This window comes from Physeter macrocephalus, chromosome 1, assembly GCF_002837175.3.
Source record: "Physeter macrocephalus isolate SW-GA chromosome 1, ASM283717v5, whole genome shotgun sequence".
In the NCBI taxonomy this organism is placed as follows: domain Eukaryota; kingdom Metazoa; phylum Chordata; class Mammalia; order Artiodactyla; family Physeteridae; genus Physeter; species Physeter macrocephalus.
Window position 1 is genome coordinate 75,988,426 of NC_041214.2, and position 67,238 is coordinate 76,055,663.

Sequence of the window (67,238 nt, forward strand, 5' to 3'; positions counted from 1 at the left end):
TGTTCAGGAGTTAATCCAGATAACTAAGGGAATAAGTAAAGTCTGGCAAAAGCTTCTCACTAAAGAATAATATACTTACAAAAAAGTGCACATTATAAGTATACAGCTTTTATAAACATAGTTTTCATAAACTGAATACACCTGTGTAGACAACACTCAGCTCAAGAAATAATCACTAGCATTTCACCAGAGAGCATAAAGCTCCCTTCCAGGTGACTTTAGGCCCCTCCCACAGTACTGTATCAACATTCTCTTTAAAAGGCTCCTCAGTGATTCTAATCTTCAGCCAGCACTTACTACTACTACCTCTTTCCCAGCCAGAGAAGGCCTGAGAAAACTGACTGTCAAGAGGACTAGCCTAATGAGCGTGCTTACCATTACATCTTTTAGATTCTCTCCATACAGCCATGTTACCAGGCAAATCACCATAAATTTAGCTCAAGTGTAAACTTTACTCTAGCATCTATAAAAACGCCTATGTTAAAATGGCCACATTTAGAAGTCTACATGGAAAAACAAAAGACCCCAAATAGCCAAAACAAACTTGAGAAAGAACAGAGCTGGAGGAATCATGTTCCCTGACTTCAGACTATACTACAGAGCTACAGTAGTCAAAGCAGTATGTTACTGGCACAAAAATAGACACACAGATCAATGGAACAGGATAGAGAGCCCAGAAAAAAACCCCACACACTTGTCAATCAATCTACGACAAAGGAGGCAAGAATATACAATGGGGAAAAGACAGTCTCTTCAATAAGTGGTGGGAAAACTGGACACCTACATGTAAAAGAATAAAATTAGAACATTCTCTAACACCATATACAAAAATAAACTCAAAACGGATTGAAGACCTAAATGTAAGACTGGATACTATAAAACTCCTAGAGGAAAACACAGGCAGAACACTCTTTGACATAAATTGCAGCAATATTTTTTTGGATTCATTTCCTAAAGTAAAGGAAATAAAAGCAAAAATAAACAAGTGGAACCAAATTAAACTTAAAAGCTTTTGCACAGCAAAGGAAACCATTGCCAAAACTAAAAGACAACCTACTGAATGGGAGAAAATGTTTGCAAATGATATGACTGATAAGCGATTAATATCCAACATATATAAACAGCTCATACAACTCAACATCAAAAAAACAAACAACCCGATTGAAAAATGGGCAGAAGAACTGAATAGACATTTTTCCAAAGAGGAAATGCAGATGGCCAACAGGCACATGAAAAGATGCTCAACATCACTAATCATCAGGGAAATGCAAATCAAAACCACAATGAGATATCACCTCACAACTGTCAGAACGGCTACCATCAAAAAGAACAGAAATAACAAATGTTGGTGAGGATATGGGGAAAAGGGAACACTTGTCACTGTTGGTGGGAATGTAAATTGGTGCAGCCACTGTGGAAAACAGTATGGAGGTTTCTCAAAAAACTAAAAATAGAACTACCATATGACCCAGCAATTCCACTCCCGGGTATATATCTGAAAAAAATAAAGACACTAATTTGAAAAGATACACGCACCCCCAATGTTCATAGCAGCATTATTTACAATTGCCAAGATCTGGAAGCAACGTAAGTGCCCATAATAGATGACTGGATACAGAAGATGTGGTATATGCATACAATGGAATACTACTCAGCCATAAAAAAGAATGAAAATTTGCCATCTGCAGCAACATGGATGGACTTGGAGGGCGTTATGTTAAGTGAAATAAGTCAGACAGAGAAAGACAAATACTTTATGATATCACTTATATGAGGAAATCTAAAAAATACAACAACAAACTAGCAAATATAACAAAAAAGAAGCAGGGAATTCCCTGGTGGTCCAGTGGTTAGGACTTGGTGCTCTCACTGCCAGGAGCCCGGGTTCGATCCCTGATTGGGCAACTAAGATCCCATAAGCCGTGCTGCGTGGCCCAAAAAAAAAAACAAGCAGACTCACAGATATAGAGAACAAACTAGTGGTTACCAGTGGGGAGAAAGTACACAATAAATGTAACGTGCTTGAATCATCCCCAAACCATCCCCCCGTCTAGCACCCGGTCTGTGGAAAAATTGTCTTCCATGAAACCAGTCCCTGGTGTCAAAAAAGGCTGGGGACCGCTGCTTTATTAGAAGGATCAATATGATTCTTCTTCCAAGTCAAAGTGAGGGCAAGGTTTGCTCCCTTAATTGGTAAATATCCTCTTGTTAAAGAGCCCCGTAAACTGTAACCCACCAAATTTCCTTTTTGATCAGGGCTGCCAGGAAGAACTAAAGAAGCTTTCCTTGGCCTAAGCTTTCTGACTTAATTCCAACCACGATGCCCCAATATAGTCCCATATTACTTATTTTTTGCTTTTATCTTAGTCTTAACCACTATCTGTAATGTTGCAAGTCACCTCAAATCTTGAATATCCAGGCAAAATGTGTGAAAATTATTTACTCTTTTCTCATTGTTTGTGTTATTTACATAACATCTAACATAATACTAATCCAGATAGAGTTCACAAATTCTCCAGAATTAACATATCATAAATTTGCTAGAGTCGTTACGTAAAGAAATAGGTAATAGGGCTGAGAGTCAGAATACTTTTGTTTAATTCTTTCTCTTTCAGTGATGAGATGACTTTTGCTTTCAAAGCACCTGAGGACCTTGAAAAAATGCAAATTATGCATAAAAATGTAAATTACAGTGGGCTTGGAGTGTGGCCTAAGAAGCTGCATTTCTGCCAAATGATGCCATGGACCACACTTTGAGTAGTGAGACTAGATGATTTTGGGTATCACGTATCCTGTGCATTTTATATTTGTAAAATGGCGGTAATAATACTGTCTAATGTAAGCTCAAACATGCGATAAATACAAAGTGACAATTATGTTAAAGTCCCTGGATTCCTAAGGGCCTTTTACTCCAAATGATAACTAAAAAGCTTTAGAAACAAGCATATTTTAAATATCTGTGTGTATAAATTAGTGCCTACATTGTTCAGTCTAGAAACTCTGATTCTAAAGAAGAGAACATAGATGCAGAAACACATAAATACAAAACAACCGCATATATTCATTAACTCAAATTAATGACCCTCTGTGCCAGGTCATGGGAATGTTAGGAGGTAGAGAAAATAAGTCTCAGTTGTGGGTTCTTCTCTTAAACGGAGCACAATTGAGTTGAGGAGTCATGATGTGCATTAAAATTGTTAAACAAGAAAATAGCTAATTAAGTATAAAGATGACTGGAACAGGAAAGCAAATGCTGAAAGAAAAGGGAGACATCAGTGTGACTAGAGTCATGAAAGTAATTGTAAGAGGCAGGAATTCCAGTGCTAGTGAAGGGCAAGACTACTGCAATTGACTCCTAATTATTCTGCCTGCTGTGTTTGTTATCACCCCACCTTTGCCCCATCCCACTAGCCTATTCCCTACCGGCAGCCACAATGATCTTATTAAAATATAAATCAGATCACCTCCCTCCCCTGCTTAAAATCCTCCAATAGCTACTTAGAATGAAATGCAAACTCCCTACTAAGGCCTATAATGTTCTAAATGATGCTGCCTCTACCACTCTCAGCTTCATCATCTACCACTTTCCTCCTGTGTCAGTTGGTTTTCCAGCTCCAAACCCAACCTTCCATACTGAGTTTGGCGACAGGGCCCTGCAAATTACTGTTCTTGCCAGCTGGTTTCCTATCAGGTTTCACCAGCAGGGGTCACTGTAGGGAAACTGGAAGCCAGGGAAGCTTCCTGTTCTTCCACCCTGGGCAGCAGCAGTTCCCGTGTTTAGTATTTCTTGGAACTTCCAGAACCAGCCTCATTATGCTCCCTGCAGCCAGACAAGGCCCCTCCATAGAGAACTGAGCAAGAGCTGCAGAAGGTCCTTCCTCCAACCTCTTCCCCAGCCCAAGGGGTCGTTATCAATATCTGTAGTTTTATCATTAGGGAATTTCAACATACTTTTTTCTCTTCTAGTCCTCTAACACTGGTGGAACTAATCCCTAAATTAATCTCCCTCTGTTGAAATATCTAATTAAATTTCAGTTTTACTAACTGGATCCTGAATGACACAGCCCCTCATTGCCTTAACTCCATCCACACTGAATATATTTGTCCCTTGAACACAAGCTTATACTCATCTCAGCGTCCTGGCAGTCCCATGTGACTAAACCTTTCTCGTCAAGTGCTTCATACGGCTGGCTCCTTCTAATCAGGCAGCTCCCTGTTCAAGTGTCACCTCTTCAAAGAGGCCTTCACTGATCACCCTATTTAAAAGCATTTCCTAACCAGTCTTTACCCCCTTATCTGGCTTTACTTTCTCCCCACCACTTACAACATTCCTAGTTATATTAGTTCTTTACTCGTTTAAATATTGGGTTGGCCCAAAAGTTCGTTCAGGTTTTTCCGTAACATCTTACGAACAAACTTTTGGGCCAACCCAATATTTATTTTCTGCCTCACCTACAAGAGTGTAGCTTCAGACACAGGGTATAAACTGTGTTAGTCATTGCTGCATACATGCTTTTTTAAAAAATATTTATTTATTTGGCTGCATCGGGTCTTAGTTACGGCACGCGGGATCTTCATTGCGGCATGAGGGATCTTTCGTTGCAGCGCTCAGGCTTCTCTCTAGTTGTGGTGTGCAGGCTCCAGAGTGCGCGGACTCAGTAGTTGCGGCACATGGGCTCTAGAGCGCATGGGCTTAGTTGCCCCGTGGCATGTGGTATCTTAGTTCCCCGACCAGGGATCAAACCCGTGTCCCCTGCATTTGAAGGTGGATCCTTTATCACTGGAAGTCCCTGCATACACGCTTAGAAGTTGGCACAAAGGAGGAGACCAAGTAATGTTTGCTGAGTGAATAAACGCATGAATGATATGAGAAGGAGGAAAAGAGCATTTCCAGCACACGTAACAATATAAGCAAATGCCTAGAGAAATAAGCATGATGTGTAAAGACAGAGAAAAGTTCTTTGCAACCATAATAAACAAGTGGCGATGAGAAATAAGTTTTGATAAATACTGGAAACTCTTAAATGCCAGGCTGAAGTGTTTGAACTTTATCTTGTAACCACAAAAGATTTACTCACTGGGGAATAGGATGAGAAAGGGGTGAAGTTATTGAGGGGAAAAAAAAAAAGAGCAGGTGGTAAAATGAAACAAGGGTTTAAGAAACATCTGTCTTACATCTGTCTGGCAGTAAAAACAACTGCTAGCAGTTATCTTTCTAGCACAACTCATTGGATGGGCAAAAGGGATTTAGAAGTAGGGAAACCAGCTGAGAATCAGAAATCCAGATAAGAGATCATAAGGTCTGGCTGTGTGATTACAAAGAACAACTTCTGGAGACATTTCAAAGAAAGATTCAACACAAGTTGGTTCCTATTTTATTTTGAAGGATGACAGATACAATAACAGCAAAATTTTGAGTCTGGGATATTAGAAAAACAGGGATCGGGGCCTTAGAATGAGACTGGGAAGTCAAGAGGGAAAAGGATTTCTTTCTTGATTCTATTTTTCCTTGTAATTTAGAGCACCATCTATTTCTCCCAAAGAATCCGATGTTCCAGGATCTGGCTTTGAAGGTAGAAGAGCTGAATTCCCTCTTAATTTAAATTTGTAATTAAACCCTCCCTCCACCTGTTTCCCCAATGATCTAAAGTGCACAGGACTCAGTAAGATGGTAGAGTGGCTGAGGAGTGAGAAGCGACACGCCTACTTTACAATAACAATCCCATAATCAAATGTAAAAGTCTTGGGAACAGCTAAACATAGAGAACGGGTTCTGTAAATAATAAGTAATTTTGTGTAACCTGTACAAAACTTATTCCTTTTGCAATGCAAATTTCTTCTTTTTTTGGGCCACACCACATGGCATGTGGGAGCTTAGCTCCCCAACCAGGGATGGAACCTGCGCCCCCTGCATTAGAAGCACAGAATCCTAACCAATGGACCGCCAGGGAAGTCCCTGCAATGCAAATTTCTTCATGACTCTTTTACCTGTGCAGCGGAGATCTTGGCCACTTGAATGATTTTCTCCATAGAAAGGTAGCTCTGCTGTGAGGGAGCGGGGCCGATGGAATGTGCTTCATCTGCCTGTTGAAGGAATATTACATGCTTAAAAGACCGCACAGCTGGTACACACTAGTACACTATACAGACCTGCTGCTGGGTCATCTTATTATTATAAATAAAAATGATGGCTCCTAAGAACAATGCAAGAATTGAGAAACAGAAGCAGCAGCTCATGTCTATGTTATAAAAATAAGCCAGTTTGGAATCTTTCGCAGGAGGAGGGTACCAAAACTTGACTTTTATGTATAAAACACACAGAGTGAAATTAAAGTGCCTTGGGTTAGAAGGCAAGAGGCATTAGTCACAGTATTATTATTAGCAACAATAGTAACCTTAAATGTATTTAATGCCAAAAATGTACAATTTGACAACAGAGACAAAATATACAACAGATGTATACAGTACGAAATAAAATTACAAAGTTTCCTTAAGTTTATATAATTATTAGAGTATGATAATACCCCTTCTATACATTTATGAACTATTTTTATATTGTCCCTTAAAACTTTCATATAATCATAGCACCCCTTGAAGCAGACCAGATACACAATATGATTCATTCATTCAAAGACTTACTGAATGCCCACTATGTGCCAGGCTTTGAGGTGAAGCTGCCTATACATCAGTAAATAGGACAAGTTTAGAGGAAGAGACAAACATCAAACATACATTCACACACTTAATGACAGCTGTGATAAAGGCCAAGAAGGAAAAACAGAGGACACAATGCAGGTAAGAGGAAGAGGATCAGGTTTAGTCTGGTCAGGGAAAGGCTGGGAGGGAAGGTCAAGGGGCTCCTTGACCTGGGACCTGGCCAGGCAAACAGGAGGAGGGGGTGGAGTTCGGAACAGGAATGGAGATGGGGGCAAGCCTCACTGGCAGAGAAAACAACACATACAAAGGTCCTGGGGTGGGAAGAAATCTGGCCCATTTGAGGGACTGAAGGAGGCTTGTGTGGCTGGAGCAATGAATAAGGGGTCAGGGACCAGACATGTGGCTGGAAGACAGGGGGATGCAGATTTCAGAGGGCCTTGTGGGAGGTTAAAGCTTTGGATTGTCTCCCAAGGGGACACATGATGAGACTTTTTAAAGTGTGTGTTTTTAATTTAAACTTTTAATTCCACAATGCACAAATCCATTCTCATTCTAAAGACTGTGAACAATAATACAGAAGCAAAGGAGTCCTTTGGCATTGCCCCTCTCCCTCATTCTAAACCCCTTCCAGATATAACCTCTATGATCAATTTGGGACATACCTTTCCATATCCACATTCCTATTTATTTGAATATATTTATATAAACATACAACAGTTTTAGTTTTTGTTTTTACACCAATAGGATCAAACTCTAGAGTCATCTTCTGCAATTGCTTTTTTCACTAACAGTATGTCTTGAGAGCTCTTTCCTTGCTAGTACACACGTCTACCTCATTTTTTTATGACAATTGCATAATGTTCCACAGTATGAAGGTACCATAGTTCATTTAATCAGGTATCTCTAAATGGACATTTAAGCTGTAATGGCAAACGGATGCCGGCAGCATCTTGTGCATGCCTCTAGGTGCACATATGTGTGAGTATGTCTCTGGACAGAGATCTAGAGGAGTGTTTGCAGGGCTGGGTGAAAGATATGACATTTTAATCGCTCCTGGTTAATCATCCCTTGAAATGGTGTCACTAATATACATTTCCATCAATAACCTAATTTCTAACCACATTAACCAACACTGAATACTATCCATCTTTTAAATTATTGATAATCTGGAGGATGATAAAAAGGTTTAAAGCATTTAAAGCACAGGAGTAACATGAAAAAATCTGATTTTTAAGCTATCAGTCTGGCTGAAGTGTAGAAAATATTGTGGGAGGGGGTCAAGGGTAAAGTTGGGAGAGACCACATACAAGGCTACAGCACTTGACCAGGCGAAGATGATAGCGGCTTTGACTTAAGGTGCAGGTGGTAGAGGGCAGAAAGAAGGGGAAAGAAATGTTTGAGGAGCAGAATTAACAGCAATTGGAGATTGTCTAGATGGGGAAGGGAGAAGGATGTAGAGAGGGGAGGAAGATGGGAGATATTCAAAGACTCCCAGATCTCTGGCATTATTATTTTTATGAGCGATGGTGTTGCCACCTACTGGGTTAGGGAAGTCTGCAAGAAAAGCATGCTCAGTACAGATGAAAGGTGATGAGTTCAATTTCAGACATATTGATTTGGTGCCCATCCAGGTGGAGGTGTTGAGTGGGAGGCTGGATAGACATGTATCATGTTCAAAAGAAAGTCTGGGCTAGAAATAGACATTTGGAAGTTTTTAGCAAAGCCACAGGAGTTGATGATATGATCTAGAGTGACAGTATACAGTGAGAAAAGAAGAAAATGGAAGATTCTTAACAGGGGAGAGGAGAAGGACTCCACAGCACAGGAAGACAACTAGCCTTGGATGGGAAGAGGACAGATGCAGATGCAGTGAGCAGATTCTGTGGCAGGAAGCTCAATTCTACGTCCTCTGTGACTCAAGATCATCTGCTGAGAATAGGTGGTAGAGGGACAGTCAGAGGTTGCAATGGAGCAAAACTGGTTTGAGATAGTCCCTGCAAAGAATTCAAGAGAAAAGTGGCAGTGTGGAAAGCCCAGGTGACGCTGGTCATAATTTTACAGTTAAGTCAAGGCTCAGAAACATTAAATGACTTGTCTAAGATCCCTTGGCCAGTAACTGGTAGTTGCTAAGACTGACCTCGATCCTTCTCCTGGTACATCAGGGATCTGGATGTGCGCCACTGACAGTGTGATCTGTGGGTCAACCACATTCTCTGAACCATTTTAACCAATCCTTGATGAGACAGGACCTTGCCTAGAAGTCAATTACACTACTAAGCACACAGTGTAGTTCCACTGGTGTTACGTTTGGAAAAGGTTCCCAAGATAAATTTTTAGTGAGCAGTTTGAATTTACCTACTTAGACACCGTTAATACTAGCAAATATAAACCGTCAACAAAGAAGTAAAATACTGACACAATAAACAAATATGATCACTTACAAAATTTGACTTCCAGTTTTTAACAACGTACCATGTCAACATGCATGGAATTCCTGTCGGCCTCACTATAAACAGCCACAGACTGTACACCCATTTTTTTGGCTGTTCGTATCACCCTGCAGGCAATTTCTCCTCTGTTTGCAATGAGGACCTTGGTAATGTTTCGTCCTGTTTAAAATACCATGAAAACCATACACAAATGTTACTGGGGAATTAAGGAATGAGAATGCAAAATATAGTTGTCCCTCAGTATCCATGGGGGACTGGTTCCAGGACCCCTGCAGACACCAAAACCCGCAGATGCATAAATACTAATACTATATAAAACGGTGTAGTATTTGCATATAACCTACCCACACCCTCCGGTTTACTTCAAATCACCTCTAGATTACTTATAATACCTAATATAATATAAATGCTACAGGGACTTCCCTGATGGCACAGTGGCTAAGAATCTCCCTGCCAATGCAGGGGACATGGGTTCGAGCCCTGGTCCAGGAAGATCCCACATGCCGCAGAGCAACTAAGTCCATGCACCACAACTACTGAGCCTGTGCTCTAGAGCTCGCAAGCCACAACTACTCAGTCCATGTGCCACAACTACTGAAGCCTGTATGCCTAGAGTCCATGCTCTGCAACAAAGAGAAGCCACTGCAATGAGAAGCCCGTGCACTGCAAGGAAGAGTAGCCCCTGCTCGCTGCAACTGGAGAAAGCCCCCACACAGCAATGAAGACCCAACGCAGCCAAAAATAAATAAATAAATTTTTAAAAAATGCTACATAAATAGTTGTAAGTACAATGTAAATGCTATATAAGTAGTTGCCAGTGCACAGCAAATTCAAGATTTGCTTTGGAAACTTCCTGGAATTTTCAAATATTTTTGATCCTTGGCTGGTTGAACCTGCAGATGCGGGACCTATGGATACTAGAGGGCCAAATGTAAATATTCTATGATATGAGCTAGGTTATAAACATTTGTTTTGGTAAAATCAGCATAAAAAAGCCTCAAATAACCATTTTAGCTAATATCAGTGCATTTCTTTTCAATGTCCAATATTTGTAGATGTTGCTACTTGTGTAGGGTACAGTTAGACCTTTGCAGAGATAGGGTCACTTTAACTTATAGTATCTCTATTGTCTTTTTTGCAGATTGTCTCTCTGGGTAAACCAAGTTCTCTTCTTTGCCTTTCCTTTTTTGTTTGTTTGTTTGTTTGTTTGTTTTGGCTGCACCAGGTTTAGCTGTGGGACTCAGGATCTTCATTGTGGCATGCGGGATCCTTTGTTGCAATGTGCGAGATCTTTAGGTGCAGCGTGCACACTCTTAGCTGTGTCATGCATGCAGGATCTAGCTCCAGGACCAGGGATCAAACCCGGGCCCCCTGCATTGGGAGTGTGGAGTCTTAACCACTGGACCACCAGGGAAGTACCCCCTCATTGTGGGTTTGTTTTTTTTTAAACATCTTTATTGGAGTATAATTGCTTTACAATGGTGTGTTAGTTTCTGCTGCCTTTCTATTTTGACCTTGATTAGAATCAATGCCAGTGTGATCAGATCAGGGAGAGCTGTTAATAAGCCTTTAGAAGTCATGAAATTCAAGATACTCTTATTAACATAAATACTCAGCTTTTTCAATTTAAAACAAAATTAAAAGATGCTTTGTTATGTCAAAGATCAAATTACAATAGCTAAAAAAAAAAAAAGCACAGTTAATAATAACTAAACTTTAATACCTATTTTCCATGCCCCAGGTCCTCTGCTAAAGACTCAACTTGGACTTAAATCCTCACAATCATCCTATGAAGTAGAGGCTATTATTATTATCTCAATTTTAAAAATGAAGATATTAAGATTGAAAGAGATACTGCTTTCCTGAAATCATAGTGCTAAAAAAAATGGTAGCTCCAGGATTTGAACCCAGGTTAGCTTCACTCCAGAATGTGAGCTCTTCTTCACTCTGCTCCACTGCCTCTATCCCTCTGTACACAGGGGTGTGTGGTTCTTGCAATATAAATGAATACTGCACCAGTTCACTGGCATCAGTGTCATATGACATGTTATTGTATTAATAAATAAAATACACTTCCAACATCACACATGAAATAAATGTTTTTGACAGTTTATAATATTTATTTTTCTCAAAAAATAAAGTTTTATATAATTTAAAAGTATGTTTTTTGGGACTTCCCTCGTGGTCCAGTGGTTAAGAATAGGTCTTACAATGCAGGGGACGCCAGTTCGATCCCTGGTCGGGGAACTAAGATCCCACATGCCATGGGGCAACTAAGCCCACGCACCACAACTGCTGAGCCTGCATGCTCTGCAGCCCGCATGACACAACTAGAGAGAAGCCTGTGCACAACAACAAAGAGCCCACGCACCGCAATGAAGGATCCTGCGTGCCACAACTAAGACCCGATGCAGCCAAAAAATAAATATTTTTTTAAAAAAGAAAAAAAGCTCAGCATCATTATAAAAAACAAACAAACAAAAAACTATGTTTTTCAACAGGGATCTATAGAGCCCAAGCTGTCACAAGGGGTGCTAGGGTAAAGCATGCATGTATATGGAGGAGGGGGCTACACTCAGTCAAACGGAAGTTACACTTTTAAATGTTTACAGTTGGGAACTCCATGTAACATTTTATTTGAAAAAAAAAAAAAATTCCTGCTACTTGAAAGAACTGTTTTCAAGCACTGATTTAGACCATAATATTTATGCTTTTTCAATTCAATACACTAGAGAGGGTCAAACAAATAACATAAATATAAAATGTCCTTAACTATTTACCTATATATTTCAGCCTCAAAAGCAAGAGAGATTTAACATAAGAGGTGAAAACCATTGACTCAATACTAAGAAAGTAATTATGAAAATCCAAAACTTCAAAAGTATATAAAAACTAATTCTATTATGCACACATTAAATAATTAAACATTTCCCTTTATTACTTCATAACCTGAGACAAGGCCAAATAGAAGAGGGTGTCAGTACCTGTTGTAGTTGCATACTTCATGGCTCTTCGCTTCCAAGTCCATCCCCTATAAAATGAATCCAAATGGAATTATGATTAAACAGGATATGTAAGATCTGTCATTGTTCTCTCAAAAGAATCTCAATTTTTAAAAATTTGCAACCAAGTCTAGATATGACTTTAGTTACATTTAAACCTTAAGCCTACAGAGTGATTCAGTAAGATTTACTTTGTGGGAAGAAAACGAATCTAGAAATCAAAAGTTACAGTTCTGGCTGTTCTCCCTGGTACTAAGTGTCCTTGACCAGATCACCTAACCGGCTCATTCCTGAGGCTGGCAAATGACCACGGAGTCAGAGAAAATTAGAAAGCCAAGGTACTTCAAGATCATCTGGTTCAGCTTGTTTTCAAACTTTTTTCACCTGAACCCAAAGTAAAAACTATGTTTGACTTCACAAGCCAGTACACACACAGAAGATTCATGAAAGAAAATTTCCCCTATGTTTCGACAGTTCCTGTTCTATTCCATTTTATTAAATAAAATGTCCTGGGAAGACCCACAGCTTTGGCACTTGAGTTCCACAAGACGGTTTTCTCAGGAGGCTACTGCTTTCCCACATCTTTCCAATCAACTGACCTCGCTTTCTTGATCTTCAATGGGGAGGTGGGGATCACAGCATCTTTCCATCACAATCTTCAGATAGGCTTACCCATCTGAAGGTAAGGTACCCTTACCTTGAATCTTATAAGGTATCCTTATAAGATTCAAGGCCTGTCCTGGGCAATGTGTCTATAAAATGGCTGCTTCTTGGTAAATCCAGCTTAAGACTCTGATTCAGTTTTAAGGACACTGCTGAACTAAAGTTTTCTTCTGCCATTTTCCAGTGAAAACCAAGAGACAACCACCTCCCACACACACACCACTTAACTATAACCTTCTATCCCAGCAATGTTCTGATTGGTCTATTCCATTTTTCACCATTATCTACACTACAATTTAAAATGGCTTAAAAAACATTAAGAAGTTGCTTCCATGCGATTATTCCACCCTGATTCAATAATTTCTATACCAGTTTCTCCTCGTTTTCAAATTTCCACCACTAGACTAGATTTCTTTGCTGAGTTACTACAAAATCATGACATAAAAAGACATGTAAACACCCTATATACTGATAAAATTTTAATTCTACGTGCCATTAACAACTCTAACATTTTCCAGGGTGACAACCACTTGAGAATGGTTCTATACATAATAGCTAAGATTTGAGAGGGAGAGGGAAGTGAGAGAAAATGGGTCTGTATAATATCCTGAAGAGCCCTGGAAACCTAAGAAAAGAAAAATCAGGAGAAAAAGAAGAGCACTAACATTGCTTTCATCAACTGTCATATTTTGCTCTGGGGCTAGTCCTACAATTAAGTAACTGAAAATCTACATCTATACAATAACTTTTGGACAATCAAAGCAATTTAAAAAAAACGTAAGACAAATCATTGAGTCTGCAAAGGCTACATCTATGGATTGATTCATATGCATCAGATTCTGTTTAAGCCTCTTTACATTAATATTAATTCATTTAATTCGCACAGTCTAAGGCACTAGTATTATCTCTTCTAGGGATAGTATCATCACCTCCTCCTAGGTAAAGAAACTGAAGCACTGAGGATAATAAGTAACTTTCTCAAGGTTACTCACACACCCAGAGTAGCAAAGCTGAGACCCCTGCCTTCTGAGTTCAGAGTCTGTGCCCTTCAGCACTAAGCTATACTATGTCTCCAGAATGATGGAGGAGGAGGGAAGAGAAGGCAAAGGAAGCTAAAGAAGCTTGCTACCTGGAAACCTGAGGGTGTCTTCACTGCCAGTAATTGTCTCCGAAGCTTAAAATCTGAAACTGATCTGGAGTCAGGTAAGTTAGAGTGAGTCATCTGATAGCTTTGTTCAAATGTGTGTACAAAGCTGTTGACAAAACCTCTCAGCTCTCCGGAGACAAATTTGCTTTTCTTAATTTGATTCATTTCAGCAAAGGGGAAGAACTCCAAGAGTCTTTAGCATCCTGGCGCCATTTCTTACCACTAGTGTAAACTTGGGCAAGTCTTTGACCCCTTCGGACTTCACCAGAAGCGGGATCATAACAACGCTCCCCAAAGAGGGAATGCAGTGAAAACACAGTGTTAATGGTTAGGAGATGTACAAACGTTATTCTTGCCGCTATGGCGAGGGGAGCATGGAGACTGCAGGCCCAGCTCCACCCCTCCCCCACTCCACAAAAATGGGCAGAATGCTGAAGGCTGGATGTGTGGAAGAGAGAAGAAAGTGTGTGTCTCCCTCCCGATGCCGAGACTGAAAGCAGAACCTCCCTCGGACTGGGCTGGAGTTTTTCTTCCGTCCTCCTCTCCTCCCCCTCTACCCTCGGTCCCTCAGCGCCTCTCACACGCCGCACGAGTCCATTCACCCCCGTCCCCGACACTGATCCACCGCCCCTCCACCCGCCGTTACCTCGGCGGTAGCACCAAACTCGGAACTCGCTGCCATCGGTTCCTCTCCGCCGCCACCAGCAGGACCGACAACGCAGAGGTCGCCGCCATGTCTCTGCGGCCCCGTCACTCTCCGACGCTTAGACACAGCGGCTGCGTCCCGCTCACTACAAAACCTTGTCTCCGCTCTGCTAGCCTGTTGTCCTCCGCCGGCCACCGTCCAGGTCAGAGCCAAGCAATAGGTGAACAGAAGGGCGGTGGGGGCGGCTCCACAAAAACCAATCAAAGAACAGAGCAGGGCTTGGGTGGCGGCGATTGGCCAGTCGGTCCGCGTACCGCGGGGGTGCGGTCCCCGCTCCCTCCGCCCCTTGCGTCCACCCGAGGAGGGGTCGGCTATGGCCTCAGCCTTTCTTGGACTCGGATCGCTGTTTCTTCCCTTGACCCTCGGCGTTCCTTCTTTCTGGAACACTGCTCCTGACCATTATTATTAAAGCCGCAAGGAAGTGGGCGAGGCAGAGTCATGGGGAAAAAGTCAAATGGAGTGGAGAGCAAGATAAAATTCTCTAGTGATCTCAAGAATGGATAAAATAAAATAAATAACTAAAATTAAACTTAAAATTTAAAACCACCCTGAGCTTTTAAAAAAGTGTTTTAACGGACTGTTGAGGAAAAGAGGAAGTCAAAACCGAATTGCAGAATATCTAGGAAGCAAAAGTACTGAATATAGATGCTTATTTAACTAAAGCCGGGCTTATAGGAAAATTATAGTGAACGTAAATTAATCATCCAATTTAAGGGTTAGAAAAAAATAAAGCATAATAAAGTAGTAAAGATTTTTTAAAAAGAAATAAATGAATTAAGAAAACTAATATCGAAGCACTAATAAGTCCAGAAGTTCAGAAAATAAATCAATAAAAAAATAGTAACTAATCTAATCAGAAGTAAAGGATAGAAATGCACACTTGCTATGATAAAAAAAAAAAAAGGTAAGTGGGGAAAAAGTGCAGGTATAGAAAAAAATTATAAATTTGTAAGAGACTATTTTGCTCAACTTTAAGCAAATAAACTTTGAAAACCTGGATGAAATGGATGCTGTTCAAGATAAGAAAATACAGTTTACCCAAATAGATCCTGAGATAGAAAATCTAATTAAACCATTACCACAGAAGCACAAGAGAATATTATCAAAGACCTATCGTTCCTACTGCCTTCATTTCCACCTTCACCTCCATCCCCAAAGCACGTGACTCACCTTGTTTCACAAGGAAACTCCACCAAAATGGTAAATAGTAGTTGACCCCAATGCTATTAATTCTGACCCAGAGCACAGAAAAAATTGGAAGTCCTTCAAAATCTTATGAGGTGAGCATAACATTGGTACCAAAATCTAACAAAGATAGCACACACACACACACACACACACACACACACAAAACTATAGTCTAATTTCTTCACTTATGAATATTAATGGAAAAATCCCAAGTATATTACTAACTAAAGCATCTGGTAGCATATGGAAAGAGTAATACACCATGATTAAGGTTTATTACAGAAATATAAGAAGATTCAATATTAATATAACTAATTAATCTTATTAATAGTTTAAAAGAGAAAAAATTGTATCATGTTCATAGATGCTTAATAGGTCTTTGAAAAAATTCAACATTCATTCTAGATTTTAAGACTCAATAATTCAAGAGTGGTATTGGAACAAGTGGCAAGCCCTCTGGGGGGGGAAAACGGTTGAATCCCTACTCACTCCTCATACCTAACACCAAAATAAGTTCCAAATGGATAAAAGATTAAATATAAAAGATGAAATCATAAGAGTGCTAGAATATATCATAGGATATCTTAAAGGAGGAAATGTTTTTCTAAGTGTAACACAATACTCAGAAACTGTAACAGAAAAAGAATTGATAAATTCAACTACATAATTTTTTTTGAAAATCTGCACAGCTAAACATATATATAGAAAAAAAGTAAACTAGGAATAATTTTATAACTCTTATCACAGATGAAGGTCTACTTTCCTTAATATATAAATAACTCCTACAAATCAATAAGAAAAAAGATCTATAATGCAAGAGAAAAGCTTCAAAGAATATGAAGAGACCAAGGGAACAAATAGAGAGCCCAGAAGTAAACCCACGCATATATGATCAACTAAGCTTTGACAAGGGTGCCAAGTGCACACAATGGGGAAAGAATAGTCCCTTCTATAAGTACTGTTGGGAAAACTAGACATCCACATACGAAAGAATGAAACTGGACCCTGCCTTACACCACTAGAAGAAAACAGGGAAAATGCTTCTTGACATTGGTTTTTTATTTTTTAGATATGACAGCAAAGCAAAGGCAAAAAAAGCAAAAATAAAATTGGGACAACATCAAGCTAAAAAGCTTCATCAGCAAGGGAAACAATCAACAAATGAAAAGGGAATCTGCTGAATAGGAGAAAATATTTACAAACCATATGTCTGACAAGGGGTTAATATCTAAAATGTAGGGAGACTTTATACAACTCAATAGCAAAAACCAAATAATCCAATTAAAAATGGGCAAAGGACCCAAACAGACATTTTCCCAAAGAAGACATACAAACAGCTAACACCTACATGAAAAGGTGCTCAACACCACTAGTCATCAGGGAAATGCAAATCAAAACCACAATGAGATATCACCTGTTAGGATGGCTATTATCAAAAAGACAAAAGATAACAAGTGTTGGTGAGGATGTGGAGAAAAGGATGTGGAGAAAAGGATAACAGTGTTGGTGGGAATGTAAATTGGACAGTCATTATGGAAAACATCATTATTCAAAGTCCTCAGAAAATTAAAAATAGAACTACCATATGATTCAGCAATCCCACTTCTGGACATATATCTGAAGGAAACAAAATCAGTATCTTGAAGAGATATATGCATTACCACCTTTATTGCAGCATTATTCACAGGAGCCAAGATATAGAAACAACATAAGTATCTGTTGACTGAATGAATGAATGAAGATTATACACACACAAACACACAGTGGAATATAATTCAACCATAAGAAAGAAATCCTGCCATTTGCAACAACGTGGATGAACCTGGAGGACAGTATGCTAAGTGAAATGAGCCAGATAAAGATAAATACTGTATGATCTCACTTATATTTGGAATTAAAAAAAAAGGCAAACATATAGAAACAGAGAGTAAAATGGTGGTTACCAGGAGCTGAGGGGTGGGGGAAAAAGGGGAGATGCTGGTCAAAGGGAACAAACTTTCAGTTATAAGATGAATAAGTTCTGGGGATCTAATGTATAGCATGGTGACTCTAATTATGATACTGTATTGTATATTTGACATTTGTTAAGAGAGTAGATCTTAAGTATTCTCATCACCTGACTGTGGTAATAATTTCACAATGTATACGTATACCAACTCATCACATTGTACATGTTAAATATATACAATTTTGTTTGTCAGTTATACCTCAATAAAGCTAAGGGGGAAACTAAGAAGTATAAAGAAAAAAAAAGAATATGAGGAGTTCACAGAATAGGAAATGTAAATAAATGTAAAAGGCACTTGACCTTATTACAAATCAAAGAAATACAAATTAAAACTATAGGGCTTCCCTGGTGGCGCAGTGGTTAAGAATCCGCCTGCCAATGCAGGGGACACGGGTTCAAGCCCTGGTCCCGGAAGATCCCACATGCCGCGAAGCACCTAAGCCTGTGGGCCACAACTACTGAGCCTGCGCTCTAGAGCCCTCACGCCACAACTACTGAAGCCCACGCGCCTAGAGCCCGTGCTCCGCAACAAGGGAAGCCACCGCAATGAGAAGCCCACGCACCGCAACGAAGAGTAGCCCCCGCTCGCCGCAACTAGAGAAAGCCCGCGTGCAGCAATGAAGACCCAATGCAGCCAAAAATAAATAAATAAATAAAATAAATTTATATAAAAAATAAAACTATAATGATATACCATGTTTCACCTGTCACATTAGCATATATCAAACGTTTAATAACACTGTAATTAGGGGCATGAGAGTGTTATCATTATTGAGTGAAAATTGGTACAACCATTATGCTGAGTACTTTGGTAATAGTTATCAAAATTGCAAATTCACAAACTTTTGAAACTAGCAAAGCTATTTCTTAGAAATCACCCAAGATATGCTCACAGATATTTGAAATGATGTCTGATTAAGGAAACTTATGGTTTCATTGTTGGAAATAACAAACTAATTAAAAGAGACTGGTTAAATAAATGTACGGGAATACATTTAATGGATTACTATGCAGCCACTAAAAAATGAATGAGACAGCACTATATGTACTCATATATTAAGATTCATTGATGAGTGAAAAAAGCAATGTGCAGAACTGTGGTTATTATTCTATCATTTGTGTAAAAATAGGAGAAAGAAAAAACATACATGCTTAGGTATGTAGCAGTAGCCTCTGGGAAAGAAAAGTTGGCTCCAAGACAGGGACAGGATAGCAGGATAGTGACAGCTTTTTATTATACACCCTTTTACATACTTTGGATTTGTTCTGACATAACTTCAGACTTACAGAAAAGCTACAAGAATAGTACCCTTCACCTATAAATCCCAAGTGTTTATATTTCACCACATTTGCTTTATCTTTTGCTCTCCGTGTACCTACACACACACACACACACACACACACCTCAACTAACAAAAAGAATGAAATAATGCCGTTTGCTGCAACATGGATGGAACTAGAGATTATTATACTAAGTGAAGTAAGCCACAAAGAAAGACAAATATCATATGATATTGCTTATATGTGGAATCTGAAAAAAAAGATACAAATGAACTTATTTACAAAACAGAAATAGACTCATGGACGTAGAAAACAAACTTATGGTTACCAAAGGGGAAGGAGGGGAGGGATAAATTAGGAGCTTGGGATAACATATACACACTATAGTAATAAGGGAAAATAATCTGAAAAAGAATAACTGTGCTCTACACTGAAACTAACATGACCTTTTTTTCTGAACCATTTGCAAGTAAGTCGCAGACATGATGCCCTTTTTAACTCCTAACTACTTTAATGTGTATTTCCTAAAACAAAGAGAGTCTCTTACCTATACATGCTCTCTGAACCTGCTTGGGCTTGATCCTGGATGTACCATTTCCATCTTGCAATTGATTACTGTTAGACCCATCCAGCTTCATTACTTAGTGGATTTGACAGAATCCAGCTCAAAAATGGTCAATTCCGGATATATGGTCACTTAGTGTCCCAAGGTCAAGTGTTCCAGGACCCAGTAACATGCCAAGAGCTTTTTCTCAAAGGGTATATATTTCTCTGCTGCAAATGGCATGGCCGTGGCCTTGCTCCAGAATGCCCAGGGCCTGTTATGATTCTCCCACTAGAGTTTGCCAAAAATTTCGTGCTGTACCTTTGCCCACTGCTGAAACCTCCAACACCGTAAGGTCTGCCTGAGTGTCTGGCTCAAGCAGCAGGGCTGATTGCGTCGTGGCCTGGAGTTGCTGTACTGCCCTTTCCTGATCTGGCCCCACTCAAAACTGATTGCTTTCTATGTCACCTGGTAAATGGACCAGAGGAATTTTCCTAGCTGTAGAATGTTGTCACCAGAACCCAAAGAGGCCTAACTGGCTCTGTGTTTCCTTCTTTGTGGAAAGGATGCAAGATGAAAAACATCTGTATTTTATTTTGGAGGGGATATTCTGGCATGTCCTTGATCCTCTGTGTCCTTAAACACTTCAATGAAGTAGTCAGTCCCTGAATCTTCATACCTCCTGGAACACATGTGTTTAACCAAGGCGTCCAGCATAATAATTGCCCCATGCTTGTCCTGCATGATGTCATCAATGTAGTGGTTCAATGATATTCCATGGGATGTCTGTGCAGTCCAGATCGCTTTGGATTACATTATGACAGAGGACAGAAGAGTTGACAAATTCCTGGGGCAGAGCTATAAATGAATATTACAGAGCATGGGCCAACAATTAGCCTTCGTAGAAAGGCAAGTCAGCCTGAGCAGTGGCTGGTCCATAGACTGTCAGTGCCAGGGCTTGAGAGGCTGTTCTCCTGGGGGTGTGCTACGTCTGGGGCAGAGTTGGAAGCAGGCTGGAATCAGCCCTGCTCCCATTACCTTTTGTATAGGTTCCTATTAAACCACTTTTCTTTGTGTATGCACTGGAATTTCTATACCCAAGTTTCCCCCCAGAAGTAAACCAGTAATTCTACCTTGACAGTGGACATGGGGTAGACAGCATCCAAGACAGCCCCCCTTGATTTCTACCTCTCCTGGTCTTCACTCTTACATTGTACCATGGATGGTCAATGTGACCAACAGGATACAGCAGAAGTGATGGCTTGTCACTTCTGTGATTAGGTGATCTCTCTCTCTTGGAACACTTGCTCTGGGGAAAGCCAGTTGCCATGTTGTGAGCATCCCTTTGGATATGCCACATGGTGTGAACTTGGAAGTAGATCCGTCAGCCCCATTTGAACCTTCAGATGATTGCAGCTCTGGCTAACAGCCGAACTGCCACCTGGTGAGAGACCCTGAGCCAGAGCCACCCAGCTAAGCTGCTCCCAGATTTCTGACCCTCAGAGACTGTGTGAGATAATAAATGTTGTTTTAAGCTGCTAGGTTTCAGGGCAATTTGTTACACAGCTATAGATAACTAGCACAGGACCTCTTCTGATTTATCTCAGCCCCTACCAGACTGTCTGGCGTTTAGGAAGTCCTTAATCGATGTTGGTTGGATGAATGAATGAATGGGTAATTGTGGCAGCACTTAAATAAACCAGAAATCCAGTCAGGTAGTCTGGAATGAGAGTTGAGAAATTTAATTTATAACTTTAATATGGTTTATCTTCTCAGAAATTCAGTTTCTCTCAAATAGGTCTTCCTACCTAGTAATAATGTGGCAGTGGAGAATAGAACAAAATAAATTATTTCTAGGAAGACGATTTAACTTACTGATTCAAGCAACAACCTCCACTAAGGTTGTAAACAAAATTTTTAATAGCACAAAAACCGAATTATAAGGAACGAATGACATAAATCTCCAAGGTAAGTTTTTATTACAAAAACTTTTAATACAATTCAATATTCTATTAAGACTAAAGGCAGGTCCTTGCCCTACTGAGCCATAAGAGAACAAGTCAGGAAAGTGAATACGTTCTCCAGGGTGACTTGAATTATTCCTTTACTAACGAATGCTAGGGGTGTGTGGTCTTTTCTGTTAACATTTCTTTGGTAGTAAAAACAAGGAGGAATAAAATTCTTCGCTGCTCTACAGAGTGAAAACGTGGCCATAAAACTGCAGAAGAAGCAAGTTACCACAAGAGGGGGATCTACATTCAAGAAAGAAAAGTTGGTTAGCGGTTCAATTTCTCTTTCAAAGAAATAAAAAATGCCTTGAGAAATTTACTCCATTCCTTTATCCTTAGACTCACAGCTTAACAATCCCATAAAAATGAGAAACAAATGTTTTACAGAGCCTCTCAGTTTTCTTCGAGGGAGTAGAGAACTTCATTAAAGATAGGCTATTTTATTTCCCATTAAGCCCTCCTCCTTTCATGTACCATAATCTCTTGTGATTCTGGACAAAATAATTTCCTCTGTAAACGGGAGCATATGCCAGTATGAGGCTTCAGGCAGCACTTATTGTTCTTGTAGGCAATTTGGTGTAGCGAAAAGACCAGAGACCTTGGTACCAAACCAACAGGAAGTCAAATTCAGGCTCTGCCACTTGTTAGCTGGGTGACATTTAAGTGATTAATTTCTTTAAGTCTGAGTTTACTCACATGTAAGTTGTGAAAATTAAATGAGATGTATATAAACTGCTTAGCCTAGTGTCTGACACATATGTGTTCAATAGTGAAAAGCCATTATTATTGTTTCTTGCTTATTTAATTCTGTTGTCTGCAGCCACTTAATTCTTAGTTTTAGTGATTCTGGAGGAGTCATCAAGATAAAAATATAAGCTGATCTAGTCCTCTTGGTGTCACATCAAATATCTAGACAACCTATGACATGTTGTTCTTTTTGACGATTTTTAGAAAACATTTAAAGTGGAAAAGGAGGTAGGTCAATTGACAGACACATACATCTTACAAAACATGGATAGTAAAAGCACTGAAAATACATTTTACAGGCAAAGCAGAAGCATTTTTAAAAGTGGAAAAGATCAAGGATAAAATAAAAGCCCCAATGTGAACACAGGTAACATTAATTACAATTGATGCTTTGGTTTATAATATGGAGCATTACGTTAATTTAATGTATCTCAAATGTTGACTTTGGTTAAAATATTTTCAAGGAAACTAGAAAATATTCTTAAACAGCTCACTAGATCTTTCATAAAATGAACAAAATATATTTTGAAATTGAGGTACTGCTTGAACTTACGTCAGAAATTTGGTTTTTGTGAAAGATAGTGGTTTACACAGTTGGAAGGACCCACACGCCAAGGGAAGTCTTCAACATCCTGGAAACAATGAAAGAATTCTCTAAACTCCACCTTTTTCTTTTCCCTTGGGGCACCAGTTAGATTCTCTGGTATCCAGAAGATTCACGCCTTAAGCGGATTCCACAGACAATCAAACCCACGGCGAAGAGACCAAGCACGATGGCCCCAATCACGGGAAGCACAATTATGTAGTCAGATGAACATTCGTCCACTAAGAGAAAAAACAAATACAGTCACTAAGGTTTAGTGAGGACAGACCAGAAAGCAGGCTAGAGTGGGGAGAATATGAGCTTTGGAGTCAGACCTGTGCTTGGCTTTTGCTTCCACCACTAACTGTGTGAACCTGGGAGGGTTATTTAACCCTGCAATTTACTCATTCATAAAGGAAGCAAATAATATATAAAATTGTTGGAGGATGAAATAAGATAACTTTCTCTTCTCAGAAATTAATAATTATTTAATAATTGTTAGTCCTGTTTTCTTCCAGGTGTTGCTCTCTGCAAAGTGGGATGTGCTTACGTAAAACAGACTGCGTCACCGTAAACCTTATCTCTTGAAAACATGTGATGTTTCTCCACTTTTTAAAGCATTCATTTTTGTCACACTTACAGTTCTCTTTTATTGCTTTTAGTTAGCCAAAAATATTAGAAAATAGACCTAATTATTTATGAGAGCTTAAAAGTGAAAGTTTGCAAATTTGTCAAAACTCTTTTTTCTTTATTCTGTTAGAGACTATTCAGTTCATTTAAAATGTAATCAGTCTTGACTGGAGAAAGATGGGAGGCCCTGGGAATAAAAGGGAACTTAATTGAATACAAATAAATGGAGAACTATATCTATATCTTATTCAAGAATAGATGAGAGGATATGCCCTTGAGGTCTTCCATGAACCAGTATTGAAATTATGTCCTGAACCAAGAATCACCATTAACCCAATTCTCACCTGAGGTCCAAGCAAAAAGAATCAGGAGGGGCCAGGGAAGAGGGAATGGTAATTAGAGACTCCTGGGAAAAAAACTAAATCTATACAAGACAGGAACTGCGCTTGTAGTACACTATTTGATTTGGCAGTGGACAATATTTACATTATAATGATGCATACCTTATTGATTTAACAAAAAAACAGTGATATAACCATAAAAAGGATGGTGTAAGAAGTATTAAATCCTTATCTTCCATAGCAAGAGGTTTAAAGCTGATAAATTAAGAAATAGTAGGATAAGCTTTTTATTATTTTTTAGATAATTATGGAGATAGTTACCATAAGAAACTGTTAAAACTAGTTAAAGTGCTTTGTCTCTTAGAGGAGGGACAGGGAAATGTTGCTTTTCATGAATCCTTTTAGAGTATATGATAATTTTGTTATTTACATATTTGTTAAAATTATACATAATTTTGTTATATTAAATATAACATTGTACATGTAAATATTTATATATATTTCTTAGGTAGGAAAGAACATAATCTAAGAAGTTAAAATAATTTGGAAAAAAATACAGAATTATCAAAACAAAATGTAAAGCACATACCTATCGATCCAGCAATTCCACCACTAGGAATTTATACTGAAGATATATTCATAAAGTATACAAAAATATGTAATAATAATCTCCTTTTATGAGAGGAAAATTGACAATCTAAATATCCATCAAAAGTTTACAATTGTATATTCATACAATAGACTATGATGTAGCCATCAAAAGGAATGTGGTAGATTTCCATGTGCTGACAGGGAAGTTACCTAAGATCTGTGAAGCACTGCATGGGTGCCTAGAGCAAAAAAATACACAAGAAGCTGGGGGAAGATTGGGATGGGAATAGAGGCAACTTTTACTTTCTATGTAGTTTTATACTATTTAATATGACATTGCTTAAACATCTTCAAAATGAAGAAAAGTAAACAAAGGAAATAGTTATCCAATCACCATGTTTCTTCCACTTGAATTAATCACCATAAATCTTTGATGCACTTGTTTCCTCTGTACATATATGTGTGTATGCGTGTGTGTGTGTGCTCATGTGTATGCTTAAAGAAAAATCATTGTATTTTTTAAAATGATATATGCTCATTATAAATCTCCTGAAAACCACCTACCCAGAAATTATCATTGGTAAAACATGGACAATCATTATTTCAGGCGTCTTTCTTTACAACTGTAAGAATAGATGGGTAGAAAAATAAATAGAAGTGGTTTTATCAAAATGGGATCATACAAGTGCTATTTTAACCAAAATTGTTCATTTTAATGTTACTTGAATTTCACAGAAGAAAAAAACTAAAACAAAACCAGAGGAATTACTGCACTTCAAATAAACGTGTCTTTGCCATGGGAAATATTGTTGCATAAAAGATCTCTTTAAGGTTCAAAGAAGAGACAAAAATACACAAGTAGAAAATAAATAATGATTATGAAATGCATTAAGAGGTTATAAAATAAATTAGAGATGTGTTTTCTAAACTCTGTGTTTCCAGTTAGACATTATCTATTGATTCTGTTTTGAAAGATTAACACTAACAGATTCCGTTCTATTTCTGGTCTTCCCAACTCAAATACTGAATAGCTATACATATTTTTAGAAACATTGTTCAGGTTTACAATATTTCAATTCTATTTGATAAGTATAATTCCTATAATTTCTAAAAATTCGTTTCAAATTTAGAACACATTCACCATTTAAAGTCAAAATAATATAAAATGCTGTACATTGAGAAGTTTCACTTCTGTCCTTGTACCATCTTCTTAGTTCCCCCTGCCAATATTAGAAAACTACTTAGTTTCTTATATATTTCCAATGTTTCAGATATAAGCAAAAGTGAAAATATACTTTATTTCCCATTTTCCTCACTATTACGCATTATACATTTTTTAACAATATATTTTGGATAACTTTCCTTATACATACACAAACATGTATGTTCTCATTCTTTTCTTATAACTGTATAGTATTCTGCTGTGGAATGTATCTGTCCCAGATTGATGGACCCTTGGTTTGTTTTTAATCTTTTGATATTACAAATAATTCTGTGATGAATAAGCATGCACATATATCATTTTATATATGAGAAGGAATGATAAAATCTCAGATCCATAATTGTTTAATACTTTTTATATTTAACTTTTCAAATAGATAAAATGCCTTAAAAAACAAAACAAAATTGTGCTTTCTCTATTCCTGAAAGATGTTTGCTGATATCCTTGCTTGTAATGTGGCTTCTCTGATCAAATTTCATTGTCAAGTTGTATCTTTAAGAAGAGCTCATTTGTGCTGTAACCCTTGAATTATTTCATGTTTGAGGATATCAGTCTATTACCTTTCTACTCAGATTATATTTTGGGGCCACACTTTCCTTTAGGATTTTGTAGACATTGGTCTATTGTTTTCTGGCTTTAAATGTTATTGTAAAGAAATCTGAGGCCAATTTTAACCTTCCCCCTTTATAGGTGATTTGCTTTTTTTTAGGGGAAGGGGGAGTTTGTATGTCTAAAGAATTCTTTAGCTTTAAAGTTCTACGGCTTACTTTGGATATATCTTAATGTTAAGCTTTCTGTGTCGGGTTCTTTTTTCCTCCCACCCTGGGATAGATACACTGTGCACTTTCAATCTGCAACTTCAATTATCTATTTTAAGGAAAACCTCTTAAATCATCAAATATATCTTCTTTTTATTTTTTAACTCTGTACTTCAGAGGCACCAGTTATCCTTATTTTAGATGATCTGAATAGCTTTCATACCTAGCAGCTAACCTATAATGTTATAATCTTAATTTTTATTAACTGGTTAACTCAAGTCTTTTTCTCTACAAAGATAATTCAGTTTTCAGCTCTATCTGTTCTGCCTTTTACTATTTCCATTTATTATGGAAGTGTATTGCTTTGATGCTCAATTTGTTTTCTTAGGAGTGAAATGTCCTATTTACCTCACTCTTTCTTTATAACTTCTCCTCTATGAGCTCTGGTTATATGGAATTCCCATTCTTATTAATTGTCAAAAAAACAATTGACAGGTATTTCTCTCTGTTCCTTGAGTTAGGTTTTCTTTGTATTTTATCAACTATATTCCTTTCTAACCCTCCCTCCTTTAATTTTTAAAAATTGTGGTAAAATATACACAACATAAAATTTACCATTTTAATTGTTTTAAAGTGTACACTTCAGTGACATTAAGTACATTCACATTTTTGTGCAACCATCACCACTATCCACCTCCAGAACTTTTTTCATCTTGCAAAATGAAAACTCTGAATCTATAATTTAATCTTATATTATTTTTTCCTGCAATAATTTTGCATTGTAGTCTTGTAGTTTGTTTTCATCTTACTCGTTTCCCGTTAAGCTAACTAATTGGATTCTATTTTCTTTTCTATACCTGGGGAACTAGCTACAGACTGGGGTGTCCTCTGGTTTGGGGCTGGCTCCCCAGTTCATTTCCAGCAGTCTGTGTTTATTCTGCCTTGTCTCCACAGTAGCCATTTTCACTACTCCTACCTAGCTTGAAGAGATGTGGGATCCTAGTTCCCCAACCAGGGATCGAACCTGGGCCCCCTGCATTGGGAGCGTGGAGTTTTAATCATGGACTGCCAGGGAAGTCCCAAGTGGCTGCTCTTTTTCTCTCCAGTTTTAGGAAGAGTAGTCAGCATTCACAGTATGGCTCCTTGGGGTAGGTGTACTGGGGAGGGTTAGGAGCCCACTCAGCTGCCCCTTTCCACTCTTCCTCTCAGTCTTGTATCTTTGTTGTTCATCATTTTAAAATGTTTATTGCATTAGGTTATGTCTTTTTGACTGCTACTGGTGATTTAAAAAAAATTTTTCCCCCCTCAATCTATTAGACAATGAGTGAGAAAAATTCTGTGAGGACAATTCTAGTCACTATTTTAACTCCAATTTTTCATTTCATATATTTCTGTAGTGCTTAAATTTTTTTTCACAACCTACGTGTTCTTGCTCCCATTTGTTTCTTAAAAGTTAAGAATTAGTAGTGAAGTATAAATTATAACCATTTTAAACAGTTTATGAAGCAAACCCAAAATGCGGGCACACATTGATACACATTTGTTAATCAATGTCTGTTTTGTATGTAATTCATACGTAATTCTTTATTCACATTATCGTTGTGAAAGCCTAGAAACAATAAAAATTCCCGATAATAACAGAATAGTTAAGTAAATTATTGTGAAATGTTGATAGCATATTCAGGACAGCAGCCATAGTAATGACACTTTGTACCTCTAGCAGCATGGAGAAATGCTTATGGAACAAGGATACCAAACTGTGTCCTCCGTGTGCTTTCAGTTTGTAAAACAATATTCTTGAGAAGGAAATACAGTTGACCCTTGAAGGACACCAGTTTGAACTGCACGGGTCTATCTATAGGCAGATATTTTTCAACATTAAATACTACAGTACTACTTTATCCGCAGGTGGTTGAGGAACGCAGGTACAGAGGGAACCACCGAAACGGAGGGCCAACTCTGTTATACACACAGATTTTCAACCGTGGGAGGGTGGGTGCCCTGACCCCCAGCATCGTTCAAGGGTCAACTGTACACCAAAATGAACAATGGATAGGTTATCTCCATGTGGGCATTAGTGAAGGTTTCTACTGTCTCTAGGTAGGTTGCAGAGAGAGGGGTAAATTCAGGCGTTCTACCGTCAGCAGAAGGGAGAAACTGAGTTGAAACCAGCTGGAAGGGCAAGCAGCAGGAGAGCCAAAGGTCAGGGGCCAGTGCCGCCAGAGAGGATCAGAGGCCCCCTGTGAGGCTTCCCGGAGTCCTACACAGCAGCCTCCTGCCTCGACCTCAGAAAGGGACAAGCAGTGCTCTGCAGTAAGCCTTGCAGCCCTAAGAGACGACTTGGAGGCAGCATGGCGTGGGGCTGGCAGGGGGCGGGGGGGAACCCCAGGACACAGGGGAGGCCACTTCCAGATGCCCAGTCTACCACAATCCCAGCACTTTCCCCTCTAGGACCCTCATGGGACATCACTGCAACAGTGGGCAGAACTGTGAGGCAATAATGCATCCAGGCATTTATTTACTAATCACTCCAAGGAAACCTGTGTTCTTTTCGGTTACTAGAATGTTAATTCAAAGCAATTTTAAAGATAATTGGTGTGTGTGGGGAGGGGTAGATCACAGGAGTCTAAGCAGCAGCCATCACTCCAAAGAACTCATTGAAGATGGCAGGAAGGAAAATTAAACTCAAGCGAACTGCCTTATCCCTCTCTTCTTGACTTTAATTCGACTTTGTTTTCCTCTGCTGTGGGAGACATTTCTATTCTAGAACCTCCCTTTAGTCATTCTACAGGGTGGTTAGTGGCACGGTGAATAAACAACCCGTGCTCTGTGGTATAGAACCTAACAAGCACACTTGAGGTTGAACTGAAAATAGGAGTCTAGTGCGGGTACCGGCTGACACCCACTGGAGGAAGGAGAGGAAGACAGATGGCATCTCTCCGAGGCCGCACCCTTGCTGCTCAACCCAAGTCACTTTGGGGAACACTGGGTCCTCACATCCCAGATTTGCATCAACACCTCCTGGTGTAAGGAGGAAACAGGAACGTCCTCACCCTCCTGCCATCTTCAAGGGCTCTTGAAGCTCTCTTGAAGCTGCTGTGTGCTCTCCCCACCCCCTCACTTCTGAGAAAGTGGAGAGAGCTAAAATACCTCAAAGGAAAGCAGTACACGTCCTAGATAAGCAGTGGTTATAGAGTGGTTGCCAACTTTCATAAACTTCCTCTTAAAAATAATGAATAACACCTCTGGAAAATACAGAAACACAAGAACAGTTTCTGTTAGTAAAAACAGTTTAAAACATCCAGAAGTCCATTACTCTCCCCTTTCTCTGAAAAACCAACCCCTGTTCTGCTATTTAAACAGTCAAAATATGGCTTAGAATAACACTCTAAGCCATATTTTAATAGAACTTTTCCTCCAGACACCAATCACTCCCAATCAGGAATTTTCTGGTTTACGTTTTTTTTTGTTTTTTGTTTTGTTTTGTTTTTGGTAAATGTTTGCTAAAAAAAGGAAAGTGGATAATAATCTGGGTAGATCTACCTCTTCTCTTTGCCATTTCTGACTGTTTAGATGCTTTGCCTACCTCCGCCCCCCACGATGGCCCAAGTTAACAAATCTACAAGGATACACTAAAATCAAAGAAAAATAGAGACAGAGCACAAAAAAGGTATTAAGAAGGCAGACAACAAATTAAGGTGAAGGACTGGAGAACTAACATTTATGAAGCCTCTTTTGTTTGCCAAGATCTTTGGTATATCCTTTACATTAAAAAATGGAATGTTGGGAAGTTTTCTAGTTTTTTTTTTTTTTTTTTTACTAATAATACATTATAACAGTGTAGAATATGTCCTTTTAGAACTGATAGTCTAAAAAGTCCTCCAGGGCTTCCCTGGTGGCACAGTGGTTGAGAGCCCCCCTGCCATTGCAGGGGATATAGGTTTGAGCCCCGGTCCGGGAAGATCCCACATGCTGTGGAACAGCTGGACCTGTGTGCCACAACTACTGAGCCTGCGCTCTAGAACCCGCCAGCCACAACTACTGAGCCCATGCACCTACAGCCCGTGCTCCACAACAAGAAAAGCCACCGTAATGAGAAGCCTGTGCACCGCAAGGAAGACTAGCCCCTGCTCGCCACAACTAGAGAAAGCCCATGCGCAGCAACAGACCCAATGCAGCCAAAAATAAATAAATTTATTAAAAAAAATAAAAAGACCTTCAGTCAACCTAAAAAAAAAAAAAGATAGTCTATCAAGACTATCATTTAAGTAAATCAGGAGTTGGGCAAAATCCAGGAGTTTAAAATCACTTTAGAATTTATTTTGAAATGGATAGGTGTTTTAAAAGTAAAATAGTTTTTAAAAAAAACTAGAGGGGCTTCCCTGGTGGCACAGTGGTTGAGAATCCGCCTGCCAATGCAGGGGATACGGGCTCGATCCCTGGTCCGGGAAGATCCCACATGCCGTGGAGCAACTAAGCCTGTGCGCCACAACTACTGAGCCTGTGCTCTAGAGCCCGTGAGCCACAACTACTGAGCCCACGTGCCACAACTACTGAAGCCCAGGCACCTAGAGCCCGTGCTCCACAATGAGAGAAGCCACTGCAATGAGAAGCCCGCCCGCTGCAACAAAGAGTAGCCCCTGCTTGCCGCAACATAGACCCAACACAGCCAAAAATAAATAAATTAATTTAAAAAAAAAACACTAGATATTGAGACTCTTTAAAATGTATACGAAAAAGCAGTGCAGTTTGAAAATGTCTTTCACACAATCTTCCCTTTGGGTGTTTGCTTTCTTCTCACAGGACCCTGCTCACATCCCTGCCTCTTGTCCCTAATTCTTACAGCCAGGCCTGTATTATCAGGTATGGATGGTGGAACTCAAGCCCATATGACCCAGGAAGAAGTGGGGTGGAGGCTGTCTTGTAGCTAGCCTGATGGCCTTTGGTGGAATGCTAATTTCCTAATCGGATTTGGAGGGTGGGGTTGGCAACTAGAAAAGTTGATCCCTTCACTTCAGGCTAAATATGCAGCCAGCATTCCCAAGGCCTTAACCTTGCACATTTTGAGGAAGGTGGGGCTTTACATGCGTTCATATCCTCTCCTGGGCCTCTTTCTGGTCACCAGGCATGCTGTTAGCAAAACGCCAAGCAATCCTGCGATACTCAGGCCCACGGCCACAGGGATTTCTCTCCCGTTTCTGTCACGGAAGCATTCGTCCGCTGTAATTGAAGTCAGAGTAACAGGTGTTACAGGCTGGCCACAAGGCTGGGAAGTGATACTGCCCCTGCCTGCCTCAGCTTCACAGAGAAGGAAACTGAGCGAGAGATGGAGCTGTGGGGCCTGTCCCTGCTGCCTCAGACATATGGACAGGTGAAGATGAGAAGGGAAGGGGTCACTGCAGTGGGCTGAAACTTGTAGCGCCTGTGATCACTTAAGGGGTGTCTTAAACTGCAGATCCCCGGACCCCGCACCCAAGCAGTTTTGATTCAGCAGGTCGGAGGTGGGACCCAGGTGATTGTGATACGGCTGGGAGGCAGATCCAACTTTGAGGAACATTGGTTAGGTCCAGAGGGTCAGGATCAGAATTGTGTCTTGACCCTCAAGCCAGGGTAAGCACGGTAGCCTTGTTTCCCAACGTTGGAAACACAGACCTGGACCATATCACCTGGCCAAAGTTTCTATTTAAACTCTGTGCTTCTTGAAGGGACTGCTGGACACCTCGGGCTCCTGGTACCGGAGAGAGCTTTTGCAGGCTCCGAGATTTTAGAGAGAAGGGGTTGAGAAAGTGGGTCAGGGGCCTACTGTTTGGGATGACTGTTCTCTTTGACAAGGCTGAGCGTTACACTTGCTGGATTCCTCTCCAGTTCTCTGAGCCTCTGTTGAAGGATCACCCATCTGTCAGGACTTCTCTGACCCCCTTCCTGCAACGCTGTGTTCCTCATGCCTTCCTCTGCACTCCCACGGCCTTTTGTACTTATGCCTTTTATAATGCCATATTGTATGGTAACTTCTATTTTTTAACTTGCTCCTTTTTCTCTCTTCTCTTACTCTCTGGTAGAAAATATTGTTTACAGGATGACATACAACTTCACATTTGAGCACCTTTAGTGAAATTTGAGGTGCAAAGACTGGGAATAAGGAGCTGAGCTGAAGCAGGGACAGTGGAATGAACAAGAGAAATATTTTGGAGGTAGGATTGATAGGGTTTTGTGACTTTATATGAGAGGGTGAAGGAGGGAGAGGAAAAAATGAAAAGATAGCTTTCTACATCTCCTTGTGAGCACTGCTTAATAGCAGGCCAGGTGTGCTGCTAAAAGGTTTTTATTTCTCATCTCTGCCACCAAGGGTTTCCCCAGACCTGCTTACTTCCTTCTATACACAGGTTCTGAGGGGGGAGGAAGAGCAAGTGTGTGCCTTATTTTTAAGACCACATGATTAAATACAGAGGTTTTTCAAGCCTTCATAATAAATTTTTAAAAGAGTCTCCCAAATTGGATATTTTGAGACAAGATGACAGAGTGGGGGAAATACCTACTAGCAAATTTTAATATTTAATCTTAGGACTCTGGTAAAGGTCCAAAATTAAGATAGAGATTGTAGGACTCAGACCAAACCTACAGATATCAGGGGATCCAAGGCAAGTGACATTTTAATACTGCCTTTGCTGAATGCTTTCCAACAGGTATATCAGAAGTTTTCTGCCAGACACATTTTCAGCTTTACAGTGGAATTCAAGTAGAAATCAGACTCATGTTATAGAAATTTAACTTATAGCTACACCTCTAGCTAAATCTATTTTTGATAGCTGAGAAGTACTCATCATGTCATTGACTTATTATGAGAGAGATGTTTTAGAAACTGAAGTTCAGCTCTTGCCCATATGTAGAAACCCTTGTAATACTGTTTTCCTGGTGGGGAGAAAAGGGTTTTTTTGGAAAGTCACCCTGGGCTGCCCCTGGCCTTCTTGCTAGAACCTGCTTCCCTCTGTGGTGGTAAAAACCCAAAGTAGAAGTTGCGTGGAAACTAAGACTAACTATGAGGAAGCACTAGTTGGGTGGAACAGCTTGGATTTGAGAAGAGGGGATCCAACAGAGTTATTTCTGTCTAGAATGATCACAACTTTCTCTTTTCCCTCCACAAGTGGGAAAGAATCTATTCTGAAATCTTGAATTTTAGACATCACTAATACTCAGGAGTTTTAAGGTGTTCTCAAAGACACCTGGGTTTACCAATATTCAACAGCTTGTTCAGGGGAGGTTACTGATGGCGTTTTCTGACTCTTTGATTGATTGACTGTGTGTGTGTGTTTGAATGAGTCAGAATGTGTATTTTGGTCAGACAAGAAGAATGTATTCTGCTGTGGGAGGGCAGTGGACACGAGTGGGTTTAAGTGTCTGATTTTGAGGCTGGTATTGACTCATACAATGGTGGGAGGGAGGGTTGGCCAGAGAAACTTGACCCTGAGAGCTTAGTGGAATCATACTCTTCTAGGAAGTTCATGTGATTCTTGTCCCTTTGAAAGCTTCAAACAGAAACAACTTGAAACTACTCCTGGGTCTCAGAAGTTTATGTTTGTGACATGATGATCCCTTAACTTACCATTTCCAAAGTGGTTGCCTTCAAAATCAAAGGCTTGAAGTTGGATATTCATTGTTTTCAGCTGAAGGTGGGTTGAGAGCTGGATGCTCTGTTCACTCACACACTTGAAGGAATGCCCGGCCACAGTCTCAAACATCACCATTGCACTTTTCATTCCTTGGTAAACTTTCTCTGAAAACACAAAGGTGAAATATCGACATGTAAGAATCCTGGCAAATATCCATTGAGCCCCCGCTGTTGCTGGGTGGCCCATGTGCAGTTAAATGGTCTTCCTTAGATGTGGCTCTCCAGAGTTCTGACACCTCCGCCTCATGAAACATCACCCTGGTGCTGTCTGGGGACTTTTTCCTGATGCTCTGTTCGCCATATACGGGGGCAATCTCACATAAATTAGAATATGATAACATTGAAATAAAAACTCTTCGGAATCTTTTCTTCAGTAATTTTAAGTCATTGGGGGCAGAGTCAATGGGGACTGTTGTCAGTGCTTGCGCACAAAAAAGTGCCCACAAAAACTTCAGAAATAAAAGAAGTAAGATTGTTCTCTGAGACAAAAATCACATGAACTCATAATGAATCCGAGCCAAGACATGCAAAGTTACCAAGCAGAGTAATTGCATGTCACCACAGTGAATGCATTAATATAGCAAAAGGAAGGACTAAGCCCATCATTGGGAGGGGTTGTTGCATCATTCATGGAAGCATAGGGAAGGGAGAGGCCCATCTCCATCCATCTGAGTGCTGCTGGGAGAGAAGGACCTGCTCAAGGACTGGCCCTGTCTCATGAGAGACACACACGTTTCAAGGAGGTGAGTGCTTCAAGGCCCATGGGGTTAAACATTTAAAATAGCTACACCACTGTAAAGCAATTATACTCCAATAAAGATGTTTAAAAAAATTCAATAACTCCATTTGCTCTAACTCCACCTCCACCAGGCAGCCTTCTGAATATAGTTTGGTTTCCCGAATGGGAGAAAGTTCATTGGCAGAGTACCCAACTGCCTTGGTCCCCTTGCAGTTACAATAAGAAACAGTAGCATGATGAATGAGCAAACTGGCATTCTGATTTTACACATCAGTTTTATGACCTTGGTTTAACATTAGGTTCCTTGAAGAAACAGCCACTGATGGCTTCCGGGGCTGAGGACCAGACCATGGACCTCAGTGAGTTCATCCACGGGCTGTTAGTGAGGGAGTCCGGAAGTTCCCTCCTCTCCTGCTGCTGCGGGTGTGTTCACTTGCATCTGAGATAACATCTCACACGGAGGGTCGGCTCACTGTGTTTCAGGTGCTGTGCAAGTACTTGACGTGCATTTTCCTGTTTAATTCCCACAAAAATTTTTTGAGATAGGTACTACTGTCACCATTTTACAGATGAGAAGACGGAGTTGCAAACATTCGTCTAAGAACATACATCTAGTAAGTGGTATTTGGACTCAAGCCGTCTGATTCTAGAACTCGTTATCTTAACTACTGTGCTGTTGTGTCTCCTGCCCATTACTGTCGTATTTACTGCAGACTCCTGCATTTATACATGCAAACGTCCTACGTGATGTACTGAATTATCCATGTACACTACTGTATCTTGTGTTATATCCTGGGGTAGTCTACTACCACTGCTCGTACTAACATCACCACGGTCACTACCCCTGTAACTACAACTAACTACTGTACTCACACCACCACCACTGCCACCATTGACATGAAAATGATCATTACTATGAGTATGACAGTTCCTGCTGCCACTGCTGAGCCTTGAGCATGGGGCCCTAGAGTTGTTTTTTCCCCTCCTCAGCCTCTCAATTAGTTTCTGGTCTGACTTTCCCTTCTCCTGCCCCTTGAGACATTACTACCCTATTAGTAGCTAAAATTTGGTCCTTATCCAGTGATAACATTAGCTGCTTTATGTTAGCATGCACAATATTTATTCCTTAGTCGATATGAGGAGAGTCATTTGAGATAATGCATATGAAAAGGTAAACTGTGACATCTTACTTACATTTAACCGATAATCATTGACAAAAACTTTTTGAGCAATACCAATGTCATATTGCTAATATTTAAAATAGATATATCTTCACATTTTCATTTCTCGGCAAGTTTCTTTTTATAAGTTCCTTAATTAATAAAAGAATAAGTTTAGGCCAGTCAAAAGAATTTTGAAGAGGAGAAAAGAGACATGAAAACTCTTAGTACATGACCTGGCACGGAGGAGGTGCTCACTAACAGTGTGTTATCTAAGTCTAGGCTTTCTGGAGAAACATCTGAGGCCTCTGAGAAACTCCCTCAACTTGACTGGGAGCATTACTTTCCTAGAAGTGAGCATTGTAGGAATTCTTTCAACTTGCTCTACTTTGGGTAATTTTTCATATAGCAACCAAAGTAAACCTTTATTAATATAAATCTGATATATCATTTCCCTACGCCAAGCCCTCCAATGGCATCTTTTCACACTTTAGAATAAAATCCAAAGTCCTCACCCTGTCTTACCCACAGGCTCTCTGTGCTCTGGCCTGGCTGCCCCTCAGACCTCATTGGCTGCTTTGCTTGCTCTCTTGGACACACTGGTTCCCGCTGGTCCCTGAGTGCCCCAGCAAGCTCACTCCTTAGAGCCTGGGCACCTGTAGTTCCTGCCGCCTGGAAAGAGCTTCCCCAGACTGAGATGTCCCCAGATGGGGATAGCTCTCTACTCAAACCTCACCTCTTCAGAGAGGGCTTTCTCCTCAGAGGGCTTCCCTACTACCCCTTCCAGTCCTCTCCATCCTCATCCTGCTTTTTTTGCTCATAGAATTTAGCACTATTTAACTGTATATTGTAATTTAATGCATCTGTTTACGGTCCTCTCCCCACTTCTATAATGTAAACTCCATGAGGGCAGAGGCTATATGTTTAGATAATTAGGGATACCTAGTACATACTATAGGGCTTGGAACCTAGCAGGCACTAGCTACACTTTCGTAGAATGAATGCATGATTCCGAGAGTGTAAAATAAACCTCACCATTAACAGCAAATCTGTCCAAAAGTCACTCAACTCTATTGTTGCTGATTTGACACAATGTAGCCAACTTGCTTCATGAGCAGACAAGCAGACTGAAGCACACAGAGATGTATCAATAATAAGTTCCCTCAAAGGTACATTGCTGGCTTCTCTCTCAGTCTGTTTCTCAAAGGCAGCATCACATATTAGCGAGATGAAAACGGAGCTAACCAGAAACATAGCATCATCGCTGGTAGAACAGGCTTCTCCAGCTACTTACCTGGATTTGAGATGGTCAAATAGGCTTCCACCTCACTGATATAATATGAGTTTTCATCCTGTAAAACAGCAGTGTGTCAACTTTTGGGTAATCTCTGTTTTTATGTTTATGATCCTAGTTTACAGACTGTTTAGGCAGGATTCCAGCTATTAAATCATTGATATGGGGGTTTGGGGTATGTTGGTATGGAGCCACAACTGTGTTTGAAATTTTCCAATGAAGTAAATACATCATACAATAAACAGATAATAAGTAATGGCTTATCCCTGGCTGAAAATTTCTCTATTGCATACTTGTTGCTAGAGCCTGAAATTCAAATTCCACTGGTACGATTTGAGTCCCTTCAGCTGGGCCAGCCAAGTTTGCCCCTGTTATAATGCAAATATATCTGGAAGGTGGATGGGTTGGGGGGGCATACATTAAGCCCTTATTAGTAATTAATATCTTAGGGTAGGGATTCAAGCTGAGACCACTCATCCTAAATACCGTGGGTGGATTTGATGGGGTCCATAAACCTCCCTGGGAAAAACAGTGTGTGCAAAATTGTGTGTGGATTTTCCTGGATAGGGTATCAATTACTTTAAACAGATTAATGGGTTCATGTCTCCAAAATGGTTACATGGGGCCATGAAGGATTCTAGAAAGAAAAGCTTAACCCTGAGATTACTGGCTGTTCTCCAGAAGAAGACCCCAGGTTGTTGTGTTCAGAATTATAAAGCAGTGCTCCACGTTTTATCCAGGGACTGTCCTTTTGGAAAAAAAAAAACAAAAACCAAAAAACCCTACAAAACAGCCCTATAACTTCCTGAGAGCATCAGGGTATGGAACATTAAAAGGCACTGAATTGAGATATGAAAGTTAAGTTGGAAAAGGAGTTTTTATTTTTTAAAGTAGGTGATTTACAGTGTTATTGCTTTTAAACATTCATTAGAAAACTATCTGCAAGTGAGTTGCCAAAAACGGTAGAGCAACCAAAATCAGAATCTGAAATTGAATTACTTTTAGTAGTCATTAAAGGAACTTAGCAATAATAATCTTGACCACATTCTAGTCCATTTATATATTGTTTGTAGATGAAATGATGATTGCTTACACAATAAGGGTTCCAGAAATACAAACGGTTCCAGTGAGGTGACTGCTATTGATGCACTGAACTCTAGATCCTACAGTTCATTGAAGCAGCTCCACACACTGGCTTCTCACCTCGGGCCAGGCACTTCTTACCTTGTCTGGCAGGCACCTCTGTGCCTCACCTTATTTAATCCCCACAACCACTAGGAGAAGAAATGGAGGCTCAGTGACTTGCCCAAGGTCACAGTCCTAATAGTTGGCAGGTGAAGATATGACCCCAAGCCACCTGGCTAGCCTTTAACTTCTCTTATAACCACTCCAGACCAGGCATTGCTCTAGGTCCTGGGGGAAGAATAAGACCCAGATGCCTCATTCAAGGTGCTCAGTCTTGGGTCTCAAAGGCAAGTTGGATGATGTGCTTGGACCATCCATTTGTTTTAGAGAAAAACAACTGTGACCCAGGCCCTTGGGTTGCTTTTACATACAGTTTATTCAGGTTATTCTTTGGTGTTTTTTTTTTTGCCACACCTTGCGGCTTGTGGGATCTTAGTTCCCCAACCAGTAACCCAGGCCCTTAGCAGTGAAAGTGCAGAGTCCTAACCACTGGACCGCCAGGGAATTCCCAGGATATTCTTTACTTGGGATCCCTTTTAGCGTAAGAGAGACCTGTATGTCAGGGCCCACAGTCACTGTTATAAAATCCCTGTCCCATCCTAAGGGCAGAGAGAATCCATTGAAGGGTTTTAAGCAGGGCAGTGATATGAGGGCTTTGTTTTTGGAAATTGCTTGGGCTGCAGCAAGAGACTGATTAAAGAGTAGCAGGAGAACAGTGATGGGGCCAGCTCTGAGCTCCATGGGATACCTCCTGAAGTCTTCCCTCTCCTGTGGCATCTCTTAGAGCTATCCTGGCTGTAAGGAATGGGTGCTTTGTATTTCTTTAATCATTTTACAGTTTACTAAGTGCATTTTTCTGCCTTCTTTGATCCTCACAACCCCCTTGAGGCAGAATAAATGTTCTCAGCCCATTTTACAGCTGAGAACAAAGAGCTCAGAGGAGGTAGGCCTCTACCTCTGATTCACATTGTTTGTAGGTGAGACAAAGCAAGATCTTGTCTATGGGATCTTGCTCCACACTTTCCTTCATGGGATATGTGGTTATAGAGAAAAAATTTGTTGTGCAAGAACTTTCTTTCACATTCCCTGGAATATATTTGCCTATATATAATCATCTATAGGAAGCAAGACCAGCTACATAATTTGTGGACCTAGTTCAAAATAAAAATGCAAGATCAGGGCTTCCCTGGTGGCGCAGTGGTTGAGAGTCCGCCTGCCGTTGCAAGGGACATGGGTTCGTGCCCCGGTCCGAGAAGATCCCACGTGCCGCGGAGCGGCTAGGCCCGTGAGCTGTGGCCGCTGAGCCTGCGCGTCCGGAGCCTGTGCTCCGCAACGGGAGAGGCCACAACAGTGAGAGGCCCGCATACCGTAAAAAAAAAAAAAAAAAAAAAAAGCAAGATCAAAAATTATTAAGAATTCCAAGAGGGGAGGTAAAGCATTAAAGCAAGCATGGGCCCTCCCAACTGCATGCCCTGACAGGAAGCGCTGTTCCTGCTCTACCAGAACTGATGCTTTATAGGGCTGACGCCCAGGTTGAGGTCTTCCAAAGCGGATGGCAGTGCTCACACTCACTGCAAGTTTATCTCATGATGTAGCAGGACTGAGTCCGGAGCCTGTATCCAGGTTTTCTTCTGTTTTGACTGAGTCAAAATTAGCCAGACGTTGACTAAAAGGGGGAGCCCCGCATACCGTAAAAAAAAAAAAAAAAAAAAAAGCAAGATCAAAAATTATTAAGAATTCCAAGAGGGGAGGTAAAGCATTAAAGCAAGCATGGGCCCTCCCAACTGCATGCCCTGACAGGAAGCGCTGTTCCTGCTCTACCAGAACTGATGCTTTATAGGGCTGACGCCCAGGTTGAGGTCTTCCAAAGCGGATGGCAGTGCTCACACTCACTGCAAGTTTATCTCATGATGTAGCAGGACTGAGTCCGGAGCCTGTATCCAGGTTTTCTTCTGTTTTGACTGAGTCAAAATTAGCCAGACGTTGACTGGGACTGAGCTGCTGTCTAGCTTCATGGTGAAGGAAGAGCATTTGTTAGGTGAACTTTTGTAAACAAGAGGTCAGTGGAATGTTTCGTTTCCTTGAGATTCCAAGTTTTACATAATGTATGCTGCTGATATCAAATGAGTCTTATTTAGACCATGGTACCCACTTTTTCTGTGGAGTTGTGTTAAAGAAAATAAAGTTGTCTTTTATTTAAACTAGAGCAAAGCATTTTTTTTTAGACTCAGAAATTCAGAATTTGGCCTAATTTGAATGGTAACAGGGCTGAAGTTTATTCTATATGAGGGGTTGGCAAGATTTTTGCTGTAAAGAGCCATATGGTAAATATTTTAGGCTTTGTGGGTCTCCGTAGCAACCACTCAACTCCACCATTCTAGCACAAAAGCAGCCACAGATGACACATAAGCAAATAAGTGTGACCATATTCCAAAATAACTTCATTTATGGACACTGAAATTTGAATTTATATGATTTCCTGTGTCACAGAATATTCTTTTTTTTTTTCCAACCATTAAAAAATGTAAAAGCCATTCTTAGCTTAAAGACTGTACATTTTTTTGGTGGCGGGCTGGATTTGGTTAGGGGTTGGGGGGGCATAGCTTGTTGACTCCTGGGCTACAGCATCCATAAAGAACAAAGCTGCTGAGCAAATCAGTTGGTTATGAAATGTTATACAGAGAGTGGTTAACCTATTTGGGAGAATAAAGTGTTGCTAAGAATTTTTAAACACTATTTTAAAAATATGTCTCTGTTCCCATGTAACCTAGGTTAAGTTGTTGAATCTTGGTGAACATTGCAAAAATTTAATTTTTTTTCTTATTCAGTAGCAGAATGGGGACAATAGTAACAGGACTTACCTCTTAGGTTGATGTGAGTATTAAATGAAGGAATCATGTAAGAAACTTATCACAAAGTCTTTGCTCAAATCTTAACTAGTGTTGTTAACAACAGTAATAAAAAGATTTCATTTCCCCTTCCCAGTAAACCTCTCTCATTGAGCTCAAATGATAATTTTTAATCTATCTCCTACAGCTCAGATCTACCACAAACAGAAAGAAAGAGAGAGCAAGCCAGTGAGCTAAGTTTAGCTAGCGCTATGGATTAAAGAACCAGGCTGAAACCTTAGCTCTCAGGGATGGGAATGGGGTGGATACAGAGGAAGGCAGTGGTGGGGAGGTTGAGAGCTTCAAGCAGGTGTCAGATTTAACCCAAAGCCCAAGGGAAATTACATGCCACACATTCTGCAATTTATAGTGCCTGCTTTCTCCTTTGACACCCACGGGGTTATTCTCTGCCAGATGTTTTTCTCATTTGGGGTTGAGGTTGGAGAGTGACAAAAGGGGGCCAAGGACTCCTAATAGCTGAATATGGTACTTTAGCACTTATAGCATGTCCATGTGAAGGGACCACTTGCAGAAGTACCATCTCACTACTGAACCAATGGCTGCTGACAACGTGGCTCCTCACTGCCAGTGTCTAAAGAGAACTCTGCAATGTCTCATCAAAAGATCTCAATTCAAGGAACTTAAACACTCTCCTTAGCAAAGGACAGGGTCCAGAGCAAGCCAGCCAGTCAAGCCTGCCCAGGAATGCAGCTTGCCAATGACTGTGAGGCCCAGGGTCCTCTCCTCAACTTCTGCAAAATGTATCATGGGAGTTTCACAGTCACAGATGTTCAGGATGTGGACATCAATCAGGACTTTTTTGTTCAATGTTGTCGACTTCATCAAGAAACCTCTGCTCTGGAAACAGACTCACAGACTTAGAGAATGAACTCTACGTGTGTTGGGGGGTGGGAAGGATAGTTAGGGAGATTGGGATTAACATACACACACTACTATATTAAAAATGGATCACAAACAAGGACCTACTGTATAGCACAGGGAACTCTGCTCAATGTTATGTAACACCTAGATGGGAAAAGAATTGGAAAAAGAATAGACACAGGTATATGTATAACTGAATCTCTTTGCTGTACACCTGAAACGAACATAACATTGTTAATCAACTATACTCCAATATAAAATAAAAAGTTAAAAAAGAAAGCAGGAAAAAAGAAAAGAAAGAAAGAAAGAAAGGAAAAAAGAAAGAAACCTCAGCTCTGAATGTCACAAAAAGAGGCCAAAGAGGCTATTTCCTTAGAGCTGCTGGTCTACTTTTTGGCAACTTGCCCCAGAGTTCTCTGTGAAATTTAGATTCACTCCTTTATGGATTCATTTGCTAAAGATATACTTGTATAAAGTCAGGGCTGGGCACTAGAGAGAGGAATGTGAATAAGTCAAAGACCTGCCTTCAAGATGGCAAAATGTGTGGTAAGTGCATTTATGGAGGTTGGGGAATATATGGAGGGTCAGGAAACCAAGAGAAGAAAGTGTCCCAGTTTTACCTGGGATGGAGGTGGGGATTGGGGTGGGGAGACTTCACAGAGTGAAGATGAATTGATAACTCATCTCAAAGGATGAATGAGCGGTGGGAGGGGCATTCCAGGCAAAGGGAACACCACAAGGGAAAGCAGGGCAGGAAATGGCGCCGCACACTTGGGAAGTTCTAAACAGCACACTCTGAGTGTGTTAACATTTGAACACTGATAACAGTTCTCAGGAGTCTATAAGCTAAGAGGGCTCGAATGCCCATGAAAGGCTCTGGAGAAACACCAGGTGGGTGGGCACTATTCGACTTCCAGACCTCGCCGACTGGCCAACTCACTGCCTCGCCCTGGTGCTCCTCTTTCCTGGTGATGGATTTCTCCCAGGTCCCAGAGCCGGCGCTGGAGGCTTGCACTGCCCTTCCAACCAGGTGGATGAGAAAGGGATAGTGTTGAGAACACAAACATAAACTCTACACAAAGTTACGGAAAGATATTTTTAAGACAAACTATCCTTTAAAACAAGGAAGTTGTGGGGAGTAGGGGGAAAGGAGATATATTTATCTTGCAGCTGAAGGGTCTGAACAGCTTTCAGCACATCACCTTAATCAAATGAGACATTGGGGCTTCCCTGGTGGCGCAGTGGTTGAGAATCCCCCTGCCAATGCAGGGGACACGGGTTCGAGCCCTGGTCTGGGAAGATCCCACATGCCGTGGAGCAACTAGGCCCGTCAGCCACAACTACTGAGCCTGCGCGTGTGGAGCCTGTGCTCCGCAACAAGAGAGGCCACGACAGTGAGAGGCCCGCGCACCGCGATGAAGAGTGGCCCCCCGCTTGCCGCAACTAGAGAAAGCCCTCGCACAGAAACGAAGACCCAACACAGCCAAAAATAAATAAATTTAAAATTACTCAGCCAATTTATAAAAAAAAAAAATAAGAGAGACATTGACATGGAAACGTTTTTGGTTATTTAAAAAATGAAACAGAGAAACAAGACAGGAAACCCACCTCTCCAGATGCCGTGCTCAGCACTTTCACATATGCCAGCCCAGTTCACCCTCACAATGGCCCAACAAAATAGGTCCTCGTTGGTCCCATCTTATAGTGGAGGAAACTAAGGCTCAGAGAGAGAGCTAGTGACTTGTCCATGGTCACACAGTAATAATATGGATAAGTTAAGTCCTGACTGAGAAAAACATCAAGTGACAGTTTAGGAGGCAAGTTTTTCTTTATGTTTCTGTCATTGGCAGTATTTCAATATTAAAAATGACAAATTATTGTACATGATTTGAAATCTAAAACTATAGCCTATATTTGTTTTATTTCTCCCATTACGTCTAGCTCAGCATTGGCGACAAAGTAGGTGCTCGGTAAATTCTTATTGGTAAATTGGCTGACAAATCAGTCTTGCTAATCAGCATCCATTTATCATTCTACAACTTGGTTCTCTTTATAACATCTATTATGTTATAACTAACACGTATTCCTATTTTCTAAGGCTCTCTTTTTTTCTCTAGAGCACTGGTTCTCAACCGAGGGTGATTTTGCCCCTCAGGGGACATTTAGCAATGTCTGGAGACATTTTGGGTTGTCACAGCTGAGGTTGGGTATTGCTACTGGCATCTAGTAGGCAGCAGCCAGGGATGTTGCTCAACATCCCACAAGGCTCAGGACAGGCTCTGCCACAAAGACTTATCTGTTTAAACCCAAGTGTTAATACTGTTGCTGTTGAGAAGCACTGGTGTAGAAGGTAGCAACATGTGAAAAGTGGTTGACTGAATTGTTGCGCCCCCTTCTCTTGTGGAAGAATCTAGACATCTTTCCTGCCTAAATGCATTTCACATAGTTCCCCTGTTAGGGCAGAAGGCACAGTGCTGGGATCCACAGGCCAAAGCGGGCCTGCAGTTGTGTTTTGTTTTGTTTGACCAATGGAGTGTTCAAATGTCTAAAAAATGTGTTGCCAACACTAAAAAGTCGTGTGCTTTCAGAAAAAGATTGGGATTTCTACCGTCTCTTGAACAATAAGGGTTGATAAACACTGGTCTCTTATTACCACCTGATAGAGGTGACGTGTAAATATTTAATGGGCACAGTAGGGCAGTGGCCATGCAGGACACCCCGCTGTCCAGAATGAACACCTACCATAAAGGACAGTGACAGTCCCCAGGGCTAGATGCCAGCTGGAGCTGAGGACCAACCCCTCCCTTTTGTCCCGTCACTACTGAGGTTGCCACTTGTCACCTCACACGTACTCTAACATTTTTCTTACGCAGATTTAATGGGGAAATAAAGTCTTCCCCAAAGGTGTCAAAATAAAAAATAAGGGCTGCCCGTTTCAAGGAAAAAGACATTTTTACTTTTTCACTACTTCACTCATTAAGTTCTATGCTTAGCCTCTGTAATCTTTGGATTTGTGGCCACTGCTCTGGCTTAAACAACTTCTCTTTTAAAATGCATAAATTCCCCAGAAGGGCTAAGGCTGGTGGGAACTTTTACTTTCTATGAGCCTTTTTGCTTTCTCTTGGGGCCTAGCTAAGGTTGCCTGCTCCGGGTTTTGGTGCTGGCAGTGGAATGAATAAGGTGAGTTTGGTTGGTGAGACTCAGGCAAAGCAGCTGTTGCGACACCTGGAGCGGTGGATTGAGAGCGGCTCACCTTGCTCCTTCCCGAAGGTGTCGGGGGCAGTGAGCCCTGCTGGTCCTCCAGCTCTACTGGACACTCATTTCCTGTCCACCCTCTGGAGGCACAGAGGATTTCCAGGACGGCTGGGACTCGGCACTTGGGTGGAGCTTGGTCAAAGAGAGCCCAGCCTGAAGGCAGCGTTCCAGGAGACAGAGGAAAGGAGCGAAGAAAGACATCGAAAGGTGCCAAGACACTCCTGCCTGCAGTTCTGCCTGCAGCCTGGCAGCAGTGGCCGCTGTGCACCCCACGCAGACACTGGAGGTTCCTGACGCCTTTCTGTAGGCAATTATTCACGGGGGCAGTGGGCTGGGTGGGATCAAGCCCTAGACTAAAGCAGAAATGCTTATGCCTATCCTTTGCCATTTTGCCAAAGTGACTTTCAAAAAATCCCTGACACCTTTTTAGATTAACTTCAGTTGCCCAGGAATAGAGCGTTTATTCAGCCCTGAATGTTCTTCCGGTGAAGGACTATGCTTGTTTCCATTTGGTACTGAAAGGAAACCACCAACTTCTCAGGGGCATTTCTACCTTAAAGAGAAAAGTATCATGAGAAGGATAAAGCCTACGAGACCAGGAAGCTCAGTTCAGTGTTCTGTGACGACCTAGATGGGGTGGGATGGGGGGAGGGGTGGGAGGGAGGTCCAAGAGGGAGGGGATATAGGTGTATATATATAGCTGATTCACTTCACTGCACAGCAGGGACTAACACAACATTGGGGCATTTCTACCTTAAAGAGAAAAGTATCATGAGAAGGATAAAGCCTACGAGACCAGGAAGCTCAGTTCAGTGTTCTGTGACGACCTAGATGGGGTGGGATGGGGGGAGGGGTGGGAGGGAGGTCCAAGAGGGAGGGGATATAGGTGTATATATATAGCTGATTCACTTCACTGTACAGCAGAAACTAACACAACATTGTAAAGCACTTATACTCCAGTTTAAAAAAAAAAAGCTTATGAGACCAAGTCAATAACATTAACAATAACAATAATAATAACTCCATGCAATAAAGACCATTGCATGTACCATGCACTGTGCTAGACGGTTTACATATACCATTTCTAATTCTCCCAAGGGTCCCACTAAGTAGCTATAACTAGTCCCTTTTTGTAGATGAGGAAACATGCACCAACTAGTCCAAGGTCATGCAGCTAGTAAGTATTATGGCTGTGAGTCAATCTTGATTTGTCTGATTCCAAAGTCTGTGCTCATTGCTCTCCAAGATCTGCTAACCAAGACCCTCTAACTTCAGGGGTCACGTCAGACAGGTAAGAAGGAGGCCCACACCAAGTCCCAGCTGCAAGGGTCCTGTTGGCTTATTTGAAAGACGCTTTGGGCCAAGCAGGGCCAAGCCTCCTTTGAGAGGGGGTTGACCATCACTGTGTTCCCAAGACATTTGTCCCTTTCAGTCACTGTAATCACAGCTACTGGCTACTGAGCACCCACTTTCCATGTATTGAACAAAGCTCTTTACGGGAGTCATCTTTCATTCTTTTCCCCATTTTTCAAATGATAAACAAACCAACAAACCTCAAACAGATTAAGTTGCCTGCCTGATGTCAAAAGGAGAACAAGTGACAGAGTCAAATTTGTAGCCAAGACTCTGATCTCATGACCATGCTTTTCCACTCTACTCAGTTGTCTACCCCCTTCCAGGATATGGCCTGGAAAACCCAGCCCCTGGTTAGTCCCTGAATTTTGCCTTCTGTGGCTGGAAAGAACCCATTGTGACATTTGACTTTGGTCTCAGAGTAATCCTGTTTCTTTTTGCCCACTGGGTATTCTATGGGTCTGTTTATTGGTACAGCTTCCTCCTTTGGGTGGTTTGCAAATAGCACTTTGGCCAGGTTCCCCAAGGCCACATCCCTCCCAAGAGGCATCAAAGCCCTTCTTGGGCTGCACAGAGGAGGCTGAAGAGGGAAGAAAGCAAACAGAAGATGTCGACACTTGCCTCCTCTCCATCTCCATGACCCTCATTCTTATCAGAGAATATCTCGAAAGGCTCTGAGGTCTGTTTCCCCTGGAATTTAAAGTGTGGGATTGCACCACCGGGCCCCAGGGTGAGGGACAGGGAAAGCGATGCTAGAGGAGGTTAGTGTAAGGAGTTCAGCCTCACCTTGGTAAATGTCAGATTCACAAATCCGCCCTGGAAATTCAAGAGAAGGTTGGATTTTCGGAAGCCACAGTTCCCAGAGGATTGGGTTGCATTGGGGTCGATGTTGAAGTATTTCTGAGGTGAAAAAACCTAAACCAAATAAAATAGATTGGCTCAATGGAATGTAGAAGAAAACTCTAGCCGGGAGACCAGAAGCACAGGCTGGTAATTGAGCCTGAAACTCCAGGCTAGTGGGTGTTCACTGGAGAAATTCAAAGTCCCCGGAAGACACCTCTCATTTCCAAACTGTTATGTTTAAAAGATTTTTTTTAAAGAAGGAGTGCTCTCACAGAGAGGAGTTCCTTGATAGATAATTCACGGCAGGTATATTCTTGAAAAACCGTGTAGAATTTAATTTTTGTTCAAGCAAACGTGTTGGGTGCTACAGGAAAGGTTTTGCTATCTAATGTACTTCTGTTTCAAATAAAAACCAAATGTGGAAGTTTTACTTGAAATCATAAAAGCTGTGCAAAAAAAGGAAGAATTTTTATAGTGATTCTTTCAGTAAATCAAATAATCTAAGCCCCACTCCCACCCCCTCCAATCTTCTCATTAACCTGGATTTTTCATATTAATGTCACAGCCACGAAGACCGTCTAATGCAAACCTCTCATTTCACAGGAAAGTTGCTGAGGCTTGGAAGTCATCCAGAGGAGCAGGGTCAGGCTGGGGTCAATACTGGCCACACCCAACACTCTGCCCATGGTGGCTAAAAGTGGAGGGTGTGCATATTTAAAATTTTGGTGTGTGCCTTTCTTCATTCATACAGTCGCTATCAGTGTCTATTTTTGTATGTGTTCTAAAACAGATCCACCTCGTAATGGAGCACCTTGGAGAAAGAGGAGCCCGCAGATACCTACTTCATTCCAAGATACAGGATGCAGGGGAACATTCATTTTCAGCAAGGCACTTCCCACTCAAACTTTTTGAAGCAGTGCTATAGTCCTGTGCCGGACTTACCGACTCCGTGTCTTGAACCATCAGCTCTATCCCCATCTCTGCTTTGATACAGAGCTTGCTTCCGTTCAGAACCTGATAAATTCCAGTCTTGGCTGACGATGGCTGGGGTGCAAGGGTGGGCCTGGGAGTTATGGTGGCAGGTGAGGCTCTGTGGGTTGTGTTGGTGGGCCCTGGGGTGTGGGTCGGTTGAGTAGGCTTCCGACTGGTTGTGCTGTTGTGTGGTGTAGTGGACAACGTTGCTGGAAGGGTGGTCTGGTTACTGAGTTGGGTGGCTTTCTCAGTTGTGTGGCTGACAGTCGACGGCCTGGCTCCAGTTCTGTGGGCTGGCGGGGTGACGGTGGGTGGTGGTGGACTGGGACCTGTGCTGGGGCTGATTGTAGCCTCAATGACTGGAGCAGCCATGTGTGACTTGTTGGGTGTGGCCAGGGCTGTGACTAGGGTGTGGGCTGTCGGGCTGGTGGAGGGGGTGCTGTCTGTAGTTACCAGGGAAGCTGTTGCTAGAATTTTTATGGTTGTGTGTGTGGTTAGGGTCTCAGAGGTGGATGTTGTGACAGCTATCTGAGAGGTGACATGCCCATCTGTTGACCTTGCTGCTAAAGTTTTCTGAGGCACACGGTTTGTTAGCTGCAGGAGAGAAGGTTTTGCTGTGGCCTGTTCTGTTGCAGGTGGAGAATAGTCTGTCATTTCTGGAAACACTTTTGCGCTCACATGGCCGCCAAAATGCAAAATCACTGCAAATTAGGAAACAAAAATGTTAATACACCAGCCAATGGCTCACATGAGTGAAGCCCTCCACCACTCCCACTTTAAGGTTTCTTCATTAAAAATTAACATGTGTTTTTCAGATTTGAGGGACATTTACAAGGAAATAACAGTGAAGTGAAGGTCACTCAAAATTCTACCACAAGGCCACAATTTTAACGTTTTGGTTGCATCCATGTTTTTACAGGGTTGTGAGCATACTGGAGATATTCTTCCCCTTTCTCTGTGTGGGGTGTGGTACTATCACCCCAGTGAGCGTGCTCAGCTAGATATCTAAGTGCCAATGCCTCTTCATTTTCCGTCTTCAAATGTGAATCCAGATAGTTCCTGGGTAGAGTGTGTTCCTGGGTAGGGTGCTGCTGACCTGACAGAGCTGGGGCAGCATGAATAACAGTAATAAAGATTTACACAGACTTGTATAGTTTTCAGAGAATCATATAAGACCAGGTTCGAAAGGGACCTTAAAGATTATCTAGTACAAACCCTAATCTGATGTGTGAATTGTACTGTTGGATATTTGCCATGTGTTCCGCCAATCTATGAATAATTACCTCCAATGACAAGAGATTCAGTTCCCTTCCATTTTTAATTTCACCATCAGTTTTCTTTTAATAAATTTATTTAATTATTTATTTATTTATGGCTGCATTGGGTCTTCGTTGCTGTGCACGGGCTTTCTCTAGTTGTGGCGAGCGGGGGCTACTCTTCCTTGCGGTGCGCGGGTTTCTCATTGTGGTGGCTTCTCTTGTTGTGGACACAGGCTCTAGGCACTTGGGCTTCAGTAGTTGTGGTGTAGGGGCTCAGTAGTTGTGGCTCGCGGGCTCTAGAGCGCAGGCTCAGTAGTTGTGGCGCACGGGCTTAGTTGCTCCGTGGCATGTGGGATCTTCCTGGACCAGGGCTCGAACCCATGTCCCCTGCATTGGCAAGCGGGTTCTTAACCACTAAGCCACCAGGGAAGCCCCACCATCAGTTTTCAAAATGTAGCCCAGTTTCTGTCATTCCCTTACTTAACCTTTAGAATGGCGCAGACTTTTCCAACTAAGGAATTAAATTAATCCATAAGTGCTCTGATATATCTGGTGTGCCATCCTTCATGGTTTGGCTTAAATGTCAGTGCCTCAAAGAGTCTTCCCCATCCTCCCCACATAAAACAGCTCCCCATCCCCACAATTCTCCATCACAGTATTATATTCATTGCCTTCACTGCACTAATCACAGCTTGTAATTATATAAGGGGATGGTATTCAAATATTTAACAATAAGCCTGTCCAGACAGTGTGTACCAGCAGAATATCAGCCCTGATTATATGTTTATTTATTAATTGTGCCTCTCTCCCACTACATGAAAAGCAACCTCAAGATGGGAACTGTGGGTAATTTTTTGTGCCTGTGCACAGAAGGTATTCAGTGGATACGGAATGAATGAATAAATAACTGAATGTATAAATTGTGGTTATAGCATTGTAGACCTCCTAGGATTATTAACAGGCTCAAACAAGGTGGTTTGAGTGAAAGCCTTCCTGGACTATTAAGCATACCTAGAGTGTGTATTATTGTCATAGGTTCTCTCCTGGGTCATCCCTTCAGGGCCAAAGGCCTCTTAATCTTTTTCAACCAGAGTAGTTCTATCCTTGTCTCCTTCCAAGCACAGAGCAAGCCAGAAAGTAGACAACTGCAGATGATGTCCCTTGGGAGCTTATGATCAGGTACACTGAGAAATGGCACTGTCTCTTCAATGCTATGGTTTCACTATGTTTACGCATTGTATTTTCACTCATTGGAGCTGTTACTGCCCGGTGCTGGGCAGTGACTTGGAAAAACATGGGGAAAAGGGAAAGAAGATCACTCTATGCTGGTGTTTATAGAGTCCTGAATTTCATATCTAATTAAAGTCATCCATAAACACCTTTACTATCTCTCCCTTTCATCCAATACATTTCTAGGTGGGTACTTTCCCCATAGCAATAAAAATTCCAAGTTACTGAACACTTACTACACGGCAGGCCTCAGGTCAAGGGTCTTCTTTCACCAGCTCTTCTCAAAAACCCTCTGACAGGTACTAATCTTTATCTGTCTTTCAGATGAGGAAACTCAGGTTTAGAAAATTCTATTAACTTGACCATAATCACACAACTAGTAAATTTTGAAGCTGAGACTCAAGCCCATGTCTGAACCAAAGCCTGCCCTTGGATCTGGGCATGGGTGGAGGTGGTGCATGTCACTGGGAAGAATGGTAAGAGAAGAGACGAAAGCAGAGGAGAGAAGAGTAGGGTGCCCCTCCAGTGACCCCAGTTCACTAAACCCTCATAATGGTGGTCCTCAGTGAGTCTTTCAAAGGCCCACATGCTAAAACAGTGATTATTTTCCAGTAGAAAAGGCTAACTTTAAGCCCAGTAGTAACACTTATAAATTATTTCTGCACAGCTGGTTTGCAAAGTGGGAAAGACAAAAGTATCAGTTCAAAATGCCTTTGATAACCTTTAAAGAAGACATTATTAATGACATTAAGTTACTTGAGACTATTACTAAAGAGTCTTTTCTTGTATCTAAAATGTTTACTTGGACAATTGAAATGTATGATATTTGAGAGTTGCAGATTTTATGGGCTATAGATTTACTTTACAAATCTTTGTAAAATCATACGTGGAGCCTTTATGCCCATACTGTAGAGCTTGGAGCAAGATTTTTCCTTTCAAGATTGTTATGAAGGTTGACAGTTAGTGAAGATATATTTGCATAATTCATTTGGGCTGAACCTGAGTTGCTGTTTGCTGGGTCAAGAACCCAACGGGAGCCCAGTTAGGGTCATAGTATTACTATGAAGAAATAGAATTCACTCCCAGATGTGGTATCTAGGAAAATCTTGTAGTAAAAAGCAAAGATTGCTGCAGAGAACTCTGGGAGACTGGGAATCACCTGACTTTTGCTCTCCTGGAAGATTAGGTCCTTGATAAAATCCCACTGTGTACAGCTTATGCTTATGAACTAAAGCAAATCTTCTCAACTGAGTAGAATTTCCTCAACTGAGTAGCACACCCTTTCAAAGGGGGAGCCTTCCTCATAATGCAATTAGAACTCCTCTCTCAGCAGTGATGAATGAACTCAAGTAAGGGAAAAAAGCATGTTGGCCATTCATGAATGCACAGCACCCCAAACAGGACAAGAAGACTCATGGTACACTGTCAAGTGTGCTTGGTATATAGGAAGTCTTTGTGAGGTGCCTGGAGGTGATGGTGTCTCCATATGGTATGTGACCTTATGGCGGACAGGAGCCTGGGCTGGTAGGTGGCAGGACCGAAAGTGATTGAAAGTAACAGACTGTGTTACAATTAAACAAGTCTTGGAAATATTGTTCTAATATTCTTCTCCTTCTCCACTCTGGTCTCTCCCCTCCTCTCCTCATCTCCCCATAGGAGTGTGGGGTTTAAAAGGTGGGCAGGCAGTTAGATGGAAATTTGACAGAGGTAGCTATGCTGTGCATTGATATACATCCCAGAAAGTTCATAAGTTTGTTAGGTACTCAATGGAAATAATACTCTGAAAAATACTCTGTTTTACAAAATCTATATTTATGACCACACATATATGACCAAGGTTGGTCAAAATTGGGTCATAGTTTTTAAATGGGATCTTTGGCCTAGAGGTTTAGTCAAGTTCACTCGTCTGTCTGAAAACCACAAAGAGGGCAGTGGGTAGAAGCAAGGGCAGGGCATAGCTCAGACTCTCTCAGTTCTCCTTCTACTCAAAGGAACACAGCCTGAAGTCCACACACTGATTTGCCAAGCTCCCACTCCCAGAACCTCAGCATCTCCTCTCCAGGATTCAAGAGACTCAGCAAATGAGTACCCCAGAGCCTTAACCCTTTGTTTGTATTCCTCTAGATGGTGAACTGCAGGAAGGGGAGTGAGAAGGTTTTGGTTTCCCTACAGCTCGCAGGAGGAGCTGAGAGATAACCCATCAGCCAGGCCCTGGGAAAGCCAGTGACCACACAAGGACTGCTTCTTTAGGTATTTCCCAGACAGTCGGGCCTTCCCGGAGAGCCTTAGTTTGGTTTCCCCGCCACACCCAATTCAGCAGATACAGTGGTGCCTCCTCTGAGCCAAGCTCCAGGCCAGGCACTGGGGGTAGGTCTTTGTTCTCAGGGGCGCAAAGCCTTGTGAGGCAGACACAGGAATGGACTATACTCCTCAGTGTGACCGGTGTTATTACTATTTATTTTTGGCTGCATTGGGTCTTTGCTACTATGTGCAGGTTTTCTCTAGTTGCGGCGAGCAGGGGCCACTCTTTGTTGCGGTGCATGGGCTTCTCATTGCGGTGGTTTCTCTTGTTGTGGAGCACGGGCTCTAGGCACGGGCTTCAGTAGTTGTGGCACGTGGGCTCAGTAGTTGTGGTACATGGGCTCAGTAGTTGTGGCTCACGGGTTCTAGAGCGCAGGCTCAGTAGTTGTGGCACATGGGCTTACTTGCTTCGTGGCATGTGAGATCTTCCCGGACCAGGGCTTGAACCCAGAACCCCTGCATTGGCAGGCGGATTCTCAACCACTGCGCCACCAGGGGAGCCCAGGTGTTATTATTGAAGCAGGCCCCGAGCGCTATGGGGTGAGGTGGGGAATCCATCACAAGGAGAAATTCTTCTGGCAGACAGGAAAGTAGATGGCATCCCACAGGCAGGAGAAAGAATATGTGTAAAGGCATGGGGCTTCAGAGCCTGGAGTGTCTCTGCAGAACAGCAAGGAGTCAGCATCATGGGAGCTTGGGAGGGTGTGAGGAGGGGTCAGGGGGAGGGCCAGCACGGAGCAGACCTGGCAGGTCTCAGAGGCTACCTTTTGCAGAGCTCTAAGGAGCACAGCTGGGGAGTAAATGGAGTGTTGTGGCCATGTCCAGGGGCAGGGAGTCGAGTTTAACTCCTGAGCACTTTCTCTGGCACCTCCCCGGGCAGCAGAGGTAGCCCTAGCTGGATGCGGCAGGAAGACGGTTTCTGGATGTGTGGGGCAGCAGGGGTGGGCCCTTGACAAGATTCTGCTCACAGTTTCACAGTTTAATCTTAGGCCTTTTAGCAGAGAGATGTAAATCCTACCTCTGTCAGTTTTCTGTGGGACTTGAGGCTCAAAGAAAACCCTTGAGCAGAAGGGGCTCTAGCCCTGTCAGAGACTGCTGGCTGACTACGCCAAAAGCCAGTCTCTCCTCTTTCCTTAGTAACCGAACCATGAGTTTAAGCTGAGCACTTGCTGCGTGGAATAAAGCCCCCCATCTCTAAGCCTCCTTTCCAGATGGGTAGGAATGTGACTGAGTTCAAGCCAAAGCAATAGAAGTGGTAGGGTTATGTGGGCCTCTGGGAAGGCTGCTTGAAGGGAGCTCAGTCACCTAGGGGGCCTCTCTATTGCCTTCCTGTTTCCTCCTTTAATCAGCCTGCAATGTGTATGTGATGGCTGGAGCTCCAGCAGACATCTAGAACCATGAGGAGACCTTGCAGGTGGAGGTCACACATTGGATGGTGGGTCCACAAGAATGAGTCCCCACACAGACCTGGTCTGAATTCCTCTGGACTTGTTTTCACTTGAGAGAGAAACAAACACTTATCTTGTTTAATTCACTATTTGGCGCTTGTCTCTTATGTGCAGCTGAACCTAAACTTAACTGATACAAACTTAAATCTCCTCATTTTATTGGGTTCAAATTTGAGATCAGGGAAGCAAAGTGACTGGATAAAGATTACATAGTTAGCTTACCTAAAAGCTATGTCTCTCCAAGCAAAATGCTGAATGGTTTTTGCTCACATGCAATTCAACAAGTATTTCTTGAACATATGCATGCAGAAGTATAGTACAGAAGTGCAGAGCATGGACCCCGAAGCTGAACTTCCTGGGTGCAAATCTCAGGGCTGCCATTTGTTAGCTGAGTGCCCATGTTCACCTCTAAGAATGTACAGCTCAGAGACGAAAGGGCAACGTGGGCATTTCCTTTCCACCTGCCTGTGCATTTATCACACATTCATTGCCCTCCTGAATCCACCAGTCGTCTGCCAGCCATTGAATTGGTGCCCACAGACAGGTCACTGAGGGTTACTGCTACATTGAGATCTTCTGCTTTTTTATTGGCTTGCTCTGCTAAATATAATGATTACTTTTCATTTTTCCTCCAAAAGAATGTGAAACTCTAATTCTGAAAGTGTGGCACAACGAAAAACATCCGGGATTAGGGTAGCTGGCCTGACCTTTCACCGAACTTTCATGATAATTCATATTACACTCAAGTGCAGCTGTGTCTCCCATTTGAGCGTGTTAGTGAGGCCATGTGGACAGAGCTAGTTCCCTCACATGTTCAAGTCAGTGGTAGTAGAAGGAATTGTGAATCAACCAGCAAACTTGATAAAGCGCATAAGAGGACTCAATGTCCTAGGGAGAAAATGTTCTTGGTGAAAGCAGGGGGCACAGACATAAAAGAATCATTAAAATCTCAGCTTCCCAGACAGTCTCTTTGATCTGACCTATACTGGTAATGAAACAAGAAATCTTTGATGCCCTGGCTTACATCTTTCTGAGATGGCACAGTTTGTCAGACCACATCTCGTTCATCTTCACAACTCACTGTTACATAATATACACATAGCGCTCCATTTAAGAAAAGCAGAAAAAGCAAGGCATGACATGATTTCCCCAGGCTCTTGGCAAAAGCCCCATTTCTAAGCCCTGGCTCAGTTCTCCATCTCTTAAATCGAAGATTTGTACAAACTCTCCCTAATCAGGTGCCTAGAGACCATTTGGGAACCAGGGGCAGTGTCACTGTCTTCCAGGGTTGACACCTACTCTGCCTGACTCATGGAAAACAAGTCCAAACCATGAAAGCCTCTGGAAAAAAAAAATGAAGGTGTGCTCCACATGTAAGGTAATAAAGAGGCATTCCCAAGTCAAATACCCACAGTAGCTGAAGCCACTACAGCTATCTCCAATCTGTCCTGTCCCACCTTGGTCACTGGCACTAGAATGCATTTACATTTAATAGGATCGGATGCGGCAGGGTCACCATGGAAAGTCATGTGTGTCACTCACCGGCCAGGGACACGAAGAGCACCACCACTGCAGAGAGCTGCCAGGACATGACTGGGGAGCCAGGGAGTATCGCTGCCTCGCCAAGGGGCTGCTAGGCTCAGCGCTCAGCACGGCTGGGTCTTCCGAATGGTGCAAGGCTAATTCCAGGGCAGGCTCTGGCAACAAGGTAGACACCTCGTTCTGCCCCTTATTACTTGTGGCAGAGAAAACAAGGTCACTTGCGTTATGAGAAGTAACTGAAAGGCCCTCCTAAGTGGTGCGCTGAGCGGGGAGGGAAACCACAAGTGGCTCTTGTGTGAAGGCAGGAACTTTCACCTCTGCCTTTAGTGTTTGTGAGCGATGGGATGGGGGATGGGGCATGTCCCCCAGCCAAGGTAAAGGGCATCCGAGATCATTTTCCACAAGAGGTGGTGGATCTGTGGCAGTGCCTGCTTCCATCTCTCATAAGTTGGGTCTCCATTTTTCTCTAAGATCTTGAGTACATTTCTGTAAACCCAGGGACCCTTCTCAGCCAGGAGAAAACCAGTCCCTCAGTGCTGAGGGTGAGCAGGTGTCAAAACTCCATGGGTAGAGTGCTGTCTGTCTCTGTGTGTTTTCACAAGAAGTCTGAGGCAGCCCTGTTCTCTGCTCAAGGCAGCCTCACCTGGGAACTTCACCTTGTGGGAAGGGGGGGAGTGTGAGCTTAGGAATCAGGGAGATCTGGGTTTGAATCTGGCCCTGCCAACTCACCGCCTGTATGACTTTGGGTAACCTCTCTGAGCCTCGGTTTCTTCTGTTGTATAACAGGGATAATAATGACTACTCCCAGGTGGCTTTCCTGGAACACAAATAACATTGAATATCTTCAAAAGGTAACCTTTTCATGTCTTATCTCCTTCCTCTGTTAATTAGACAAAACAATGGTGGTCTCTCTCCCAGAGCTGTGAGGGGTGTGTGTGTGTGTGTGTGTGTGTGTGTGTCTCGGTGTGTGTGTGTGTGTGTGTCTGTGTCCCCGGTGAGGAACACACATATAGGCAGTTTATCAGGATACCCTCCTGATTACTAGGTTTAGGGTTTTCAGTTTAGTCTCAAACCATTTCCTGAAAAACAACTTTGGCAACTATTTTATCTTACTATGTTGCTGTGATCAAGAAAATTTACCAAAGCAAGGGGTGTGTTTCCAAATTGAATTTTTATGGTGGAAGGTGAAGATTAATTTGTGTCAGTTGACCTAATTACAGCTACTTGCTATCTAGAATTCTGGACTTTGAGTCAATTTATTCAACAGACAATAATTAAGCAGATACTCTGTGCCAGACACTCTTCTTATTCCATTTAAGCCCCACAGCCACTCTATGTGGGCACTATAGTATTATTGTTGTCCCATTTCACAGATGGGGAAACTGAGCACAGAGAGGTCAAGTGACTTGCCCAGAATCACTTAGATAATAAATGAAGAAGCTGGGTTATGAATCCAGTCTGGCTTGAAAGTCGAGGATTTCAAGCACTATGCTGTAGTACAGCTGAAGAGGTGCTCTGGACTAGAATATAATATATGCTTTCAAGTTGCTTTCTGCCTAGTTGAGAAACAACATTTATTGATATAAATAGCTAGAGAGTGACTGATCAATTGTTTGCTACTTAGAAACACACTAGATGAGGAAAGGAATAGTCAGAGATGACTTTGTAGGGGTTGAACCTTGGAGAGACTGAAGGTCATAGAGGATCTGGGTAGTTGGAGAATAGCAATAATAATAATAATAATAGCAGTAATAATGGTTTCCATATAAGGAATCCCTATTATGTGCCTGACACTGTGTAATGCATATGGCACCTCTACAGGGTAGCTTTTTTAATCCCCACTTTACTGATGTGGAAAATGAACCACCCAGCATCACATAACAGGTTAAAATTTGCATCATGGCTTGTCTGGCCCTGAAGCCTGTGCCCTTTCTGCTGGCACGGGAGCAAAATCTCTTGAGTAGTGATAAGCCTGACTGGAGGGGCCTGGGGAGTTATTTTCTTAGTGGCTTGTCTGGCCCTGAAGCCTGTGCCCTTTCTGCTGGCACGGGAGCAAAATCTCTTGAGTGGTGATAAGCCTGACTGGAGGGGCCTGGGGAGTTATTTTCTTAGTGGTTGCCCTGAAGATTACTGTACATCTATAGCAATCTAGTTTGGATTAATACTATCTTAACTTCAATAGTACATAAAAACTTTGCTTCTATCTATTTCCATTGTCTCCCCTTCCTTTTTGCCGTTATTGCCATATAAATTACATCTTTATTCATTGTATATCCACCATCATGGGTTTATAATGATTGCTTTATGAAGTTGTCTTTTATATCAGATAAGAGAAAAAGGAGTTACAAACAATGCTATACAGGAAATGTTTGTGTTCCCTCAAAATTCATATACAGAAGCTCTAATGTGGTGGTAGTTGAAGGTGGGGACTTTGGGAGGTAATTAGATTATGAGGTGGAGCCCTCATGATGGGATTAGTGTCCTTATAGGAAGAGGAAGAGAGCTAGTTCTCTCTCTGCTCTCCACCACGTAAGGGTATAGTGAGAAAGCAGCTGTCTACAAGCCAGGAAGTTGCCCCTCACCAGAATGCTGCCATGCTGGCACCCTGATCTCAGACTTCCCAGTCTCGAAACTTGTGAGAAATAAATCTGTTGTTTAAGTCATCCAGTCTATGGTAATTTGTTACAGTAGCCAGAGCTGACTATGACAAACAAAAAAATATATTTATAATGTCTTGTATATTTACCTATGTAGTTACATTTATTGGTGCTCTTTATTTCTCATGTGGATTTGAGTTACTGTCTAGTAATCTTTCATTTCTGAAGGACTCCTTTTAGCATTTCTTGTAGGGAAGGTTTGTTAGTGACAAATTATCTTAGTTGTTGTTTATCTGGAATGTCTTAATTTCTCCTTCAGTTTTGTGGATACAGAATTCTTGACAGTCTGTTTCCTTTCAGCACTTTAATATATCATCTCACTGCCTTCTGGCCTTGATGGTTTCTGATGAGAAATCTCTTATTGAGAATTCCATATGATTTGAGACGTGGATTAGCTCATTGCTGAAAAAATTATCCTTTCTTCACTCTATTGCTTTTGTACCTTTGTTGAATATCAGTTGTCCACATGTATATGGGTCTGTCCTGTTCCACTGATATAATTTTCTATCTTTATGTCAAGATCAAATTGCCTTGATTGCTGTAACTTTACAATAAACCTTGAAATCAGGTATTATTAGCCCTCCAACTTTGTTCTTCAACATTCTTTTAGCTTCTCCCTTTCCATTCCCTAATTCCCTCTCTTATGCTTTAAATTAGCCAATAAGGAGTGAACCTGTGAAACCCTAAACACCCCACCCTTGGGCCCTAACAAAGGCAGAGCCCCAGGTTTGTGCTCTCTGTCTCTCCAACCTGTGACCTTGCTTCATGGCCCTTGAGTGTGCAGTGTATCCTCCAGGACCTATGAGTAGTAAATCTTGTTCCTCAAAGTTCCCTGATGGTTTCTGGCTGAAGTGTGTACTGCAATCATTATAAGAACCACACGGGCTGGTCCAGCCACAACACTGGCCCCACAAGCTTGGGTGAGTGCCTCAGGTGTTCCTAGTTCCTAGGCGAGAGCATCACCATCAACAGGATGGGACCAAACATCAGGGGGGAACACAATTCAGTCCATAACAATGGTCTGTCTTGTTAAATGTTCCATGTGAACTTAAGAAGAATGTGTATATTCTTTTGTTGTTGGATTCAGTGTTCTATAAATGTTACTAGGTTAAATTGGTTGACAGTGTTGTTCAAGTATTCTATATTCTTACTGATTTTTTCTTTATTGTTTTATCAATTCTTACAAGAGAGGAGTTGAAATATCAGATTAAATTGTGGATTTGTTTATTTCTCTTTGCAGTTCTGTTTTTGCTTTGTGTATTCCAAAGCTCTGTTATTGATGTGTAAACATTTAGGACTGGTATGTCCTCTTGATGGATTAACCGCTTTATTATTTTTAAGTGATCTTGATTTTTGGTCAGATTCTTTGTCCTGAGACCCACTTTGTTTTTATATTAACATTGTCGTTCTGGCTTTCTTTTAATTAGTGTTAGTTTGGGATATCTTTTTCCATCCTTTTACTTTTAATCTATTTGTGTCTTTATACTGTCAGATAAAATGAGGCATATTAAAAACTTCTTAAGTTTATTTGAGCAAAACTCAATTCAGATCGGGCAGGGCCAAACCAGAAATAGTTGGGAGAGCTCCGCTGACAGAAGCTAGAGGAAAGACTTTTCTAGAGAAGAGGCATAAGCAAAGCAACGAAATTATTTGATTTGTTATAGCTTAAGTGGTTGCACTATTTGAGAGAGCCAAGCTGGCTGTTTGTGATTCGTTGTCCTTAGGTTTCAGTTTCTTAACCTTGAGGCATTTCAGGTGTAGGTTTTGGTTTGCTTACATAGGTTACTAAGGCATTAAAGCCACCTCAGTCTAAAGGCCTCCTTGTTTAACAATATTTAAGGTGGGTTTCTTGTAGGTCACAAGGGTGGTCTTTTTTCTTCTTCTTTTATTTTTAAAATATCCAATTTGATAATAACCCCCTTTTAATTGGGGTGTTCAAATCATGATTATTGATATGGTTACATTTATATCTACCATCTTGGCAACTGTTTTCTATTTTTCCTACCTGTTCATAGTCTCATTTCTCCTCTTTCACCACCCACTCTTGGATTAGCTGTTTTTTTAAATTCCATTTTATCTCATCTGTTGGCTTATTAGGTATAACTCTGTCATGCTATTTTAGGGCTTGCTTTAGAGTTTATGGTATATATCTTTATGGTATCACAGTGTACCTTCAGATGATCTTAATACCACTTCACATAGAAGAATCTTACTACAGTGTACTTCAGTTTTTTCCCTCTTGGCCTCTGTTCTCTTGTCATACGTTTTAATTCTGTATATGTTATAAACTCCACAACATATTCTTATGCTTTTTTTATTTAAATAGTCAATTATCTTTTAAGGCAACATAAATAATGAGGGGAAAAAGCTTCAATACTTACTTATGTGATTACCATTTCCTGCAGTCTTCACTCCTTTGTGTAGATCCTTGAGTTTGTTGTTGCTACAGTTAGCCTAAGTACACCATGAACTTCAGATTCCTCAAGTGTTACCTGTGTTTAAGGTATGGCATTGTTTGACCAAATGTTTTTCTCAATGTGTGCTCCACCCTCAGCTTTAGGTCTTCCCTGGTATGTGTCAGAGTCTCTCCATGCCCTTGTAGCTCTCCCAGCAGACTCCACTGTTACTTGATAGAGCTTATTAGCCTGGGGCTGGGGACTGAGCTGTGAGGTGCTCTGTTCTGATTAAGTCTCAGGCAGGCAGGCACTCTGTCCCTGGGTCTTGAGGGGGTGTGACCTTCAAAGTGTTTCTATCCCTCCCCCAGCAGTAGTTTTGGGCACAGCACATATTCCCACCTCTCTCCCAGGATCAGAGGTTTGGTTTTTATTCCATTATTTTTCCCCAGCTGCAGTTGGATTTACCAGCCCTGTAAGGGTGTGTTTATTGCCTGTTCTTGGGCAGCTGGTTCTACTTTTGTTCTGTTGGAAATATGGGGCAAGAGGATCCAAGCCTTGTCTCATGTCTTTCCTGCAGCAACTGATATTCCCCTTCCCCAGGCTATGCCCTCAAGGATGCTTTCTCAGGACTTTTGCTAATTTTTTTTTTTTTTTTTTTTTGTGGTACGCAGGCCTCTCACTGTTGTGGCCTCTCCCGTTGCGGAGCACAGGCTCCGGACGCGCAGGCTCAGCCGCCATGGCCCACAGGCCCAGCCGCTCCGCGGCACGCGGGATCCTCCCGGACTGGGGCACGAACCCGTGTCCCCCGCATCGGCAGGTGGACTCTCAACCACTGCACCACCAGGGAAGCCCTTTGCTAATCTTTTTTGTGAGTGCCCAGAGAGACCACTGGAGGAGAAAAGTCTGTAAGTGGATGCAAATATTCATTATATCTATGGCCCCTGGGTTTCTATTTTCTCTTGCAAGCCTACACTGGGCCACTAACAAATTTAGCAGAACTCTCTTTGCCAGCGTATAGCAGTGCCTGCTCCAGGTAGGCACGTGCTTGGAGTTCCATCTCTCTTTGTAGGTGCCTGTCTTTCCTTGGTCTTCAGGCCTTATGGGTGCCCGGTAAACTCAGCTATCTCATGGGTCCACAAAAAGTTGTGAATTTGCATATTTTCCAGATTTTCTGATCTTGCAAGTGTGGGGATAGTGCTCTTTCTAGATTTCTACATCTCAAGCAGAAGATATTATTTTTAATAGCTGCACAGAGTTCCATTGTATGTCAGTACAATATTTTATTAATCAGCTTTTTATATTTAATATATTTGTTATCTATTGTTAACAAAACTTAGGTGCTTAAAACAGCAAACATTTATTATCTCATGGCCCTCTGGTAGTAAATTCAAGAGTGGTTTAGCTGGGTTCTTCTCGCTCCAGGTCTCTCATGAAGTTTCAGCCAAGACATCAGCTGGAGCTGAAGCCATCTGAAGGCTTGACTAGGGCTGGAGAGTCTACCTCCCAAGGGCTCACACACATGGCTGTTGGCAGGAGCCTTCAGTTCCTGCCACGCAGGTCTCTCCTCTGGGCTGCTTCAGTGTCCTCTCAATATGGCAGCTGGCTTCTACAGTGAGTAACCCAAGAGGGAGAATGAGGAAAAAACTAAAATGCTTTTTATAACGTAGTCTTGAAAGTCAATGAGCATCACTTCCACCACATTCTATTTACTGAGTCATCGGTACAGCCCACACTTAAAGAGAAGGTAATTTGACTCCACTCTTTGAAGGAAGGAGTCTCAATTTGGGGATAAATTTTTACACTACCACAGACATTTAGGTTGCTTCCCATTTCTCACTACTTGTTTTCCTGTTAAAAGTGATCCTAAAATGAACATCTGTACATATAATTCTTTGTTCGTTTGTATGAGTTTATCATTAAAATAAATTCCTAGAAGTGGAACTGTTGGATCAAATCATATACTTATTTAAAATTTTTGAAAGCTGTTACAAATTCTCTTCTAAAATGATAGTACTAATTTACACTCTTACCAACAGTGTATGAGAGTGCTGGTTTTCCTATAGCTTCTCCAACACTGGGTATTATCAAAGTTTTAAATGTTGGACAGGCTGATAATGAAAAACAATATATCATTGTTTGGCCTCTTCTCATATATTTACTGGATTTTGAATTTTTTTCCTACGTATTCATGTCCTTTGCCCATTTCTTTTTCCATTGTTATTGATTTGTAAACACTCTTTATATACCAAGGAAATTAGTCTTGTGTCACATGTTTTGAAAATGTATTTACCTTTTGAGTTTTAATTTTTCCTTTTTTCTACATATAAGTTTTTGCCTCTTACATAGCTTAATTTGTTAAGGTTTTCCTTTGTAGCTTCTGGTTTTAGTTTTTGCCTGGAAAGACTTTATCCTATTCAAGATTCTTTTAAAAATATTTTGACTTTCATAATTTCTTTAAGTCACACATTTGAACAATAGTGAAACCAAGCAGGACCTTGTGGGAAGGGAGCAATGCAGAGACAAAGGAGGAGCAGTCAAGAAACAATAGTGCAGCCCTGGGGCAGGTCCTGGTTCCACCTCAAGGGATACACATAACAATATCTTTGAGCTCTTTACAGAATTAAAACGCCTAACAAATGGAAGATGTTAGCATTCTTCATTCCAGATTAAAGGAAACACAGAAGCTCATCAGGAGACCACCTGAGGCCAGATTAAAGGAGTGCAGGGCCTGCACACACACTAATCCTTATCAGCAACTCTGGCCTTGAACCATTGCTATAAAACTGCTCACCAAATCCCTCTGGGTTGAGGACACACTGTTTTCGAGAGGCACAAGCCCACTGTGTCCCCTTTGTCTGGCAAAGCAATAAAGTTATTCTACTTCACCCAAAATTCTGTCTCTGAGATTCGATTTGGCACCAGTGCACAGAGGCCGAGGTTTTGGCATTGATATGAATGATTTTAAGGGTTGAGGTAAACTTACTATTATTTTTTCCATATTGCTATCCAGTGGTCCAAACACCACTTTTACAAAACATTTATTTTTTTGGTTCAGAACTAATTTGAAATGCCTTTTTTATAAATTCTGAGATGTATCTGGGTCCATTTCAAGATTCTCTACCCTGTTTTCCTTTTGTTAATTTCCATGGTATATGTTCCCTGGCAAATTAAAATATTATAGTATAAACCTACAATTCTTGCTACTTTTATAATAGCCATATTTGAAAAGCTTATCCATAAATAAAAACTGCTACCAGATTAAAGATGTAATTGACAAATATTTTGTAGAGGATTAGTGAAACTATATTTTAAAAAGCTTTCTATCCTCATCTGACAATAAACTTGGAACTCAAGAGACACATGATACTTGTTGACTGATAAGCAAATGCTAGTGTGGTAACTTAGAATCTTGGCCTAGGAGTTGGAAGACATGGATTCTAGTTCCTCCTCTGCTGCAGGCTGGCTGGGTGACACTGACGCACAGTAATAAAGTTGTAGTTGGGCAATGGCCTCCTAGCTAGCTTCCCAATACTTCTTGCAGCTTGGTGTGGCCATGCAACAAAGCTTTCACTAAGGGAATATAAGTAAAGATTTTGCATGCCACTTGCACACTGGGCCTTAAAATATTACATATGCGTATCTTCCAAGTTCTTTCCCCTTCCTGCAATCTGGAAACTGGACATTCCTGAGACCTGCTTTTGACTATGTAGGCAAAGACAATGCTCTAGCGGACGGCAGAAAAACCAGAAGGAAGGAACCTGGGCCACTAAATGACCGTGTGGAGCACAGCAGCCTGCAGGCCCAACCCAGGATGTTTCACAAGACAGAAATATTCTTTAAGTCACTATATTGTTCAATATCTTTGTTACAGCAGCTTACTCTTTCCCTTTACATATGGGATGTTATATTCCACTAAGAAAAGGGTTCTGTAGTCAAATAAGTTTGGGAAATCATGAGTTTAACTAAAGTATACAGACTTTCTTCCTGAAAGTGTTCTCAGCTCCTTTAATCTACTAATTGGGATCAACCAAGAGAGGAGCAGAACATGTAGTGTTTTTTTTTTCTTTTGGCCATGCCATGTGGCTTGCAGGATCTTAGTTCCCTGACCAGGGATTGAACCTGTGGCCCCTGCAGTGGAAGCGCAGAGTCCTAACCACTGGATGGCCAGGGAATTCCCCTGTGTAGTATTTTTTTTTTTAACCTCTTTATTGGAGTATAATTGCTTTACAGTGTTGTGTTAGTTTCTGCTGTATAACAAACTGAATCAGCTATATGTATACATATATCCCCATAGCCTCTCCCTCTTGCATCTCCCTCCCACCCCTCTAGGTGGTCACAAAGCACCGAGCTGATCTCCCTGTGCTATGTAGCTGCTTCCTACTAGCTATCTATTTTACATTTGGTAGTGTCTATAAGTCAGTGTTACTCTCTCACTTCGTCCCAGCTTACCCTTCCCCCTCCCTGTGTCCTCAAGTCCATTCTCTACATCTGCATCTTTATTCCTGTCCTGCACCTAGGTTCATCGAACTTTTTTTTTTTTCAGATTCTATATATATGTGTTACCATATGGTATTTGTTTTTCTTTCTGACTTACTTCACTCTGTATCTATTGTAAATAGTGCTACAATGAACATTGCGGTAGATGTCTCTTTTTGAATTATGGTTTTCTCAGGGTATATGCCCAGTAGTGGGACTGCTGGGTCGTATGGTAGTTCTATTTGTAGTTTTTTAAGGAACCTCCATACTGTTCTCCATAGTGGCTGTATCAATTTACATTCCCACCAGCAGTGCAAGAGGGTTCCCTTTTCTCCACACCCTCTCCAGCATTTATTGTTTCTAGAGTTTTTGATGATGGCCAATCTGACCGGTGTGAGATGATATTTCATTGTGGTTTTGATTTGCATTTCTCTAATGATTAATGATGTTGAGCATTTTTTCATGTGTTGTTGGCAATCTGTATATCTTCTTTCTTCTTTGGAGAAATGTCTATTTAGTTCTTCTGCCCATTTTTGGATTAGGTTGTTTGTTTTTTTGATATTGAGCTGCATGAGTTGCTTGTAAATTTTGGAGATTAATCCTTTGTCAGTTGCTTCATTTGCAAATATTTTCTCCCATTCTGAGGGTTGTCTTTTCGTCTTGTTTATGGTTTCCTCTGCTGTGCAAAAGCTTTCAAGTTTCATAGGCCCCATTTGTTTATTTTTGGTTTTATTTCCATTTCACTAGGAGGTGGGTCAAAAAGGATCTTGCTGTGATTTATGTCAGAATTATGGTTTTCTCAGGGTATATGCCCAGTAGTGGGACTGCTGGGTCGTATGGTAGTTCTATTTGTAGTTTTTTAAGGAACCTCCATACTTTTCTCCATAGTGGCTGTATCAATTTACTTCCCCACCAACAGTGCAAGAGGGATCCCTTTTCTTCACACCCTCTCCAGCATTTATTGGTTGTAGATTTTTTGATGATGGCCATTCTGACCGGTGTGAGGTGATACCTCATTGTAGTTTTGATTTGCATTTCTCTAATGATTAGTGATGTTGAGCATTTTTTCATGTGTTGTTGGCAATCTGTATATCTTCTTTCTTCTTTGGAGAAATGTCTATTTAGTTCTTCTGCCCATTTTTGGATTAGGTTGTTTGTTTTTTTG

General features: G+C 41.4%; 2 protein-coding genes across 5 annotated transcripts in view; both read right to left on the reverse strand.

Annotated features, from left to right (window-relative positions):
* Window positions 1-14,731, reverse strand: part of MCCC1 (methylcrotonyl-CoA carboxylase subunit 1) — a 62,981-nt gene extending 48,250 nt beyond the window's left edge. For 2 of the 3 annotated variants that reach the window (XM_024124369.3, XM_028491543.2), the window contains exons 1-4: window positions 14,566-14,731; window positions 12,092-12,138; window positions 9,130-9,266; window positions 5,989-6,084 (exon numbers count right to left, since the gene is read on the reverse strand). In XM_024124369.3, coding sequence (XP_023980137.1) covers window positions 5,989-6,084; window positions 9,130-9,266; window positions 12,092-12,138; window positions 14,566-14,654 — 369 coding nt within the window. In that variant the 5' untranslated portion in view covers window positions 14,655-14,731. The remainder of the gene's footprint in view (window positions 1-5,988; window positions 6,085-9,129; window positions 9,267-12,091; window positions 12,139-14,565) is intronic. The other variant, XM_028491541.2, reaches the window with a different exon arrangement.
* Window positions 14,732-23,074: 8,343 nt separating this feature from the next.
* LAMP3 (lysosomal associated membrane protein 3) lies at window positions 23,075-56,593 on the reverse strand. 2 transcript variants are annotated; one of them, XM_007111038.2, is made up of 6 exons: window positions 56,545-56,593; window positions 48,735-49,465; window positions 47,736-47,864; window positions 37,387-37,444; window positions 34,128-34,298; window positions 31,608-31,747 (listed from the first exon to the last, which is right to left on the reverse strand). In XM_007111038.2, the coding sequence occupies exons 1-6, from the start codon at window positions 56,591-56,593 to the stop codon at window positions 31,608-31,610; spliced, it is 1,278 nt and encodes a 425-aa protein (XP_007111100.1). The 2 variants fall into 2 exon arrangements, with proteins under 2 accessions (XP_023980208.1, XP_007111100.1); XM_024124440.1 differs by lacking the exons at window positions 31,608-31,747; window positions 56,545-56,593 and adding an exon at window positions 23,075-23,227 and having other exon boundaries at window positions 48,735-49,459.
* Between the last annotated feature and the right edge of the window lie 10,645 nt (window positions 56,594-67,238).

Excerpts from the sequence above, each read along its gene's own strand:
- LAMP3 (XM_007111038.2), bottom strand. The coding sequence starts at position 56,593 with ATGTCCTGGCAGCTCTCTGCAGTGGTGGTGCTCTTCGTGTCCCTGGCC. Across the intron at positions 37,445-47,735 it reads TGAATCTGACATTTACCAAG|GATGAAAACTCATATTATAT; the intron begins GTGAGGCTGAAC and ends GCTGTTTTACAG. Across the intron at positions 34,299-37,386 it reads TTTGACCATCTCAAATCCAG|AGAAAGTTTACCAAGGAATG; the intron begins GTAAGTAGCTGG and ends TTGTGTTTTCAG.